At 52.0% G+C, this 71,603-nt stretch overlaps 1 protein-coding gene across 2 annotated transcripts; it reads left to right on the top strand.

Moving 5' to 3' along the window:
• The first annotated feature begins 33,667 nt into the window (after positions 1 to 33,667).
• On the top strand, positions 33,668 to 68,562 carry LOC140396829 (leucine zipper putative tumor suppressor 1-like). 2 transcript variants are annotated; one of them, XM_072485584.1, is made up of 4 exons: positions 33,668 to 33,911; positions 59,228 to 59,593; positions 62,049 to 62,837; positions 66,196 to 68,562. In XM_072485584.1, exons 2-4 carry the CDS (start codon positions 59,237 to 59,239, stop codon positions 66,886 to 66,888), a joined length of 1,839 nt encoding a protein of 612 aa, XP_072341685.1. In that variant the 5' UTR covers positions 33,668 to 33,911; positions 59,228 to 59,236; the 3' UTR covers positions 66,889 to 68,562. The 2 variants fall into 2 exon arrangements, with proteins under 2 accessions (XP_072341685.1, XP_072341684.1); XM_072485583.1 differs by having other exon boundaries at positions 59,228 to 59,701.
• The last annotated feature ends 3,041 nt before the right edge of the window (positions 68,563 to 71,603 follow it).

The following is a 71,603-nucleotide window of genomic DNA, read 5'->3' as shown; positions in this document are numbered from 1 at the left end:
CAGACGAGGTTTAAAGATTGGTTTTAAAGAAGCCCATTGGCTGGGCTTCGCTGAATGATTTTCTGTACATTGCACGTGTCCTCTCAGTCATCCTCCTCAAACAGGTCACTTTCCATTTCTTTATATTAACCTTCGCCTGCCAGCTCACATTGCACGGGCCTGTTAATCTAGCTCCTCCGAAAGACGTGTACTTACCTTGGGGTCAGGTCATTGAACAGCACCTTCCAAACCCACGGCCCCTGACACTGAGAAGGACAGGATGCATGGGGTGCAAGACCACCTGGAGGTTCCCCTCTGAGCCACCCACCCACCATCCCGACTTGGAAATACATCGGCCGTTCCTTCACTGTCTCTGGGTCAGAATTCTGGAACTCCCTCCCTAACAGCACAGTGGGTGTACCTACACCACAGGGACTGCGGTGGTTCAAGAAGGCGGCTCACCACCACTTTCCCAAGGGGCAGTTAGGGATGGGCAATAAGTGCTGGCCCAGCCCAGTGACACACACACCCTGTGAAAGATTACATTTTGAAAAATCTGCTCCCAGTCCCTCCTCCACCACCTTTGACAGGGGAACATTTCAACCTTCAGTCACTTTTTGAGTAACTCCCATCAGGTAAGTTGGACTCGAACCTTCCGCCTCTCAGTGTAAAAGTCGAGTCTGTGCACTCTCCTCACTGTTCAGGGTTTGACGTTGGTCCAGACAAGAGTAAGATCTGGGAAGAAAGAGACATTCATTCAGAGCACTGGTCTGGACATGGTGGGCTGCCCAACATGTGTGCCTCAGTACTCCAGCCACCATCAGTACAGACACAATGCTTCATGAAGATTTGTGTTTCTGAAACCCCCAAGTGCCTGGAACATCCCACCTCACATTAGCAAGGGTGCGTCTCTCCCCCCCTCCCCAGTAAGATCACCTCTCATTCTTCTAAACTTCAATGGATTCAGGCCCAGACGCCCCTCAGAATGGGAGAGCAGCCAATGCTCCTCTGGGACTGTGGCAATTTTTATTCAAAGCTCAGAAGGGAAAGAAAGTTGGAACGGGATTTGGAAACAGAAATGGGGGGAAAATAAGAGATGGAAACAGGTGAGGAAATGATTTTAAATCACGCAGCATGAAAAGCAACGGTCAAGAACAACCTTTATAATCAACGACAGTGAGCTCTTTCTATTTACAGGGTGAAGATTTTGCTTTGTTACTTGCTGCAGGGGCTGGGACAAACGCTGGTCACCTGGAGAGGTCACTGCATGTCCAACCTGGGTTCAGGTTGAATCGTCAATTTGCCACACTTTTCCCACAGGGAGCTGGGAAAATCCCACCACCACATTCCTCTGTCAGCACACAACCACTAAACAGTGTGGACAACAGGATTATTATTTACTCCGAGGCAGGTTGTACCCAGTGACCTGCACAGTTATCGATTAGTCAGGAGATTAACAACTCAAAACACTGGGAAGGCAATGTCTGCTGAGAGAGATCTCAATTCAGCTTTTTTCAGCAAGATGCAGCACAGGCAAGGTCTCACCACCAGAGGTCAGCCTAAGCCAGGCTTTCTGAACAAACTCAAAAGAAGGGTGAGTTGTGGGGATGAGAAATGCAGGTACAGCAAGCAATCAGGAAGGCAGCCGCTATGTCAGCCTTCGTTGCAAGGATTAGAGGGGCGAAAGGCTCCAATGGCACGGGGCTTCAGTGAAATCACACCGGGAATACCGTGCTCGGTTTCGGTCCCCTTTTCTCAGGAAGGATTACGCCTGCCCGAGTGGGGGGGGTGCACGAGATTGTTTCCCGGGGCAAGGGGGCTGGCTGGTCGCCCCGGCAATGAGAGGCCGAGTAAATGGTGTACATGTTCTCCGGAGTTGAGAAGAACGAGAGGCAACCTCATCAAAACACACAGGATCCTGTCGCGGCTAAACGCCTGGCTGGGGAATCTAGCACACGGGGAAGCAGAATCCCCCAGACCAAAAAGCTGTGGACGGTCACTCAGTAAAATGGTCAAGACGGTGATCGATAGATATTTGGGACATTCGGGGAATCGAGGTCTGGGGCGGGTGGCAGAATGTGAGTTGAACTGGATACATGGACAGGATGGGTATAGAGGGACATGGCACTCGGAAGTGCTGAGGGTTTTGGCCAAGAGTGGTATCATTTTTTTTTGAGAAAATATTTTATTGAAGCATTTGTAATTTTCACAATTTAACATATTGAAATTTCTAAAACCGTGTGGGTCGATGCGCAAAATACCCCCGAAAACAACAATAAACCACGTCCCCCACTTCTCCCGCCCTGTCCCCAATTACCCCGATACTAGATTCCCTGTCCTTATTTAACATTACCATGCCTCCAATTTTCCTCCCCCCCCCCCCCCGCCGCCGCCTTTTTCCCTTTCTCCCCTTACTGCTGACGTTCAGTTTTTGTTAAAGAGATCGATGAACGGCCGCCAACTCCGGGCGAATCCCTGTATTGATCCTCTCAGAGCGAACCTGATTTTCTCCAGACTGAGAAACCCGACCATATCGCTGACCCACACTCCTGATTTCGGGGGCTCTGAGTCTCTCCATCTCAGCAACATCCGTCTCCGTGCCACCAGGGAGGAGAAGGCCAGGTTCTGGACTCGGAGTTACCCTGCCTTCCAGGACTTCCGACATAACATCTGCAAATCCCTGCCAGAATTCCCTCAGTTTCGGACATGCCCAAAACATATGAACATGGTTGGCCAGGCTACCCCCACACCGCCCACATCTATCCTCCATCTCCTCGAAGAACCTACTCATCCGAGCTACCGTCATGTGGGCCCTGTAGACTACCTTGACCTGAATTAAGCTGAGTCTAGCACAGGACGAGGATGCATTTCCCCTTTTCAAGGCTTTTTCCCACAGTTCAGTTTCCAGCTCCCCTCCCAACTCCTCTTCCCACTTCCTCTTCACCTCTCTGATAGGGGCCCCTTCCCACTCTAACAATTCCCTGGAAATGTCTGAAACCTTCCCACCTCCAACCCCTGTTTTTGACAGCACTTTATCCTGTAGTCCCCTCAGGGGGAGGCGAGGAAACCTTGGGACCTGTCTCCGTACAAAGTCCCGCAGTTGAAGATACCGAAACCTGTTCCCACCCGGCAAATCAAACTCCTCCTGTAATGTCTCCAAGGTCAGAAAGCCCTCCTGGATGAATAGATCCCCAAACCTCTCAAACCCTGCCCGCTGCCATACCTTAAAGCCCCCATCCAGCCCCCCCCGGGACAAACCGGTGAATGTCACAGATCGGTGACCACACTGACGCCCCCTCCAGTCTCATATGCTGCCTCCATTGCCCCCACACCCTCAGGGCTGCCACCACCACAGGGCTTGTGGAGTACTGAGCCGGCGAGGACGGCTGGGGCGCCGTCAGTAAAGCCTCCAGACTCTACCTTTGCAGGATGCTGCCTCCATCCGCTCCCAGACCGACCCCTCCCCCACTCCCCACTTCCTGACCATCGATATGTTGGCAGCCCAGTAATAGTTAATAAAGCTCGGGACAGCCAATCCCCCTTCCCCGCGGGCCCGTTCCAGGAGTGTCCTCTTTACTCTCGGGGTTTTGCCCGTCCATATAAACCGCGATATCGCCACATTAATACTTCTGAAAAAAGCCTTTGGGACAAAAATTGGGAGACACTGAAAAAAGAAAAGCAGTCTCGGAAGGACCGTCATCTTCACCGTGTGAACCCTCCCCGCCAGCGTCAGTGGGAGCATGTCCCATCTACAAAAATCCCTTCTCATTTGATCCACTGCTTTGCCCAAATTTAACTTGTAAAGCTGCCCCCAATCCTTGGCCACTTGAATCCCCAGATACCTAAAACTTTTCCCAACTACTTTAAAAGGTAGTTCCTTCAGCCTCCTTTCCTGCCCCCGTGCCTGAATCACGAACATCTCGCTCTTTCCCATATTTAACTTATAGCCTGAGAATCGGCCAAATTCTCCTAATCCCTCCATGATTTTGGTCATCCCCCCACCGGGTCCGTGATATAAAGCAGCAAATTGTCCGCATAGAGAGAGACCCTGTGCTCCACTCCCTCTCTCACTATACCCCTTCAGGTATTCGCTGCTCTCAGGGCCATTGCCAAGGGTTCTATGACCATGGCAAACAGTAATGGGGAGAGGGGGCATCCCTGCCTTGTACCCCGACAAAGACTAAAGTATTCTGACCGAACTAGGTTAGTTCTTACATTTCCCATGGGGCCTGGTACAGTAGCCGGACCCACTCCACAAATCCCTGCCCAAACCCAAACCTGCCTAAATTATCCCATAGATACTTCCTCTCCACTCGGTCGAAAGCCTTCTCCGCATCCATGGCAACAACCACCTTTTACCCTCCTCAGCTGACCCTCTGCCTTACCTGTGGAAAGGAGCCCAAACTCCATTTGAAGTCTCTGACGCTCCTTCAGGAGCTCCTCATTTGGAGACTCCGAGTATCTCCTGAGCACCTGTAAGATTTCTCCTACCAATCTGTCCAGCTCCGACCGCTCGGTTTTATTCCTGTGGGCTCGAATCGAAATACATTCCCCTCTAATAACTGCTTTCAGTGCATCCCAGACCACCCCAGCTGCAGTCTCTCCCGCGTCATTGATCTTTATGTACCCCCGAATGCCCTCTCTCACTCGCTCACAGATATCCTCATCCGCTAACAGCCCTGTATCTAGTCTCCACTGTGGGCGCTGGGACATTCCCGTGTCTGCCCATAGGTCTATCCAGTGGGGTGCATGATCTGAGACCACAATTGCTGAGTACTCCGTGTCCTCAACCCCTGCTAGCAGTGTTTTATTTAGCACAAAGAAATCTATCCTGGAGTACGCCTTATGTGGAGTAGAATGAATATTCCCTGCTCCTTGGTGTCTCAAATCTCCACGGATCCACCCCTCCCATGGGCTCCTTGAAGCCCCGAAGTTCCTTTGCCATTGCTGGTATCTTCCCCGACCTAGCACTCGGCCGGTCCAGCCTCTGGTCCAGGACCGTATTAAAGTCACCCCCCCCCATGATCAGCCGGTGCGAGTCAAGGTCTGGGATCTTCCACAGCACCTTCCTGATAAACGCGACATCATCCCAGTTTGGGGCATATATATTCACCAGCACCACTGCCATTCCTTCCCGCTAACCATAATAAATCTGCCTCCCGGGTCTACCTCTATCCTCCCCACCTCGAATGTCAACCTTTTATTAATCAGGATAGCCACCCCCCTTGTTTTAAAGTCCAGTCCTGAGTGAAACACTTGCCCGACCCATCCCTTCTTTAATCTAATTTGGTCTCCCAGCTTCAAGTGTGTCTCCTGTACCATAGCCACGTCCGCTTTTAACTGTCTCAGGTGTGCGAACACACGAGCTCTCTTAACCGGCCCGTTCAGTCCACGAACATTCCATGTAACCAGTCTGGTCGGGGGGGGGGGGGGGGAGGGGGGGCTTTTGTCCCCCTCCCCTGTCGGTCAACCATGACCTTTCCTAGGCCAGCTCCTAGCCCGTGTCCCACACCTCGCTTGATCCGCCCCTCGGCAGCGACTGCCGTCTGATCTCCATCTCCAGTCTCCTAACTGTCCCTTACCCATCAGCAGTAGCCCCCCCCCCCCACTTCGTCTTTCCTCAGCTCTCCCCCCACTTTGCTCCTGTGAACCAGCTATCCAGCTCAAGGGTGGTATCATGACTGGTACAGGCTTGGAGGGCTGAAGGGCCTGTTCCTGTATTGCTCTTTGTGAGCCGTAAGTCTAATCCTGCTCCCATCTCTTAGGCTTCCAGGGAAAATGTCAAGTCACTAAATTCATGTGATTCTTGTCCATTGTCACAGTTAACTTTGGCATCTCCCCACTTTCAGGAATAACTGACAGTATTCAGGACAAATCATCAGGTGGAGGGGTAAAGGGGAAGAACTTGCCTTTCTGTAGCACCCTTACATCCTTGGGAACTGTTTGACAGCGCTGAAGAAATGCTCGCTGATGGCAGAGGTTATCACAGCAGCCCCAGGTCTTCCCTGTCCACTCGGACAGATTCACAGGTTTGTCACTTCCTTCCACAATACGGCACTTCCGACATTGCAGAATTCCTCAAAGTCGTGTCCAAACCTTCCGACAAGCTTTGAACACAGAAAAGTTCAGATTCAGTGTGAACAGTGAAACCCCAGGCAAACAGGAAGGAATGTGCAGTAACAGATGTCCAACGACCCAGAAGGAAATGCAAGGCCCTGGAGGGATCTGCCTGTAGACTGAACTCCAATTAACAACAGACCGGCCTGAAGCATTGTTAGTTTATTGTAGAGGTTATGTTCAGTGCCAAATGTGACCTGATTGCTTCAGACTTCACTGGCGACAAATAAGCATTAGGTGAAAAAATGAATTTGCCTTCTACAGGAGCGCCTGATGGGCAGAGTGTTAAGGGGAAGTGTCATCAAAAAGGACCATCAGCATGTTCTGTAACGATTTCTGCACATTTTTGAATAGCTGATAGGATAACATGACTAGGTTACACATTTGAAGACATATTCTTCAGAAACAAATGCAAAGCGACACTGACGAAACACTTATAATTCAAACTCTGGAACAAAACTTTCCCTTTTTACATTTAACGCAACTGGTTATACCGTACACTGTCCCTTAAGCAGACAGTCAATTCTCCCAGAAACCAAAAGTCCAAAGTGATTCTTAGCTCCAGAGGGCTTTCATTTCCTTCCTCAAGCTGGTAACTTTTAACCCCAGAACTGTCTTTCATAGTAAGAGTTTTCCTGGAGATGCACCTTCTCGCCCAATCTAGGCACATCTTCCAGCCTCATTTTAACGCTGCACAAATTTGGTCTTTTCAATCTGCGTGGGAGCTCCCACCCCCATTCCTGCATAACTATAAAGGTTTGCCTTCCCTATCTGTTTCCCTTCTCTCTGATACTTGCAGACTGCCTGTGTATGAACATTTTCAGGGCTGTTTTAGAAACCCTTGCCCTCTCAAAGTCCAACTCCATGGTAATATAAATGACATGGGCCCTGTCGCCAGCTAAAATGATTATTAGCTACCCTTGAACTGCACTTTATTCTATCTTGAAATCAAGTCGTGGGTTTAAAGTATAATATTCCCACCACCTGATATTCCCACCACCTCTTTGTGATTTGGAGACTAACAGTGCGTCCACTGTTAGCACAGATGCTTCTGCCACTTGCACCTTTTCCCAGTGAAACAACCCGGGCTTCCATTGAATCTTTCGCAACCTGCTAATTGTAAATCGCGAACAACCTTGTTCTATCCAAATTGAAATGCTTCTCACTGTGTCTCAGCCTTTAGCAACAACCTGCATTTACATAGAGCCTTGAACAGAATAAAGCTCAGAGTGCCTCACAGGAACACTGTGATAAAATTTGACGCAGCCACTTAAGCGGATGTCAGAGAAAAGTGACTGAAGGTTTGGCCAGAGAGACGGGTTTTAAGGATGGTCTTAATGGAGGTGAGCACGGTAGAGGTAATGGTTCAGTTTGATCTCCTCCGGGCCCAGTCGGGTTTCTGACTATTGCTCGACCATCAGGCACACAATCTTTCTGGCAAATAGTCACCTCAAATGGCCTGCAGCCTCCCTGACAGCACACCGATCATTACAGCACGTGTTTCAAGAGTTCTGCAGTGATTCATTTGTTGGGTGTCTTTTGATAAACTCAACATAGGGTCGGAGTCTTTTGCTCACTGTGCCAGCTTGTCGCAGAAACGAGAATGGCATCAAAGCTATCCTGCAAGGACCCGAGCTCTCTCGATCGTTGTTCACTGTGTATCGCACAACCTCACAAAGACCTGGATTTGAAAAACGCCTGGACTGCCTCCAAACAAAAATAAGGTACGGTGTTCTCACAGACAGCACGGTAACAGTGCAAAGCACAAAGACACAGTGGCTCCTCCAATCAAAACAAGAAAATGATTTGGGAACAGGGGACATCAAATGGAAGAGTGAATGAGAGTGGAAAAGAGCAACAGGATTTCATGCTGCAATCCTGTTATTATCCCACCAAGGGACACAGAAATATTAAATAGCTTGATGCACTGAAATCATCTCCTAAATATTCCCTCTTAAAATCCCGCAGCACCGTATATTCTGAGATCGACCTAAACTCAGTGTTTCAGTCTGTCAATATTTACCCACCTACTTTTTCAACGATCGATTAACAACCACGAATAAACCTTCACAAAGGAATGAGCCGAGTGCCAGACTAAGTCAGCAAGGTTATCTATCCTGCGCCAACTTGATTTCTTGCACATCCTGATCAGGCCTATTCACAGCCAACGCTCAGTCGCTGCCCTCTCTGAGCAGAGGAGGCATCGCAGAACTGGAGCATGTCACACTGTACACGAGAGGCCACCTGGCCCACCGGCTCCGTGCTGGCGTTTCTGATTCCCCCAACCACCCTGTCCTTCAATTCCTTCTCGTTCCAGCTCCCCCTTAAATACTCCACTGTTCACCTCAGCCATCGCTGTCAGTGAGTCCCACATTCCCACCACTCTCTGGGGAGAGAGGTTTCCCCTGAACTCCCCATTGGCTCAGAGTCTGTACCATTGCACACCGTGATCGTGATGTCGGCATGCAGTGTGCAGGAAGGAGGACTTCAGGATACAATTCCTGGGTTCCAACTTGACCTCTTGCCCCACATCTACCCGGCTCCTAGATGCAGCACAAGTGGACTGTGGCCATCGTGCTGTGTTTGCAAGCTTTATCTAACACTGAAGTGGGGGTGAACTCAGCGAGAGACAGGGAGAGTGCACAGAGCCATTTAAAGAAAACCTTCCGGAAGAGAGGTGGAGATTTTGGACTTGGCCACCACGTTGGAACCAGTGGCCATGCTGTCGGGAAGAATGGCTGTAAGTCTGACAGTGCAGCACACCTTCAGTGAAGTACTGGGAGTCTCACTTCAGATTGTGTGGAGGGGGACAAGAGCACAGATTGATGAGATCAGAATTCAAATCATCCAGTCTGTGATGAGAAGCAGAAAGAGCACGTGCCGCGAGATTTGTTGGGAAGTTTGGTTCTCTGTGTCCAGTGGGCTGTCGAGCTGGAATCCGATTACTTGGCTGTTCGAGTTTCAGACTGCTTTGTCTGCTGCTGTGTCACGTTTCCCCCTTTGACCATTCCTCCTGTGGCTTGTCCCTGGAGTTGATTGGGGGGGGGGGGGGTGTTAGTGTTCATTACATGGTCCTGTTCCACGCTCACACAACCAGTCCTCACCCTGGGCACCATGTGAACTACAATATAAGATGCACATTGTGGACAATAAGCTTCCCAAATCTCCTTGCCAGTTCTTCACTATTACAACATGACTAGTCCTATCCCTCTGCCTCAAGTGAATTACGACAACTGGCAGCAAGACACAGCCACCAGTATAATTCGAGTTTGCCATTAAGCAGTCGTATAAGGTGAGGTAATGATTGATATTAACAATTTACTTGTTGACAGAGAGATGACTATTGGGGTATTGTTTTGATTGCTGGAGATTCCCTGAAGAGTAGATCATTTATGAGGGACTATATTTACTCTCAGCTAAGCAGGTGATGGGACATCTTAATGGGATACAGATGATGTAATTAATGGAAGGAGCCAGGTCTGTGCGGGTTTTCAGTCTGTTATAAGATTTTAAGTTGAACAACAGTTTGCCATTGGATTGGAGTCTGAGAAGACAGAAGGATTTTCAGGTTGTTCCTGAAGATAGTCTCTCTCGCTCTCTCTCCAAAGGTCTGCGCAGATAAGCAAATAACCTATAACTTTATTTATAACTGGCATTTGAACTGTATTGGGTTTCTTCATTGGAGTTAATGGCAGGTACAGATAGTAAGTTTAAATTTTTATTTGTTTTTAAGAACTGTTTAACTGATAATTGCAAAGCTATTTCTTTGATGTTAGTGTGGTTAATTCTGTGTTTGAATTAAAGTTTGTTTTAACATAAAAGATTCCTATTGGCCAGTTTTCGTCACTCCTTCCCTCACAGTTTTACAAATTAAAAAATAGTTTGGAGTTCTCGCCTGGTATCCGAAACGTTGCGGTCAGGTCCGGTGAAACCGCCCGCCTGAGATCAGTGCCGGCTGGGAAAGTAACATCCAATCCAAATGGTTTGATACTTGGAGAGCAGGTGTGGGGAATGTGAGAGTTGCTATTCACATAGCTAAAGGAATATATTGAAATCGAACGGGAAAACCAGATGGAAATGAGGGCCGGGATTTCCTGCTGTGAGTCCGCCAGCACCACCACCACTGCTGCCAGTGAGAATGGAGAATTTGACACTGAACCAAAACTCCACTCAAAGCAGCGGGATTGGAGATTCCCAGTCACGGGCGAGGTGGGAGAATTCCGGACAAGGTGCACCAGAGACCCTGGGCAGAATTCTCTGTGTTGCTGGCAAGACTTGAATTGCTGGCGATTCGAGTTCCCATTGGGGGGCGCTATTCAGAGAGCGAGTCAGGGCATGCACTCTGCGGAGTCTGGGCAATGCCCGGCCCTGCTACCTGCTTCCCGAAGTAGGGAGTCAGAGGTGGACACATAGCTCCATGTCAGAGTGCCAGAGAGGGGCAGAGAACCAGGGGGGGGTTCCGAATTCTGCGGTGCAGGGTCCTCTGGTTGGGGTGAGCTCTGCTGATTCCCCTGCAGTGGGGCAGAGCTTCCAAAGAGTGTCAACACCTGACGGGCTCCTGATTCATCTTGGCTCTTGACGATACAGCTGGGACATGAGGGTGTCCAGAGGGGCGGCCTGGGTCAGTCCCAGGTGACCAGGGGTCTTCTAAACATTGACAGGACACAGGCAGCACTCGGCAGTGTGAGCAGCCTGGAAGTAGCACCAAAGGGCGGGCCGGCCGTTGTGGCTGGGGGCCTCCTTTCCTACGCGCCGACCCCGACGCAACATGGCGCAGGGCTAAAGGGGCCGGCGCGTAGGAAAGGAGGCCCCCAGCCACAAAGGCCGGCCCGCCGATCGGTGGGTCCCGATGGCGGGCCAGGCCGCATCGGGGCGGCGTGGCCCGTTAGCAGGGATTCTCCGGCCCGGTGCAGGGCTGGGAGAATCCCGCCCAAAGTGTCCAACCCGAAAATCACGTTTAAATGCATGCAAATGCCGTTTTCTGTACGCCCCTGCCGGAGTGGGGGGGGCAAACCTGGTTTCTCTGCCGGGCAGGGGCCGCACCATGCCGTCCAATCCGGCGGCTGCACCTCGATTTCTCTCGAACACCCGGTTCTCCGCCCAATCGAGATTCCGCGCCAGTCAGAGAGTCCAGCCTCACAGCTCTCACACTGACAAAAACACACAACTATCTTCCAGCACCAATTACCCTCACCCTCATGACACAGATTAGAGGCATCATACCCGCCAACATTTCCTTTCTCATCAGCAATAAGGGAAAAGTTTCAAATCCCTTCTGACAGGACGGTAGATTTGGAGAAAGTCTGAAATACTCTTTTCATCATCGGAGATTTCTCAGTGTTCCATTAATGCTGCCTAACTCTACGGCTCTCTCTCTGTGTCTCTCTCTCTCTGACTCGCTCTCTGGCTCTCTCTGTGTCTCTGTCTGGCTCTCTCCCGGTCTCTCTCTGGCTCTCTCTCTCTCTCTCTCTGTCTGTCTGTCTCTCTCGCTCTCTCTGGCTCTCTCTGTCTCTGTCTCTCTCTCTGTGTCTCTGTCTGGCTCTCTCCCGGTCTCTCTCTCTCTGTCTCTCTCTCCCTGTTTTGTCTCGCATTGGGAGGGACAGTGTCCAGTGAAAGGGTGGAGAATGTAACCTTTGTCATGATATTCAGATAAGCATCATGGTGCAAACACACATACACACTGATGGACAGATCAACAGACCAATCAATACACACACAACATCACAGCCAATCACAGGCAAGAGCATACACACTATAAAACGGGGAACACAACACTTCCCGCTCATTCCAGCAGGAGACAGCTCGGGGCACAGAGCTCACAGCAAGCCACTCAGACATACACCATGTGCTGAGTGCTTCTCCAAGATAGTGTTAGGGCTGGGTCCACAGGTTAGAGGGTAAAGAACAAACCACAGTAACCAGTTTACAGATGTTAATGTTGTTCGTAATAAAACTGAGTTGTACCTTCCGCAACCGTGTTGGTTCGTCTGTGTAGCAGAGCGCTGTTATAACCTGCCTACTTACCATTGGCTGGGGACTAATGACTATCCCACAATCCTGTGGGAGTATGAGCTTCCCCAATGAGGGGGGTGGAGAAACCACTAGTAAACTCCTAGTATAAATAAAGCTGGCCAGTTCAGGAACAAGCAGGAAGGAGTGTGCAGCAAGGGAAATTGCTGCTACTGTTATGTATATATGTTATACTAAATAAATGTTATTACTTTGTATCCTTAAAACTCGTGCTGGATTCTTCGTGGCCCTTACAAAACTGGTGACAAAGGTAAAAGTGAATAGCTGTCTACATTGCTGAAGCCACCTACCTGGATTTTTGTTGGATACAGGTTGGAAGTTGTTTTCTATTAAACCATGCCTCTGTACGGACGTTTGGATGTTTTTGATGCTGCGCTGGAAAGCTGGAACCAGTACGCACAACGGATGCGTTACTATTTCCGGGCAAACAATGTCACCGAAAACGAGCGCCAGGTGGTCATATTGCTCACCGCCTGCGGGCCGCATACGTTTGGGGTGATTAGGAGCCTTACGTACCCAGCTGCGCCGGACACCAAAACGTTTGATGAACTTGTGAATATAGTGGGGCAACATTTTAACCCAACCCCGTCCACGATAGTCCAGCGTTACCGGTTTAATACCGCTGAGAGGACCCCTGGAGAATCCCTTGCCGATTTTCTATCCAGGCTACGCAGGATTGCGGAGTACTGTGACTATGGTGAGACCTTGTCAGAAATGTTACACGACCGTTTGGTTTGCGGTATTAACAATGAAGCCACCCAGAGAAAGTTGTTAGCGGAGCCAACATTGACTTTTCAACAGGCCATTCAAATAGTCTTGTCCCGAGAGAGCGCAGAGCGAGGAGTACAGGAGCTACAGGGAATGAAAGTGCATGCCTTGGGGCGCAACCCCTTCCGTCCGAAAACGTCCCCCCGCACTCCTGCGGTACCTTGGGCGAGGCAACGTCCGGACCGACGCCAGTGGCCATCGGACATTCCTCCCCGAAGGGAGCCTTCTCCAGAGCCAATGGATGAGGAGCCATGTCCGTGTCAGACTTGTAGGCGCCGGCCCCGTCGCGGACGGCGGTCCTGGGGACGCCAGAGGCGCCATCGTTCCGACCGAAACTGGGACCAGCCCAGGGGCCGTAACTGGGACCAGCCCAGAGGCCGTATCTTCCATGTGGATGAACCTGCGGCGACCACTCCTGAGGACGTGGAGATGGAGGACGACTGCCTGCAGCTGCATTGTGTGGCAGCTCCCCGTGTGGCCCCCATTAAGGTGACAGTACGGGTCAATGGCCACCCGCTTGAGATGGAGTTGGATACTGGCGCAGCGGTCTCCGTGATCGCCCAGAGGACATTCGACCGCATCAAGCAGTGTATACAGACCCTTACATTAACCGACTCACAGGCCAGGTTGGCCACCTACACGGGGGAACCACTGGCCATTGCAGGAACTACAATGACCCCTGTTGTCTATGGACGCCAAGGGGGGCGTTTCCCACTTATCGTGGTGGGCGGCCATGGGCCCAGCCTGTTGGGTCGGGACTGGTTGCGCCATTTGCGGTTGCAATGGCAGCACATCCTCCAAACAGTTTCTGAAGGGTTGACTGAGGTGCTAGGACGACACCCAGATGTATTCCAGCCTGGTTTGGGGAAAATAAAAGGGGCCGTAGCCCGTATCCAAGTTGAACCAGGAGCCACGCCGCGCTATTTCCGGGCGCGCCCAGTGCCTTACGCCTTGCTCGAGAAGGTAGAAGGGGAGCTCACTCGTTTGGAGAGTTTGGGTATTATCAGGCCCGTCCGTTTTACTGACTGGGCAGCACCAATTGTTCCTGTAATGAAGCCAGATGCCACAGTTCGCTTGTGTGGCGACTATAAACTTACAGTGAATACAGTTTCCCGACTCGACCGATATCCAATGCCTCGCATAGAGGATCTCTACGCGAAGCTTGCAGGTGGACTCTCATTCACAAAATTAGATATGAGTCACGCCTACCTGCAGTTGGAGCTGGACCCTGCCTCCCGACCATATGTAACGATTAATACACACCGGGGCCTGTATGAATATACACGGTTGCCCTTTGGATTATCCTCTGCCTGCGCAATTTTTCTACGTGTTATGGAGGGCATTTTGAGAGGTTTACCACGTGTGGCTGTCTACCTAGATGATGTTTTGATTACAGGGATGTCGGAGCAGGAACATTTGGAAAATCTGGAGGCTGTCCTTAGACGCCTTTCGGAGGCTGGAGTCCGTTTACGTCGCACAAAGTGCGTATTTCAGGCAAAGGAAGTAGTCTACCTAGGTTATCGGGTGGACCACGAAGGTCTGCACCCCGTCGCAGAGAAGGTGCGTGCAATTCAACATGCCCCCGCCCCGACTGACACTTCGCATCTTCGTTCTTTTCCCGGTCTCGTAAACTATTCCGGGAAGTTCCTCCCCAATCTGGCAACTACGCTGGCCCCCTTACACCTGCTGCTAAAGAAAAATCACACCTGGGTTTGGGGTCAGCCGCAAGAAACCGCTTTCCGGCGGGTAAAGCAACAATTGTCATCGTCTGGGTTACTAACCCACTATGATCCTGGAAAGCCTTTGCTCGTCACATGTGATGCATCCCCGTATGGTATTGGGGCCGTCCTGTCCCACAAGATGGAGAACGGGGCCGAGCGACCGATAGCTTTCGCCTCCTGCACATTGACTGCAGCGGAGGAAAAGTACGCGCAGATCGAGAAGGAGGGCCTGGCAGTGGTTTTTGCGGTGAAACGCTTCCACCAGTACGTGTACGGCCGCCATTTCACTATCGTGACTGATCATAAGCCCCTGCTGGGACTTTTCAGAGAGGAAAAGCCAATACCTCCCATTGCTTCTGCACGGATCCAGCGCTGGGCTTTGTTGCTCGCTGCATACGAGTATTCTCTGGGGCACAAACCAGGTACGCAGATAGCAAATGCCGACGCACTGAGCCGATTGCCTTTATCGACCGGCCCCATGTCGACCCCCACGACCGGTGAGGTGGTTGCAACCCTAAATTTTATGGACACCTTGCCTGTCACGGCATCACAGATCCGTGAGTGGACCCAGACGGAGCCAGTCCTGTCAAAGGTTCGGCACATAGTCCTGTATGGTGGGCAGCATAGACAGCTCCCAGGCGAGATGCGGGCATTTTCCTCCAAGCTGTCAGAATTCAGCGTGGAAGACGGCATCCTCTTGTGGGGGACGCGTGTGATTGTCCCGGAAAAAGGCCAGGAGCTGATACTATCAGACTTGCACAATGGGCATCCAGGTGTGACCAAAATGAAAATGTTGGCCCGGAGTTATGTCTGGTGGCCAGGCCTCGACAACGACATTGAGAAGGTGGCCCAAAACTGCTCCATTTGCCAGGAGCATCAGAAGCTTCCGCCGGCCGCGCCCCTACATCACTGGCAATGGCCAGGGCGGCCTTGGGAACGCTTGCATGCAGATTTCGCAGGCCCTTTTCAAGGATCCATGTTCCTTCTACTAATTGACGCCCAGTCCAAATGGCTAGAGGTGCATAAGATGCAGGGGACAACGTCCTGCGCAACAATTGAAAAGATGCGTTTATCGTTTAGTACACATGGCCTCCCCGAGGTGCTGGTCATGGATAATGGCACTCCATTCACGAGTGAGGAGTTTGCTAGGTTCACAAAGATGAACGGCATCTGCCATATCCGCACTGCCCCTTACCACCCGGCTTCAAATGGGTTGGCAGAGCGCGCAGTGCAGACATTCAAAAGAGGCCTAAAGAAGCAGTCTTCCGGATCAATGGACACGAGACTGGCTCGCTTTTTGTTTACGTACAGGACCACCCCCCATGCAGTGACTGAGGTAGCTCCCGCAGAACTTCTAATGGGCCGGAGACTTCGCACCCGCCTTAGTATGGTTTTCCCGGACATTGGCGCAAAAGTACGCCGCACACAAGAACGGCAGGGACCAGGATTGTCTCAGCATCGTCCGATTCGGCAGTTTGCGCCCGGTGACCCAGTGTTCGTTCGGAATTTTGCTGGTGGTGCCCAATGGGTTCCTGGTGTAATCTTTCGCCAAACGGGCCCTATATCTTACCAAGTGCAAGCCCAGGGTCGTCTCCAGCGAAAACATGTAGACCACGTTCGGTCCAGAAGATCATCCCCTCAAAAGATTCCCCGCCCCCGGAGCTCATTTCAACAGCCGCAAAGACCAGAGACAAGGGAAGGTAGTCCTCAAAATCTTCCACTGGTGCCTCACTCGAAGCCTGCGCAGGTCGTTACAGAACCGAATGGAGATAGAGACGCTGACATGACGGAGGCAGCAGACTCTGACTCCGAGATGGAGACACAGGTTGCATCAGAGGGGGAATCCTCGGGTCCACGGGCCGTGGATGTACAACCGTTGCGCCGTTCATCACGGAAGCGCCGGTCTCCGTCTCGTTACACGCCGCCTGATCCAGCGCCGCGTGCAAATGGTGTCCGGCCTGCGGCCAAACGAGTCCGACCCCCTCCTTCGCCAGGGTCTTCGGTGGATTCCTTGGACTTTGGGGGTGAGGGATGTTATAACCTGCCTACTTACCATTGGCTGGGGACTAATGACTATCCCACAATAATCTGTGGGAGTATGAACTTCCCCAATGAGGGGGGCGGAGAAACCACTAGTAAACTCCTCGTATAAATAAAGCTGGCCAGTTCAGGAACCAGCAGGAAGCAGTACGTAGCAAGGTAAGTTACTGCTACTGTTATGTATGTATGTTATAGCAAATAAATGTTATTACTTTGTATCCTTAAAACTCGTGCTGGATTCTTCGTGGCCCTTACAAAAAGCGCCCAACACAACAACCTTGTTTAACCAGGATTTAAAAATCGCAGAGATTGTAAAAAGAAAAAACGGTCCCCTCGCTGCTCACTGTTTCCCCAAAGTCATCGGGTTCCCCACAGTGTTTAAAGCTGCTGTTCATCTCTTTCAGTCAGCTGAACCACAGCCATCCCCACCCCCGATACCCAAGGCAACTTGTTGAGAAATTTAGCTTAATTCCCTGGGATTGCGACAGTTAAAGAAGGAATAGGTTTCCCAAAGCTCAAAAGACAGCCCTGGAGTCTGCGGGAATTAATCTGAACATTGCAGCCAGGAAAACATGGGAGGCATGTGGTCTCCACCCCCCGCACCCCCCCCCCCCCCCCCCCCCCCCCCGACACACACTCTCTTTGAACACTTGTACTTTTTCAAAACTATTAGAAAGAAGGAAGAAGGATGGCTGTGCAGTTGGGGCTGTGATCGAACCTGCAGGTCTCTGGCCAGAGCTGCCAGTACTCAAGCTCTCAGTGTCCCTGCACAGAAACATGACTGCAGACCTTTCCTGGGCGGACATCTCTGGCGTGGGGAGAGAGAGTGTGAGGCGAGACGAATAGTTCACAGCACCAAGAGATCCAGCAGACGGCCGGCTGTACAGAACCTGGCATCGTGGAGGCCACGCAAGGAGACACAAACTCCCCGGGTGGTTAGCACTGCTGCCTTACGCCGCCGAGGACCCGGGTTCGATCCCGGCCCTGGGTCACTGTCTGTGTGGAGTTTGCACATAAGAACTCGGATCAGGAGTAGGCCATCTGGCCCCTCGAGCCTGCTCCATCATTCAATGAGATCATGGCTGATCTTTTGTGGACTCAGCTCCACTTTCCAGCCTGAACACCATAACCCTTAATCCCTTTATTCTTCAAAAACTATCTATCTTTATCATAAAAACATTTAATGAAGGAGCCTCAACTGCTTCACTGGGCAAGGAATTCCATCGATTCACAACCCTTTGGGTGAAGAAGTTCCTCCTAAACTCAGTCCTAAATCTACTTAGCTTCAAAATAAGGGGATTTCCCCTAGTTCTGCTTTCACCCGCCAGTGGAAACATTCTCCCCGTGTCTGCATGGGTCACAACACAAAGATATGCAGGCTAGGTGGATTGGCCACGCTAAATTGCCCCTTAATTGGGAAAAAAAAAGAATTGGGTACTCTAAACTTTTTTAAAAAGGTGACACAAATTCCCCCATTAATTGAGGAGGCTGCCCCGTTTTAAACTCTTGGTGCTTGACACTCTGCGGAGTGGGGCCAGCTATTGGGCTCCGGGGGTCACCGTGATAGTCCTGGGGGATCCTCTATTGGTCAATCAGGAGGTTAGAAGAGGAGGTTAATGGGTGACTTATAAGAGGTCATTAAAATTACGAAGGGGGTGTGTCAAGTTGACAGGGTGAATGTATTTCCACGTGGGACAAAATGAAAGTTCGGGGTCGAAGATGGTCTAATCGAGAATTCAGGAGAAGCTTTTCTACCCAGAGTGTGGTGAGAATGTGGAACTCGGCGGCGCGTGGCACAGTGGTTGTGGTGATGTGCATCAATGTAAATGGATGTAGGCTGGCTAGACACTAGAGGGAGCAGCAGAAACATCACACACACACACACTCAACCAATAGATCAGATATATAGGACGACCAATGGGCACTCACGATACACAGAGGTGACACCACCACAGGGGGGCATTACACCCACCCAGATGTAAAGGACACCACACACATGATCTGCCTCTTTCCAGTGGAGACAGTCAGTGAGGACAGACACAGGGTTGATTCAATATCACTCCCACCACGTGGATTGCAGCAACTGGTTAGTCAGTTTGGGTAGCTATAGTAGGATTAGCAGTAGTGTCAAACCAGAGTAATACAAGTGTAAATAGTTTAATAAACATGTTGAAGTTATCTCCACGTCTGAACCTTCCTTTGTCAAGTGCCCCACAAGGAAGCCGCTTATGTTACACCTACAGCATAACAAATCAGTGGTTAGCACTGGGACTGCGGCACTGAGGACCCGGGTTTGATCCCAGCTCTGGGTCACTGTCCGTGTGGAGTTTGCACATTCTCCCCGTGTCTGCGTGGGTTTCACCCCCACAACCCAAAGATGTGCAGGGTAGGTGGATTGGCCACGCTAAATCGCACCTGAGTTGGAAAAAATGAATTGAGTACTCTAAGTTTATTTTAAGAAAAGAGAATATGAAACTCGCCTGTTGCTAACTTTTGGTTGGTTCAATTGGCTCTGTTTTCTCACCTTTGCTCTCGAGTCGCCAGGTATCTTTATGATACCGCCACGAGGTTCAAGTGCAAGTAATGATCAATAACTCAATACACCGATTTGTAAGATTCAAATCAAACCACATTTATTATACACAGTAATCGCTACTCATGCATAAATTCTACTTCTAAGCTACTTCTACAACTAACAGGCCTATACTTAGCTTCGGACTGGCCCACCAGGTCAGGGGAACAAATGGCCTTTCGTTCGGGTTCTGAGTCTGCGGGATTCGAAGTTAGTAGGGATTGGTAGCGGGGAGCGCCTATCTCGTAGCGAGCGTTGACTTAAGACTTACTGGATCTCGGCGGCAGCTGCACCGGTCACTGTCAAGGGTTGGTTCGCGTTGCTGAGTGACCCGGTCAAGAAGGACGATTTGAACTTGGGGGCTTAACTTTATCATCCCCAGGGGCTTCCCGCCTTTCGGGGCGGACCCTGTACCTGGTTCCAAGTGATTGGACTTTGTTCAGGTGTCCGTTAACCTCTTTTGTGTTGGCTCCTGCTGGCGCCGGGGAGTCTGGCTTAGCTTTGTCCTAAATGTTGCGATTGTTCCCGGGGATTGTTTATTAGTATGTAGATGGCTGCTACATTATTATGCTGATGGTCGCTGGTATCGATGCTGTCTGGGCTTTTGCAGAGTTAAATACACAGCAAACCTGCACCTGCTAGTCTCTGCCTGTGTTGGCTGAATTTCCCTGCAGCCTTTGCTGTTCTCCATTTTAAATCGGGAGTTGGCCAACTTAGGTGGCTACACAGCCCCCACAGGGGGTGGTTCAGGTGAATAGTATCTGAGGAGAAGCTGGATAAATGCATGAGGGATAAAGGGATAGAAGGAGAGGGTGAGTGGGTGAGATCGAGTGTGAGGAGGAGCTGCTGGAGCTTTGAAACGAGCTGCAGCTTCTGTGTCACAACGTCCATTGCCGAAAATGTTGTCTTCGTGCAATAGTTGTTGAGCGAGTGAGATTCGGAGGGACGGATGGACAGACAGTACATCACTGTCGCTGGGTCAAAGTCCCTCCCTAACAGCATGGTGGGTGTACCTGCACCACGTGGACTGCAGCGACTCGAGGAGGCGGCACACCACCACCTTCTCAAGGGGCAATAAATGCTGGGCCACATCCCGTAAACAAGGTACTAAAGAAATCAGGTACAGGGAATTATCAGGAAGGTTACTGAGATGCTGACTGTCACAGCACAAAGACTGGAATAGAAGAGCGTAGAAGTCACGGTTCGGTTTCGCAACACCGTGGCTGGTGTCGCTGTGAGGAGTTCTGGGAAGCACACTCTGACGAGGATAGAAACACAGCACTGATTTACCAGAGTGAGACCTGGGCTCCCCAAGAGTTCAATTACCAGGAGGTGACCATGATACAATCCGGAATTCAGCACGTTCAGGAGTGATCTCAACAAAGTTTTCAGACTCGGAGGACGGCGAAACAGGTGAGGTAGGCGAAGGGAAACATTTTGCCAATGCAGGAGTCGAGGGCCAAGGGGCATTGGAGTAAAAACTAGAGACTAAAAACTAAATGAGGGGACGTTTCCACACAGAAAGCCAGGTCGGAGTTCTTCACAGAATCATAGAATTAGCTGTGCAGAAGGAGGCCATTCGGCCCATCAGGTCTACACCGACCCCTGGAAAGAGCACCCCGCTTAAGCCCACGCCTCCACCCTATCCCCGTAACCCAGTAACCCCACCTAACCTTTTCTTTTTGGACACTCAGGACAATTTATCATGGCCAATCCACCCAACCTGCACATCTTTGGACTGTGGGAGGAAACCCACGCACACATGGGGAGAACGTGCAGACTCCACACAGACAGTGACCCAAGCCGGGAATCGAACCTGGGACCCTGGAGCTGTGAAGCAACCGTGCTAACCCCTGTGCTACTGTGCTGCCCACAGACAACAACCGATATCAGGACAGCGCCTAATTTAGAAATTGAGATGGATGGATTTTTGTGATCTAAAAGTATTAAGAGATATGGGACAAAGGCGGGTCTATGAAATTAGGTCAGAGGGCGGTCTCAATGAATGAGGGGGGCAGCCTCGAGTTACTCACTAAACCAGCTCCGCTAGCCCTTTGATCCAACTGTGCAGCCTGCTAAACTATCCCAGAGGACAGTTCTTATTTTTATATTATCCTCACCCCTGCTTAACCCAGGTCTCAGTTCTACTTTGCCTCCATCCAAACTATCCCTCGTTTCCATTGAGCAGAATGCCCGGAAAAAAAAAAATCATTTTTCCAAAAGGAAAATCGATGAATGCGGTGCAAAGGCCGGAGATTGGAAATATCTGACTTGGCAGCTGTTTCTAGATGCTGACAGTTCATGCTGAACTGCCCATTTGTAACAGCGCTCCAATCACCCGCTCAGTCTCTCAGCCAAAGGTTTTACTCCAGGGAGTGGCAGCGAAGCAAAAGGTTCTCATTTGAGTTATTCATTGAGAAATATTGATCCTCTGCTGGGATCAGCTGTTGTATTTACTATTTGGATTGAAAAACAGCAGGGATTCAGGACGCTGTAATAACCTCGTGTCAACAAATAGCTTCCACGGGCGGGGATCAGGATTGCTGTAGGAATTGAAAAACTCAGCATGAAAGACAGAGGGAAATGATGTGGCCGGTATCTTACCCCAATTAACTGGACACTCCCAGCGGACAATGGATGATGTCCTGTCTTATCCCAACAGGGGTGTCCACACCGGGGAGGCTGTGGCAACCACTGTCTCAAGGGTTAAAACAAGGATTGAGGAGACCAGAGGGAAAGGAGACAGAGAAATATGAGCATTCTTCCTGCAGATTCCCTCAGAAATCCAAACTCTCACTATCGATCGCGACTATACTCAATCACTCTGCAATCAACTGGGCTCTGGGGTAGAGGTTTCCAATGATTCACAACCCTCTCGGTGAAGAAGCCCTCCCGACTCTCAGTCCTGAATGATTGATCCCCTATCCTGAGGTAATCACCCTAATCATGGGGAAGGCAGTGGTATTGTTACTGGACCAGTGATCCAGAGACCGAGGCAAATGCTCTGGGGGCCTGGGTTCAAATCCTGCCAGGGTGAAATTTAAATCAATAGCCAAAAAGTCTAGCGATGACCATGAAACCATTGTCGATTGTTGTAAAAACCCGTCTGTTTAACTAATGTCCTTGAGGGAAGGAAATCTGCCGTCCTTACCCTGTCTGGCCGACATGTGACTCCAGACCCACAGTAATATGGTATACTCATAACTGACCCTCTGAAATGGCCGAGCGAGATTCTCAGCTCAAGCGATACAGCCCATTAATATTTTTCAAATGTAGGATCATTATGGGCAGTACAGTGGTTAGCACTGTTGCTTCACAGCTCCAGGCTCCCGGGTTCCATTCCCGGCTTGTGTCACTGGCTGAGCGGAGTCTGCACGTTCTCCCCGTGTCTGCGTGGGTTACCTCCGGGTGCTCCGGTTTCCTCCCACAAGTCCCGAAAGACGTGCTGTTAGGTGAATTGGACATTCTGAATTCTCCCTCTGTGTACCCGAACAGGCGCCGGAGTGTGGCAACTAGGCGATTTTCATAGTAACTTCATTGCAGCGTTAATGTAAGGCTATTTGTGACAATAAAGATTATTATTGTATGATAATGCTTCAATAGATATGGGGGTGGGTGAGCTCAAGGAACTGGTGACCTGATTCACCAGGCAAGGAGGTGAGTGACCTGGGACCTGTACCCGAGGTCAGCTTCGTACAAGGTCGGAGTAAACCCCGTATAGCAGCACTTCACGTCGCTGGACACTGCTTCAGAACAGGAGGACCCGCAGAAAAATCTAACCGTTCTGAGAGGGGGCGGTGAAGCCCCCGCTCCCTCATTTACCCGCTGCCTGCAAATCTATCCTGCTCTGAATAGTAAACACGCACACGCACACACTGCAGCCCTTTAACAGCTACTGGTCCCCAAGGAGGCACGCACACATCCCTTGGCAGGCTTTCGTGGTGGTGATCCTACAGCAAATCCAGCCCTCAGCCACTTTACAACGATGGGACTGGGTCAGTCAGACACATGCAGTAAGCCTGGTGTTAGAGGTCTCCTCACGCGTTACCTCCACCCCCACTTCAACCTCAAACCCAATAGAAAACAACAATAAGTCTCTGAACAACATCGTGCGGAATAATAGGTCCCGAGAGAAGTGCAACTTAAAGTGGCCGGGGGTGTGAAGTCAGGAGAAATAAAGTGACGGTCGTCAATCTTACAGACGAATCGAACAGCAAAGTGTTCGGGATTGTGCTCCGAGTTCAGGGTTAATTAGAATCTGCCCCTTTGACCCATCCGAGAAACACTGCAATTGTTTGAGCCCAGCAACCAGAACACACACACCCAACACATTCCTCTTTGATGCCATCCGTCAGTGTTTCCCGGAACGCCGCTGTTTGCAGAGTGGGCCGAGTCTTGTGGCCTCAGCTTGGGCCAGTGCCTTTGAAGGACTCTCTGATGGACGGTGAAACCTGCAATTCAAACACCCGCCCGCCATGTGTTTGTGTGAACTCAGGGAAACCTGGGGCATACGTGGGTCAGAGCTCCCCTGACATTGTGGCCGTTTCCTGGACCCTAACCTTGGATCATCTTTAAAGGGCGAGTCATTGCCCCGGTGCCCGTGCAGCCACTCGCAAACAGGAGGAGGCCATTCAGCCCCTCGACTGTGTTTCGCCATTCCATCAGACCATGGCTGTTTCGTATTTGAACTCCGTTTACTCCATGTCCCTACATTACCCACATCTATCACCTCAGTATTGAAAGGTCTAACTCCCCCCCCCCCTTCCCCAGTACCAACAGCTTGACCCAAACCCCAATACTATGTTTAATTTGGTCAGACTGTGAGGAAAGGATACCGCGCTCCAGGAGTGATTTCACGGAGAAACAGGGATATGGGAAATTAAAACAAACTTTATTACTAACACAGTATTATAATACCTGTAACATCACACCAGAAAATAGCTTACAATTACCCTTAAACAATGCTAATCAACACAGTGAATACGATACCCTTAACTGCTATCTTTATTCTCACTGAAAGAACAAAATAACCCATCTCCGCTCTCAATCCAGCTTAAACACCAATGGCACAGAGCAATTCTTGCTTGATAGAGATATTCATTGAGAGAGATCTCTTGACACAGCTTTACAGAAAAGATCTAACACCTGTCAGAACCCTGGCTTTATGTCTTCAGAAGCTGGGTCTCAGCTTGTTTCAGTCCATCCCCCCTTGTCCTCAGACAAGTCTGCACTGCTTTAAAGACTGTTAATGTCTTTGTAACTGAACTGCAGAGAGCATAACCTGACTTGTGGTGCCAGCATCGTCCAGAACAGAACTGAACTGAAAATGCTTTTTCAAAAAGCCTGTTGCCTCAGCTCCACCCAGCAATGACATCATCTCACCAAGCTGAAAACTAATTAACTTCCCAGGGAATCCCCTTAATCAAAACAAAACTGCATTCGCCCAAACTTTTTACGAAGGCTAATTGCACCCCTGGATCCTAAAATATACTTGCCTTTCAAACGAGGATTTCTTTAAAAACATGACCACAGCACTCTAACCCAGCCTTTTAACCCTTACTTCGCCAAATACCTATCTTACAATACAGCTGAAATTCCTACATTCATTACACTCTGTCACTCCTTCCCTAACAGCACTGTGGGTGTACCTACACCACAAGGACTGCAGCAGTTCGAGGAGGAGGCTCACCCACCACCTTCTCAAGGGCAATTAGGGATGGGAAACAAACCAGCGAGAGCAAGGATCAGTAAGAAATCCACCTTGTGCTCCGATTGGAGATCGGCAAGGAGCAATCACAAAGAGCATCATCTCCGCTGTGTTGCCCCCCCCCCCCCCACACAGTCGAATAGCCCATCAACGCTCACCGTCATCAATCGAGGCCGGTTACTCTGGCCAGGCTGCTGATCTGGGGCGAAATTCTCCGGTATCGGCGAGATGTCCGCCGACTGGCGCCCAAAACGGCGCAACTTAGACGGGCTTCGCGCCGCCCCAAAGATGCGGAATGCTCCGCATCTTTGGGGGCCGAGCCCCAACCTTAAGGGGCTAGGTCGGCGCCAGACAAATTTCCGCCCCGCCAGCTGGTGGAAAAGGCCTTTGGTGCCCCACCAGCTGGCGCGGAAATGACATCTCCATACAGCGCATGCGCGGGAGCGTCAGCGGCCGCTGACAGCTTCCCACGCATGCGCAGTGGAGGGAGTCTCTTCTGCCTCCGCCATGGTGGAGACCGTGGTAGAGGCGGAAGGGAAAGAGTGCCCCCATGGCACAAGCCCGCCCACGGAACGGTGGGCCCCGATCGCGGGCCAGGCCACCGTGGGGGCACCCCCCGGGGCCAGATCGCCCCGCGCCCCCCCCCCCCCCCCAGGACCCCGGAGCCCGCCCGCGCCACCTTGTCCTGCCGGTAAGAGGGGTGGTTTAATCCACGCCGGCGGGACAGGCATTTTAGCGGCGGGACTTCGGCCCGTCCGGGCCGGAGAATCAAGCGGGGGGGGCCGCCAACCGGCGCGGCGCGATTCCCGCCCCCGCCGAATCTCCGGTGCCGGAGAATTCGGCAACCGGCGGGGGGTCGGAGAATCTCGCCCCAGATCTCCAAGGGCGGGGACCTAAAAAGGGACAAAAAGCAAATTACTGCGGCTGCTGGGATCTGAAAGAAAATGTTGGACAATCTCAGCATGTCTGACAGCGTCTGTGGAGAGAGAGAGAGAGAGAGAAGATAGCTAACATTCCCAGTCTGGGTGACTCTCTGTCAAGAAGGGTGCTGGGGGACAGAAGGAGGAAATTATTTCTATTTCTGAAAATCGGTTTTGTAAAATGTAATCGCAATTAACAGAAGATGGGACACAATCCTTCCGGCTAATATGTTGTTCTGGAGGGAATGGAGCATGGGTATTTTCCATCTCCCTGTGCTGATCCCAGTCTCCAGCGAAATTCCCTGTTTTTGGTGTTCTGTGCCGGTCTCTCTGAATGCTGATGCCTCTCAGGAGGGCATGTGGAGCTATGTGATTACAGGATTACTCTGATCGCTTTCGCTTGGGGATGGGGGATGGGCCAGAGTCTCAGTGCTGAGCGTTCCTCAACAATAGGGCAGGGCTGGAGAGGCAGTCGAGTGGAAATCAGTGAGCTGATTCCCAATGGCAGTGTGGAAATACTGCTCTCCGTGCTCACATTCCGGGCAAAGTGTGGAGCAGAGAAGCTCATCTCCAAACCCGGCCTCTTGTACACCTTGGTTTCCGACGCTCCACCATTCAGCCGCCTTGGGGTCCTAAACCCTGGAATTCCCTCAACTCAACCTCTTCCGCCTCTCCCTCTTTTCCATGAGGATGTTGCTCAAAACCTCCCTCTTCTGAAAACAAAAGACTTGCTTTGCACAACCTCCAGGTCCAAAGAGTTTCTCAGACAATTATCACAGAATCATAGAATTTACAGGGCAGAAGGAGGCCATTCGGCCCATCGAGTCTGCACCGGCCCTTGGAAAGAGCACCCTACCCAAGGTCAACACCTCCACCCTAACCCCATAACCCAGTAACCCCACCCAACACTAAGGGGCAATTTTTCATGTCCAATCCACCTAACCTGCACATGCTTGGACTGTGGGAGGAAACCGGAGCACCCGGAGGAAATCCACGCAGACACGGGGAGAACATGCAGACTCCGCACAGGCAGTGACCCAAACCGGGAATCGAACCCGGGACCCTGGCGCTGTGAAGCAATTGTGCTAACCACTATGCTACCGTGCTTAAGTCCTTTCGAACTGTTGCCATGTCTGCAGGAAGCAGATCCCACAAACAAGCATGCCGACACGCGATCAGATCTTCTGTCGGACTTGGGAGATTAACTTGGCGAGGGAACTCACCTTCCTCTTCCTCCAGGGGCACCAGCAGGAGTCTGTGCCATCCACCCGGGAGGGGAAATGGGGCCTTTCCCATCTGAAAGACAGCCTCCGCCAACAGTGCAACACTCCCGGTCTGTGTCAGGACTGAATGGAGTGTCAGCTTTGAACCTGGTACTGCAGTGGGGCTTGAACTGACCGAGCTGAGCCCGGGCAGGCAGTAATCTACCCCAGAAAGTAAGTCAGGAAAAAATCCTTCAAATGGCAGTGTCGCTGGAGTCATGTCATTTGGAGAGAGACCCTCCTCGCGAACAGCTCAGGGGCTCAATCTCACATCCTTTTCCTGACCCCACACAGCTGGTGTTTGAGGAGGAACAGGTTTCGCTCTGTGCTGGCTGGAAAAGCACAGGAAGTGGAAAAGCTGCCCAATCATAGATTCCAACAACACGGTGAATAATGTCCCTCACAGGAGCGGAATGAATCAAACTGCTGGGGCACGGGGAGATATCAGGACAGGTCATCAAAAATCTTGTCAAAGAGGTAGCTTTGAATGATCATCTAAAAACAGGAGAGAGGGGGGTGGAGAGAGGGTAAATAAAGAGATGGAGAGGTTGAGAGGATCAATAAAGAGATGGAGAGTTTGAGAGGATAAATAAAGAGGTGGAGAGGTTGAGTGGGTAAGTAAAGAGGTGGAGAGATTGAGAGGGTAAGTAAAGAGGTGGAGAGGTGGATATGGTAAATAAAGAGATGGAGAGGGTAAATAAAGAGGTGGAGAGGTTGAGTGGGTAAGTAAAGAGGTGGAGAGGGTGGAGAGGTTGAGTGGGTAAATAAAGAGGTGGAGAGGTTGAGAGTGTAAATAAAGAGGTGGAGAGGTTGAGTGGGTAAATAAAGAGGTGGAGAGGTTGAGAGTGTAAATAAAGAGGTGGAGAGGTTGAGTGGGTAAGTAAAGAGGTGGAGAGGTTGAGAGAGGGTAAATAAAGAGATGAAGAGGGTAAATAAAGAGGCGGAGAGATTGAGAGGGTAAGTAAAGAGGTGGAGCGGTGGATATGGTAAATAAAGAGGTGGCGAGGTTGAGAGAGGGTAAATAAAGGAACAGTGTGCAGGGATGGTGTGCAAGGGTGGAAATGGCACGAGGTGAATCGCTCATTGGGCAAGCTGGTGCAGCCACGATGGGCTGAATGGAGGCAGCTGCAGATACGGCCACCAACGGATTGGAGCAGAGCGATCTGGGAGGGCTGTGGGGCTGGAGGAGATGACACAGATAGTGAGGAGGGGAGACATGGGGGAAGGTTTGAAAAGAAAGGTCGCGGAGCATTCCCTTACACAATGAAGCAGTGAACTTAGAACTTCCAGCAGAGGCATTGATAACGGAATAGAGAGAGGCACCAGTGAAGATCCAATTTGGAAAGAACAGCAACAAACCCAGCCCTATCAATGCTGGGAAAATCTTCCTTACTAATACCTGGGAACTTGTGCCAAAATTGGGAGAGCTGTCTCACACACTTGTGAAGCAAGAGCCTGACACAGTCATACTCACAGAATCATACCTTACAGACAATGTCCCAGGTCGCTGGGTATGTCCTGTTCCGCTGTCAGGACAGACCCAGCAGAGGTGGCGGGTGGTACAGTCGTATGCAGTGGGGAGGGCATTGCACTTGGAGGCCTCAACATCGACTCTGGATGAGTGCAGCTCCAACAACACTCAAGAAGCTCAACACCATCCAGGACAAAGCAGCCCCGCTTGATTGCTCCCCTTCCACAAACATTCACTCCCTCCCCCACCGACGCACAGCGGCAGCGTGTGTCCCATCTACAAGATGCACTGCAGGAACTCACCAAGGCTCCTTAGACAGCACCTTCCAAACCCACGACCACTACCATCTAGAAGGACAAGAGCAGCAGATACCTGGGAACCCCACCACCTGGAGGTTCCCCTCCACGTCACCCACCCCCCTGACTGGGAAATATATCGGCCGTTCCTTCACTGTCGCTGGGGCAACATCCTGGAACTCCCTCCCTAACAGCACAGTGGGTGTACCTACAGCACAGGGACTGCAGCGGGATCAAGAAGGCAGCTCACCGCCACCTTCTCAAGGGGCAGTTAGGGATGGGCAATAAGTGCCAGCCCAGCCCAGCGACGCACACATCCTGTAAATTTTCTTTTAAAAAAAATATTTTTGTTCAAATTTTCTGCAGTTTAACATTTTTACAACAAGTAAACACAACTCCAACATTCCCGCTCACACCCCTTGATGGTAACCAGATTCCCAAAGTGCAAGATGAACAAACCCCATCTCTTGTGGAACCTTCACCTGCCTGTCACGGCACATTTCACCTTCTCCCAAAACGGGGGCTGGCATTCTCCGAAAATGGGGCTGTGTCCCCATGCCCGCCGGAAATGGGTGCCAATCACTCCAGACTTTTGAAAAAGTCCCAAGTGATTCACCGGCTTCAAGAGGGATAGCAAGGACCCGGCGTGCGCCGCGCAGCTCCTGCTGCCGATACGTATGTGTGCGCCGTCCGGCCGCGGGTCCGCGTATGTGTGCGCCGTCCGGCCGCGGGTCCGCGTATGTGTGCGCCATCTGTCCTCGTGTCTGCGTATGTGTGCACCGCCTGGCCACGGGTCTGCGTATCTGTGCGCGTCCAGCTGCGGGTCCGCGTATGTGTGCGCCGTCTGGCCGTGGGTCCGCGTATGTGTGCGCCGTCCGTCCTCGGGTCTGTGTATGTGTGCACCGTCTGGCCACGGGTCTGCGTATGTGTGCGCTGTCTGGCCACGAGTCTGCGTATGTGTGCACCGTCTGGCCGCGGGTCTGCGTATGTGTGCGCGTCCGGCTGTGGGTCCGCACATGCGCGCAGCGGCCATTTTCCCACCAGCCCCCGCGCAACATAGTGGAGCCACACAGTGGGACGGCGCGGAAGAAGATAGGCCCCCCCCCCGGATCGCAGGCCTGTCCGTCGTGGAGGCCCCCTCCCCGGAGTCTGAGCCCCCTGCCCCCCCCCCCACCAGGATGGCCAGCGCACCGCGAGTCCGAACTCCCGCCGGGTGAAACCATATGGGAACCACGGCAGCAGAACTCGGTTGGTCGGCCGCGGAGAATCGCCGTGGGGCCTCTTTGAAAGGCCCCCGATGGCGCCGCGTCGACCGCGTGCGACTGGAGCCGATTCTCTGGTCGCCGGAGAATAGCGTCCGGGCGTCGGAGCTGACCGCGGGTCTGAGGCCCCATTCTCCGACCCCGCGCTGAGCGCCATTTCACCGCAGAGGCTCGGCGAATCCCGGCTCGGATGTCCATTAGATCCCCCAGCCACACCGAGACACAGGGCGGAGAAGCTGGCCTCCACCCCAACAGGACCCGCCTGTCAGTGATCAGCGAGGCGAAGGCTCAAACATCGTCCCCCGCTCCCGACTGCAACCCCGGCAGGTCCGACACCCCGAATATGCCCCCACGGCACCAGGCTCCAATTCCACGTGTCGCACCTCAGACATGGTGATGAAAAACTCTGTTCAACTCGCAGGTCATAGAATCTCTACAGTGCAGAAGGAGGCCATTCGGCCCATCAAGTCTGCACCGACCCTCTGGAAAAAGCACCCTACCTTAGTCCAATCCTCCACCCTACCCCACAACCCCACCTCACCTTTTGGACACTGAGGGGCAATTTTGCCTTGGGCCTGGTCTGACCAGTTCACAGTGCTGAACACCTCGAACACGGACTGGGGACATTCACAGTGCCGTGTCACACATGGTGACACAGCACGCACCACCTGATCCAAATGTAGAGAAACCCATTTCATCCCAGATTCCTCACATGGGTGAAACGGTCCCAGGTGAGATTGGGATTGCCGTGACACAGACTCTGGGAGAGCGAGCATGTCCTGCAGCCCAGTCAAATGGGGATGTGTCCAGTGCAGAGGTTCACGCGCAGCCCGTGTATAACCACTATTCCAGACCCCACGGGCTTCCCTGTCCCAAATAATCACCTCGACAACAACTACCCGCATTTATAAAGCGCCCTCCATGTCGTTAAGGATCGACTGTTTAAAATATGGAGTCACCCCTTGAGGTCAGAGCTGACGAGGAATGTTTTCTCTCAGAGGGTGGAGGGTCTCGGGAACTCTCTTCCTCAGCGGAGCAGAGACTGTGAATATTGTTAAGTCTGAGCTGGAGAGATTCTTGATTCACAAGGGGGTGAAAGGTTAACAAGGGGGTGAAAGGTTATCTGGGGTCATTAGGAATGTGGGGTTAAACACAGGCTAGACATGATTGTATTGAATGGTGGGGCAGACTCGAGGGCATTCTGCTCCACATTTGTTTGTTTGTGTGCAAAGGTGCCTCATCGCAGCGTTATCAAACAACACACGTCACTGACCCAGTTAGGGGGCTATTCAGGCACCAGCAGAATGGACCCAGTGGTCTCTGATCGCTCTGTGTCACTCCATCGTTTAGACAGTGTCGCACAATCAATCACTCACGAGATGAGGTGAGGAGGAGTCGAACGATGGCTTTATTACCCAGACTTGTTCCCCAGCAGCACAGTTACAGAATGCGGCTGCTGGGAGAACCCGGGCTCTTATACTCCGCCTTACTGGGTGGAGCCAGTAGGCGGCTGATCCAATCGGGACCTGGCGTCTATCCACCAAGAGCCTCTCGGCATCACAGGGTACCGTAATACCCCTAATACATACCACCACAGACACGATGAAAGGCTTCATTATTCAGGCAAATTTAAATGGAGAGGGGACTGGGGGGAGGGGGCAGGAGAGAGAGAGAGGGAGGGGGAAGGGGTGTGAGAGGGAGAGAGAGGAGGGAGATAGAGGGGGAGAGAGAGAGAGAGTGAGGAAGTGAGAATGGGAAGAGTGGAATCGGAGACTGAAGGGGTGAGAGAGAGGGGAGAGGCAGGTGGGGACAGGGCGTTCGAGAGGGAGGAGAAGGGGAAAAGAGGGGGTAGAGAGCGGGTGGGGCTGAGAGGGTGGGGAGGAGAGGAAAGGAGGGGATAGAGGGAGTGGGAGAGAGAGAGGGGAGAGAGAGAGGGGAGAGAGAATGGGGAGAGTGAGGATGGGGAGGGAGGGGTATGGAGGAGAGGGTCGGGGTAGAGGGAGGGGGGAGGGGGACTGAGAGAGGAGGGGTGTTCGGAGAGGGAGGAGGGGTGATGAGGTAAGGAGAGTGAGGGAAGGGGGATGTACAATCAGTTGTCCAGGTCAGATTGGGAGTATCATGTGTGAAAAGTCTTTGTCATGTTAACCCTGGCTGCTGATGTATTTGTTCAGACTCAATTCCCAGGCCATGATGGGGTGAATGTCAGCACGATGATTTGTAAAGAATTTTAAAAAGCACAATGCAGGATTAGTGGCGCTGGTGTAATTGGGCATCTCGCTGTTTCATTATCTGAAGGCAGAGCAACGTAAAGTCAGCCAGGCGGACTCAGTGACACACTGGGTGTAAGGATATTCTTTGAGATGTTGTTGTGTGGCTCTCAGGGGGAGGCATTATTGAGTCAGGCCGTACAGCAGTGTGTGTGTGCTGTCACTATAGGTCCATCTGGATTGAGGTGGTATTGATAGAGTTTGCTGGTGATCAGGAGCTCTGTGGGTGAGGGCACACTGCAGTCGCAGGACATCTGTGTGGGCACTGCCAGTATCATTGACAGCCAGCACAACCCAGAGAAATGCCAAGGCTCATTTACCCTCGCTCCGATCAGGGGCATTTCCCCCCCCCCAACAACCCCACTCTGTGGTAAGCACTCCGAGTCAGAGATCCCTCTCCAGAGACACAGAATCTGCAAGGAGATAGAAAAGATCCCACTGCACTATGTTGAAGAAGAGGAGAATTATCCCCAGTGCCCTGGACAAATACTTAACCCTCGACCCACCTGAGGACAAATGACAGATGGTGGCACGGTGGTTAGCACTGTTGCTTCACCGCGCCAGAGACCAGGGTTCGATTCCCGGCTTGGGTCACTGTCTGTGCGGAGTCTGCACGTCCTCCCCGTGCCTGCGTGGGTTTCCTCCCACAAGTCCCGAAAGACGGGCTGTTAGGTGAATTGGACATTCTGAATTCTCCCTCTGTGTACCCGAACAGGCGCCGGAATGTGGCGACTAGGGGCTTTTCACAGTAACTTCATTGCAGTGTAATGAAAGCCTACTTGCGACAATAAAGATTATTATTATAAGTCCCGCACCATCCTGACTTGGAAATATATTGTCTGCTCCTTCACTGTCGCCGGGTCAAATCCTGGAACTCCCTAACAGCACTGTGGGTGTACCTACAGTTCAAGAAGGCAGCTCACCACCACCTTCTCAAGGGACAATTAGGGATGGGCAATAAATGCCGACCCAACCAGCATCCCGTGGGCAAATCAAAAAAATTGTATCACTCAACCTTGACCCACAACTATGGTCACCAAACATATCCTCAATCAGGAGTCTTTTGCCTTCAGAGTAATAGTAATCTCCTCGGTGAAGATGATGTGTGTGTGTGTTTTTTGGACAGGCTGAGCAGAGAAAGCCTGTGATCAGCGTGACATCCATTCACAGAGAGCTTGGGGGAGGCTGAACATGTAAATGAGAATATAGTTTGACAGCATCGCCTCTGTCACTCACTCAGTGTGTGTGTGTGCTAAAGGCTGATCTGTGTGTGTGCTTCCACAGGATACAGAGTGAACCACTCGGGGTGGTGGCAAAGCACAACTTCTGCTCGCCCCTGGCTGCCGCTTTTGTTTTGCAAAGCTCCAATGCAAGGAAGGGAGCGAGGTTCATTGCACTGTGCAGGCGGCACGCTGCCCTCCCTCAGACCGCCGGGCCAGTTCAACTGGAGCTGGTGAAACAGTCCTGGAGAATGGAGCAGCTGCAAAGGCAGGAAGAAGGTACGGCGCTTTAAGTTGTCACTCAGTCCCCGAGAAAATCGACCCAAAGACAATCTGCAAAAGTGTGCGGAGGAAACCAGGTCTTTAAATCAGAAAGGGGGAGGGGGGGGCAAGAATGAGAGGGGCAGGGCTTTTATTATTTTAATGTCAGGGTTTGGGAACAAAAGGTCTCGATTGGGGCTACTGTCACAGGGGTCCGGAGAGGATGTGTTCCTGGGGAGAAATACAGACTGTGAAATGTGCACCAGTGAGTTTGTCCCAAGGAATGGACAGAGGATGGGGCTGAAATTCAGACTGGTTTTGAATTCGTGCTGGGTGCAGAGGCAGTCACAGAACCCTGCATTACCCCACACATCCAGTCCATTCTCCACAGGGCTGGACACTCTCCTCAGCGTCTCTTTGTCTGGAGAGATGTTCTGAGGTTTGGGGGGGGGGGGGGGGGGCAGTGTCATTTGTCTTGGCTGATGTTGTGTGCACTCTCTCTCGATCCACCTCCCCTCACACCTTCCCTGCAAACCGCTCTGCATCTCCCTGCAGCAAATCCCAATGAAATGACGTTGCTTTAAAATTCGACACCAGAAGTTTTGCACCGATTCACCAATGTTGAGTGAGGTTGAACTGCTTGCTGGCGAGTCAGCCTTCCCAGATTCCGCCCGAGATTCCGGACTGGAAGTGTTGACTGGAAGGTGACAGAGGGACAGGGTTTCCTCCGGGTGCTCCGGTTTCCTCCCACAAGTCCCGAAAGACGCGCTTGTTAGGTGAACTGGACATTCTGAATTCTCCCTCTGTGACCCGAACAGGCGCCGGAATATGGCGACTAGGGGCTTTTCGCAGTAACTTCATTGCGGTGTTAATTGTAATCCTACTTGTGACACAAATAAAGATTATTGACTCTGCATCTGAACTCTCCCACCTCTGTGCCTTCCTTTCAAATCCTTTGCTGAACAAAATTCTTTATTGATCTCAATTTTTAATTGACCCCCCCCCCCCCTGAACAGTTTTTTGGGGTAAGGGGTGGGTGGGAATAGACTTCCAGGTCTCCACTGGTCTGTGAGGGTTTGCTATGGCCACCCTGGAATGGCTGGGCTCCGCTTTGTCCCATCCTTCGCAACAAAATGAGCTTCCCATTATCTTTCCCATATCAGAGAGGGGACCATTCAGCCCATCATCTTTGTGTCAGCCCTTTGAAGCTGCTGACTCGGTCCCAGATCGTGTCCCACACTCAAGGGAACGAATGCCGAGGCCTGTCCCAGTAAACCTGATGTGGAGGTGCCGGTGTTGGACTGGGGGGAGCACAGTAAGAAGTCTTACAACACCAGGTTAAAGTCCAACAGGTTTGTTTCGAATCACTAGCTTTCGGAGCGCTGCTCCTTCCTCAGGTGAATGAAGAGGTATGCTCCAGAAACATATATATTGAGAAATTAAAAGATGCCAGACAATGCTTGGAATGCGAGCATTAGCAGGTGATTAAATCTTTACAGATCCAGAGATGGGGTAACCCCAGGTTAAAGAGGTGTGAATTGTATCAAACCAGGACAGTTGGTAGGATTTCGCAGGCCAGATGGTGGGGGATGAATGTAATGCGACATGAATCCCAGGTCCCGGTTGAGGCCGTACTCATGTGTGCGGAACTTAGCTCTAAGTTTCTGCTGTAAGTTATTGCTTATTCTGCAATAAACCATAGTCACGGCTTCCTCCTGAGAGTGCATTTTGAGAGGGACATTCATCGCTCCCATTGAGACTTTATTCTGAGGGGAAGTTGTGACCTGTATTCAGGTATGTAAAGAGGAATACGGCGTTTGAATGGAAATATTAAACTTATTACTTGCATTACATTGATGTGATCCTGACCATTGACATCCTGCTCAAAACAATCTGAGCTCGGGGGCAGATTCATTTCAGGAGCCTCAGCAGGGGAAACACTCTCTAGACATCCCAGTGATTTTGTCTTCAATAAACTGATCCAAACCTCAGGAATACTCGCCAATGAACACTGACAGATAAAACACAGAGCAAATGTGCTCACCTTTAAGACAAAGCTTCATGTCAGCAGTATTATCTGAACTGGCTCAACCTTTGTAGGAGACAGAGAGAATCACAGCGCACATCTCCTCGCGGTTCACAATTTTATCATTTGCAAAATAAAAAAGCCACTGGGCAAATTAATGCTGGTTTTGTACGAGGCCAATTTTAACTTTGCCATTCAGGAAATCCGTTTGCTGTTAGAATATGTGCAGGTCCTAATTTAGCAGCGAAGTTAGCAGGTCAGTCAGGGACAAAGCTTCCCACTAATGCTGTTTTCCTCACCCCCACCTCTGTAATTAGCAAACAACAGCCCTGTCTGCTCTGCTGCCTCTCTCTCCCTCCCTCTCCACCCCCCTCGCTCACCACTGCCAGGTGAGCTGAGAGGCACTCGAAAGTAATTGCACTCAATTAGTCCACCTAAAAGGTAGCAGGCAACCCATTCACTTTACACAGCTGTGCAAGAGGAACAAGGCCACAGGCTGAGGCCATTCAGCCCCTTCAGCCTGTCCTGCTGTTCAGCAGAGGGCCAAGGCTGGTCGGTGATCCAACTTCGCCTGGCCATGTCGTCCAATCTACTCTTTAAAATTAACTATTGCCCTGACACCGAGAGGGGGGGGGGGGTAAGAGTTCCAAACTTCTCCCAGTGTGTGTGTGTGTGTGTGGAGAAATGTTTCCGAATTCCTCTCCGAAGGTCTCTGGCTCTAAGCTTTCAGACTTTGCTCATCGCACTCCCCCCCAACCAGTCTGACTAATTTCTTTCCACCAAATCATCCCTTAATCTATCTCCAGAATTCCCAGGAATACACCCAGAGTTTGTCAATCTCTCCTCATTAAACTCTCAGAGTGCATTTCGAAGAAGTGGCCGGCCACGCTTCCCTCTGCCGATCTTGGGCGCATGTGCGCACTCAATGACCACAACTATTTAGATTAACATGAATAAACAAGTAAACAAAATCAAGTGCACTGAGGGACAAATTAAAGGGGCAGTCCCTTAAAGGGAAACTCCATAAAACATGAAGCAAATCACAAATGAGAGTTAAAACATCAAACAAAATGTGATTAAAGGGGAGAATGTGGACCTCACTCTCACAGGGCCAGCACCCCCTGCATACCTCTGACAGTGGGCGGCACGGTAGCACAGTGGTTAGCACTGTTGCTTCACAGCTCCAGGGTCCCGGGTTCGATTCGCGGCTGGGTCACTGTCTGTGCGGAGTCTGCACGTTCTCCCCGTGTCTCCCCGGGTGTTTCCTCTGGGTGCTCCGGTTTCCTCCCACAAGTCCCGAAAGACGTGCTTGTTGGGTGGATTGGACATTCCGAATTCTCCCTCTGTGTACCCAAACAGGCGCCGGAATGTGGCGACTAGGGGATTTTCACAGTAACTTCATTGCGGTGTTAATGTAAGTCCACTTGTGACAATAAAGATTATTATTGTCAGGATGTGGTCGAGGTGAAGTCTGGGTGTATTTCAGGGGAATCTGGATACACATGAGGGAGAAAGGAATAGAGAGATGTTGTGATAAGGTGAGATGCAGCGAGAGAGCGAGGGGGCTTTGGTGGAGCTTTAACGCCAGCCCAGATGTGTCCTGTGTCTGTGCTGTAAGGTCAATGCCAGTCCTGTACTGGGTCACGACACACTGGCCGACTGTTCGTGGGCAAAGTTTCCAACACAAAACCTGGGCTCAAGTTGCCCATACCCCAGCTGTTACACCGTTGTGACATTGGAGAAGATCACGGGGAATCGCTGACCAATAGCACATATTCCCAGTTTAGAAACAGCTCGAGTCTCTGGAGTACGTCTGGTCAAGTGTTGTGCTGCATCTCCTCACAAGATTCTCAGTGAGCAGCAAGTGTGCTAAAATCCTCAGGAAAGGACTCCACCACACCCCAGGCATCAAACAACCTCTGGACATTCAATGCTCTTCCAACCTTCTGATGTGCCGTTTTCAAACTGTTACGGACCAGGGTTTAGAGAACCCCAAAGTGTAGCATGGAGGTCACCAGACCCACAACTTTTAATAGATTGTGGTACGGGGAGCACACGGCCCACTCTACAGGTGTGGGACAGCAGAAATGGAAAAGTATTTTTTAAAGCAAAACAATGTTTATTCTATGAACTCAAGTTAACCTTTTTAAAACATACAGTGAACTTAGCAACCATTAATTCAAATACAACCCCCAAAGAATACGACACTGAGTAATACAACACTAAGGGCAGCACGGTAGCATTGTGGAGAGCACAATTGCTTCACAGCTCCAGGGTCCCAGGTTCGATTCCGACCTCGGGTCACTGTCTGTGTGGAGTCTGCACGTTCTCCCCGTGTGTGCGTGGGTTTCCTCCGGGTGCTCCGGTTTCCTCCCACAGTCCAAAGATGTGCGGGTTAGATGAATTGGCCATGATGAATTGCCCTGAGTGTCCAAAGTTGCCCTTAGTGTTGGGTGGGGTTACTGGGTTATGGGGATAGGGTGGAGGAGTTGACCTTGGGTAGGGTGCTCTTTGCAAGAGCCGGTGCAGACTCGATGGGCCGAATGGCCTCCTTCTGCACTCCTTCTGTAAATTCTAAATTCTATGATAATCCTGAATAACTTCCCAAACAACATCCAGAAGACAGAAGAAACACCTTTTAACAGAAGCACATCAGGTTTACATTCCCTACTGAGAGCATTTATAATTCTGAATTCACCAAATGATCAAGAGTTAGTCTTTTGATGGCAGAGAGATCAACAGTACACCCGCTCTGTCTGGCTTCAGCTCCAACCCTGAAAACAAAACTAACACACACCCTGCAGCAAACAGCCTAAAACGAAAGTAAAAAGCTGACAGACAGCCCAGCTCCATCCACTCTCTGACATCACTGCAGTAGTAAACACCCATTTCTTAAAGGTACTCTCACATGACAAAACTTTACCACTGCATGTCCCTCACATCACTGTTGAATTTCTAGATGACCTTTCTAATAGAATCCCTAGAGTGCAGAAGGAGGCCATTCAGCCCATTGAGTCTGCATCGACACTCTGAAAGAGCACCCTGCCCAGGCCCATTCCCCCTCCTGACCCAAAACCCCACCTAACCTGCACATCTTTGGACGTTATGAGGCAATTTAGCATGGCCAATCCACCTAACCCGCATCACGTACAAAGTCCACGCAGACAGTGACCCAAGGCCGGAATTGAGCCCGGGTCTCTGGCGCTGTGAAGCAACAGTGCTAACCACTGTGCTACCGTGCCGCCCAATATACCTCACTATATCTCAGTGTGATGTGGAGATGCTGGCGTTGGACTGGGGTGAGCACAGTAAGAAGTCTTACAACACCAGGTTAAAGTCCAACAGGTTTGTTTTTCGAATCACTAGCTTTCGGAGCTCTGCTCCTTCCTTGGGTTCTCCGTCACCTGAGGAAGGAGCAGCGCTCCGAAAGCCAGTGATTCAAAACAAACCTGTTGGACTTTAACCTGGTGTTGTAAGACTTCTTACTATCTCAGTGTGAACCAGGCCTTCAGAGGGTCGTGGCTGATGGTCTACTTCAGACATTTGGGGGTAAGGTCCGGGCCGGCTACGTCAGGGCGGGGCTGAGGGAGTGCTGCCAGGTACTGTCTTTTGGGTCAGCTGATCAATAGAGGGCCTGTTTGTCGGTCACGAGTGCGCGGAGGGGATCCCGCAGCATCATTTCGGGTGAGTTATCTCCGGTGCCTTGGCCAACGGTTAACTCTCAATCAACAAAAAAAGAGCCCAGATTATCCAGTCGTTACCGCATTGCTGTTTGTGGGATCTTGCTGTGCTCAGTTTGACTCTTGTGTTTCCAACGTTGCGACAGTGACTAATAGTACTTCATTCAGTGGAAAAATTGTTTTGGGACAGCAGAAGGTTTTGAAAGGCAATCACAGCGATGTTTTAATGAGGCTGGATACCAGTGAGAGAGGAGAGGAGATTTGACCGAGTTGTTGAAAACCAGGAGGAGCTACAAGGGGCTGAATGGCCTCCTCATGTGCTGCAGCCATTCACTGATTCCACAATTGCGTTTATGTTGCGTCTTTAACAACTGGTGCTGCTGTTGTCCCACCATGCTTGACACCGGGTTCGCTGAGATGTTCGGGGGAAAGTGACTGGAAGATTGGCGAAAGGGAGAGGTTTGCGAAGGGTTAAGCTTCAGGAAACACGGCTGCCCATGTCGGAGCGATGGAGATGGAAACCCGCTGCAGGAAAGGCAAATGGAATCGCTCCCGCTGCTCAGTGAGCAGTAGGTACTCGGATCGCATACCCTTCCACTGAGTTTACACTCGTCCCGACGGAGAACTGAATGAAAAATCCCTCGTGTTGGTCACTTGCAACGATCTGTCTTTTGGCAGCTGGCACGAGCCCAGTAATGCTGAATGGAAATGAAGAATGTTACACTCCCCATGGCAACCCTGTAGTCAGTGCAGTGCCCCCCAGCGAGCGGGCAAGAATACCCCAGCCTGCCCCCTTCGATCGGGCAGGAATACCCCAGCCTGCCCCCTGCGATCGGGCAAGAATACCCCAGCCAGCCCCCTTCGATCGGGCAGGAATACCCCAGCCTGCCCCCTGCGATCGGGCAGGAATACCCCAGCCTGCCCCCTGCGATCGGGCAGGAATACCCCAGCCTGCCCCCAGCGATCGGGCAGGAATACCCCAGCCTGCCCCCAGCGATCGGGCAGGAATATCCCAGCCTGCCCTCTGCGATCGGGCAGGAATACCCCAGCCTGCCCCCTGCGATCGGGCAGGAATACCCCAGCCCCCTGCGATCGGGCAGGAATACCCCAGCCTGCCCCCAGCGATCGGGCAGGAAAAACCCAGCCTGCCCCCTGCGATCGGGCAGGAATACCCCAGCCTGCCCCCAGCGATCGGGCAGGAAAAACCCAGCCTGCCCCCAGCGATCGGGCAGGAATACCCCAGCCTGCCCCTTGCGATCGGGCAGGAAAAACCCAGCCTGCCCCCTGCGATCGGGCAGGAATACCCCAGCCTGCCCCCAGCGATCGGGCAGGAATATCCCAGCCAGCCCCCTGCGATCGGGCAGGAATACCCCAGCCTGCCCCCTGCGATCGGGCAGGAATACCCCAGCCTGCCCCCTGCGATCGGGCAGGAATACCCCAGCCTGCCCCCTGCGATCGGGCAGGAATACCCCAGCCTGCCCCCTGCGATCGGGCAGGAATACCCCAGCCTGCCCCCAGCGATCGGGCAGGAATATCCCAGCCTGCCCCCTGCGATCGGGCAGGAATACCCCAGCCTGCCCCCTGCGATCGGGCAGGAATACCCCAGCCTGCCCCCTGCGATCGGGCAGGAATACCCCAGCCTGCCCCCAGCGATCGGGCAGGAAAAACCCAGCCTGCCCCCAGCGATCGGGCAGGAATACCCCAGCCTGCCCCTTGCGATCGGGCAGGAATAACCCAGCCTGCCCCCTGCGATCGGGCAGGAATACCCCAGCCCCCTGCGATCGGGCAGGAATACCCCAGCCCCCTGCGATCGGGCAGGAAAAACCCAGCCTGCCCCCTGCGATCGGGCAGGAATACCCCAGCCCCCTGCGATTGGGCAGGAATACCCCAGCCCCCTGCGATCGGGCAGGAATACCCCAGCCCCCTGCGATCGGGCAGGAATACCCCAGCCAGCCCTCTGCGATCGGGCAGGAATACCCCAGCCAGCCCCCTGCGATCGGGCAGGAATACCCCAGCCCCCTGCGATCGGGCAGGAATACCCCAGCCCCCTGCGATCGGGCAGGAATACCCCAGCCAGCCCCCTGCGATCGGGCAGGAATACCCCAGCCCCCTGCGATCGGGCAGGAATACCCCAGCCTGCCCCCTGCGATCGGGCAGGAATACCCCAGCCAGCCCCCTGCGATCGGGCAGGGATACCCCAGCCTGCCCCCAGCGATCGGGCAGGAATATCCCAGCCTGCCCTCTGCGATCGGGCAGGAATACCCCAGCCAGCCCCCAGCGATCGGGCAGGAATATCCCAGCCTGCCCTCTGCGATCGGGCAGGAATACCCCAGCCAGCCCCCTGCGATCGGGCAGGAATACCCCAGCCAGCCCCCTGCGATCGGGCAGGAATACCCCAGCCAGCCCCCTGCGATCGGCAGGAATACCCCAGCCCCCTGCGATCGGGCAGGAATACCCCAGCCAGCCCCCTGCGATCGGGCAGGGATACCCCAGCCAGCCCCCTGCGATCGGGCAGGGATACCCCAGCCAGGGGCAAATGCCCACATTCTGTCGGGCAATGTCACGGCAACAAGAGGAAGGGGGACAGAGCCACCCAGCTCACATTCCCCATTCGCAGTCACCTCTAGAGCAGGAAGCTCCCTCTTCCCACCCTCACTCCCTGTTCATTAACCCTTCCAGCCCGAAGGACTGAACTTTGATCTTCTGGCTGGGTGGACTGTGAGGGCTGGCGGCCAGGCCTGTCCCGAATTTCCACATCGGAGTTCAGGATCCCATTGTCCAGAGAGACCTCTCTGACCGTGCCTGTGATCTGGGTGTGTTCCAGTCCATTCCAGGCGACCCAGAGAGAGGATTTGAACAGAGTGGGATTATCCAGCCCATCCATGCCGGAAAACACACCCTGGGGTGGTGGAGGGGAGCTGGGAAATCCGTCTCCAGCTTTCAGGGACTGGAGGGATTCCTTCGCACCCACCAGACTGCTCCACCACCCAATCCCACTGTGGCTGCTATTCAACCTGAACCCCCCCCTCTCAATAGTCTTCATTTTGCTGCTGGTTTCTGCTTTCCCAATCGGGATGGTCCTCGGAAAGTATCTTTCCAAATAGGGATTACAGTGGTCGGCACGGCTGCCTCACCGTGCCAGGGACCCGGGTTCGATTCCCGCCTCGGGTGACTGCCTGTGCGGAGTCTGCACGCCCTCCCCGTGTCTGCGCGGGTTTCCTCCGATACAAACTCCCCATTTGTGTCGGGATGTGCGGGTGAGGTGACGGGGTTTTGGGGATAGGGCTGGGTGGATGGGTGAGTGGATATGAGAGGGTCGGTACAGACTCGATGGGCTGAATGTCCTCTTTCTGCCCTGTAGGGATTCGATGATTGAAGGTCTGTCACCCGGTGGGGTTTCCTGCCCCAGGGGAAACCGTGTCCCTCCCGCCACCTCCCTTCACTGCCGTTTTCTTGGTGATACTCTGGGTGAACAGCACACAGAATCACTCACTCATCCTGCCTGTGCCCACTCTCTGAAAGAGACAACTACCAGCTCGTCCCACTGCCCTGTCCCTGCCCCTCAGATATTGAATTATTTCCCGCTTGAAGAATGTACCCAATCCCCTTTTGAGCGTCCCTATTGAATCTGCTTCCACCGCCCTTTCAGGCAGTGCCTTCCACATCACAACAGCTCGCCGTGTGAAATAAAAGACGTGCTGTTGGGTGAATTGGACATTCTGAATTTTCCCTCCGTGTACCCGAACAGGCGCCGGAATGTGGCGATGAGGGGCTTTTCACAGGAACCTCATTGCGGTGTTAATGTAAGCCTACTTGTGACACGAATAAAGATTATTATTAAATTAATCTCACCTTCACCGCTGTCTTTTTTGAGATGCGTTCCCCATCCACCCTCTCGTTGGAATATCTCAATTAAATCTCGCTTGAACCTTCCCTCATCCCCGATGAACAATCCCCGTTTCTCTCTCTGTTGTCGTTAGGTAACTGGTACAATCCATCTTGTCTGTCCCATCCCCCTTGCTGTGACACTGCATCGCTCACTCGCTAACCCGCTCACTGAGCAGACACGGCACGATTACCTCCCACAATAGCTCCGCATGAGTTTGAAAAGCAGCAGCAACATCTGATGGTGTGTCTAAATTGGCACGAGCTGCAGTTGAGATGTAACCTCGGGGCCAGGGGCGGAGGGCGACAAATGGTGAGCGTGTGCAATCAGCGAGTGACCAGCCAGGTGCGGTACATGTCCCCCTCCCCCTGGGGGAAATCTGCTCCAAGCGCACCGCAGGACAGGGCCAGGAAGGGGGGGTTACACTCCAATTAGAGCGGGGCGCTGGGGGAGAATCCTGACAGCTTCCTGCCAGGCAGGCTGCGGGCCACGGGCGTCCCTTCCTCACTGCACATTGAGCAGAAAGCAGCGGGATTGAAAATCCCTGCTCACTCCGCCCAGGAGCGAGTGTGCTGGGCTCGGTTGGACCTGGTGAGGTTTGACTCTCTGGGCTGGCCGGTCGGCCTGGAGGTGTGAGGGAGGCAGATCTCCCTGTATTCTCACTCCAGTGAGAATGGGGACATCAGTTGGTGTGGCACCGTGTTGGAGGGAGGCTCAAAAATTACTCACTCATCTGACAATTTTCTCTCACACACACAAAGTCAGGGAATATTCTCCAACCTGCCACTGACGTCTTTCATTCTCTCTCTCCCTATCTCCTTATTTATCTCTATTTGTTGTATCTTCCCATTTGTCTCCGCCCTGTTCTATCTGTGTGTCTCAATCTTAGATTTCAAGTGAACACTATCACAGAATCCCGAGTGCAGAAGGAGGCCCATCGAGCCCTCCAAAGGCCCTGTCCCCTGTAACCCCACCTAACCAGTTGGACACTAAGGGGCAATTGATCATGACCAATCCTCCCTAACCGGCACATCTTTGGGCTGTGGGAGGAAACCGGAGCACCCGGAGGAAACCCACGCACACACGGGAGGACGTGCAGACTCCACACAGGCAGTGACCCAAGCCGGAATCGAACCCGGGCTGTCAGGTTTCACAGTTGTACGAGAGTCTGAAGTGATGGGTCGAGAGGCAGTTCAATCCAATTTCACTTTTGTACCAGCCAGAATGGATAACTAATCGTCAAGAGTTTCCGACTGTGAAACGTGACTCCCCCGGAACACTGACACAAAACACACACAACTCCTCACTCAATAGTTCCTGGATGACAGATAAAACAATAGAAAGCATAGAGATCTACAGCACAGAAACAGATCTGTCCATATTCCACACAAGCCATCATCACCTACATCAATGAATCCTATCCAGATATAATTTGATGTATTTCTCCTTTGTATGTCTATCTAGCTCCTTCTTAAATCTATCCTGTTCACCTCGGCCACTCCCTGTGGGAGTGAGTTCCGCATTCTCACTGCTCTCTGGCTAATGAATTTTCTCCTGAATTCCCGATTGGATTTATTAGTGACTGCCGCACATTGATGGCCTCTAGTTTTGGACTCTCTCCGAAGTCTCTCGCAAACCTGATCAATGTCCTTCAGAAAGCCCTTGATCTGTTCACTGCCCTCAGCCTTCTCTGTTGCAGGGACAGAGAGCGAGTAAGGTACATACCACAGAAATGACCCAGACCGCACTGAAGACAAAGTTCACACAAAATACATTCCAGCCACTGGTGAAATTCCACTGCTTCTGTCAATCTCAGGGGGTTAGAACAAAGGACATTCCAGCACAGGAACAGGCCCTTCGGCCTCCCCAGCCTGCGCTCATCCAGATTCCTTATATAGACCTATTACTCATTGCCCAAACAATCTGTATCCCCCAATAAATAAAAGCAAATTACTGCGGAGGCTGGAATCTGATACGAAAGAGAAAATGCTGGAAAATCTCAGCAGATCTGGCAGCATCTGTCGGGAGAGAAAAGAGCTGACGTTTCGAGTCCGATGGCTCTTTGTCAAAGCTAACAGACCGAGAAAGTGGGAAATGTTTATACTGTGGAGTGAGATTGAAAGATGAATCACAGCCACAGAAACCCAGGGAAACCGGGTTTCCCTCCATTCCCCGCCTGTTCATTTGTCTACGAAGATACATCTTAAACATTGCCATCGTGCCCGCCTCCACCACCTCCACTGGCAACGCGTTCCAGGCACCCACCACCCTCTGCGTGAAAACCTTTCCCCGCACACCTCCCTTAAACTTTCCCCCTCTCATCTTGAACCTGTGCCCCCTTGTAATGGAGTCCTCCACCCTGGGAAAAAGCCTCTGACTATTCACCCTGTCTATACCTCTCGTAACTTTGTAGACAAGCTGAATGGAGAGGTATCAGCTCTTCCAGACAGCAGCTCCGATAGCGAGGCCTCACAAACTCTCAATCTGAACTTCTATCCACACAAGAAAGTTGGACTATTACTGCTCTTCGGGAAAGCAGAGTGTAATCACTGGGAGCTGGGAAAATGACAGGGACCACGACTTTAATGAGAGCTTTTCCGAATCTCACAGACTGCTTTCCAATTCCGTTTGAACGAGGGCCAACAATGTGAAAGGAGCGATGCTGAAGTCAATGTGAAACGCTGGCACTGGGGGGGGGGGGGGGCGGGGGGGAGTGCCCCGAGGGCCTGGGTTCAAACCCCACCACACAGACAGTCGCCCCAGGTTGGAATCCCGCTGTGAGGCAGCAGTGCCCACTGTGCTGCCTCCGCCATCCTGTCAGGCAGCGCCTTCCAGATCACAGCAACTCGCTGCGTTTAAAAAAAAAAAATTCCCCTCTTCTTCACATTCTTTTGTGCCAATTATCTTCAATTTGCGTCCTCTGCTTCCTGACCCGTCTCCGAGATTGTGGGCCTATTCAGCCGCAGACCACGCCTTCCGAGTTCTGAATTACCGACCAACCTCCTTCTTCAACTCGATAATAATGGTACTTGAGACATCAGCTGGAACACAAATGCTTCACATCCCACAGATGACACACCCTCGAGTGTTTAACAGCAGCACTGCACAGTCTCACGGGCGGTTAACTGTACACAAGTCAAGTTGGTCAAGTGCATTCTGCAGCTATTCCCTGTGAATTGTTGCAAAATCTTTATGGTAAATACAGAACCAAATTAGGATGATGGAGGTGGCCTGTCAGATTCCAGAACGCGGGTCGTCTCTGAAAAGATTCTCACGGGTTTGCTGACCACTGGCTAACCACTCGACTATACGGGCGTGGGCACGGTAGCGCAGTGGGTTAGCACTGCTGCCTCACGGCACCGAGGACCCGGGTTCGATCCCGGCTCTGGGTCACTGTCCGTGTGGAGTTTGCACATTCTCCCCGTGTTTGCGTGGGTTTTGTGGTGGTATGTATTAGGGGTAATACGGTACACCACGTGTCGACAGGCTATTGGTGGAGGGATGCCAGGTCCTGATAGGATCTGCCACCTACTGGACGCCACCCAGAAATGCCGGTATAAGAACCCAGTTTTTCCCTCCATTTTCCCTCAGCAGTTGCATTCTGTAACCACGCTGCTGGGGATCAAGTTCGGCTTAATAAAGCCTTCAATTGACATTACCTCAACCTGCCTCACGTCATATTGACGGTGCTACAGGTTTCACCCCCACAACCCAAAGATGTGCAGGGTAGGTGGATTGGCCACGCTAAAATTGCCCCTTAATTGGGAAAGCAATAATTGGGTACTCTAAATTTTAAAAAACAACACTTGACTGTAACAAGGCCCAAAGAGCTCCCGTGTGAGGCTATCGGACAGCAGATTACATCATGCAAATGTGCACTGCCCAACCAACCGGAGTCAGTTGTCAGAATATGACTTCCCACGGTCTGTTATCGCTCCGCCCTGCTTGTCCTGCCTTCCACGAAATTCAGGAACTTGTGCGCGGACAGTGCACCTGACAGTCAAAACCGTCTGAAGGTATTTTTGCAGCAAGGAAGAGGGGGCCTTCGGAGAGACTCCAAGTTTGGTCTGAGGGACCCTCAGGATCTTTTACAAAGGTTGGCCGAGGGGACGAGCTGGGGGCCCCGAGGGCTCTCCAGCAACAGCCCAGCGGAGAGGATTCAGAACCAGGTAGCGACATGCAACCCGGGTAGAGAATGGTCCATTTCCTGGGGTAGGAGGAGGCTGCGAGAGTGTCGGGCCCACCACGGTGAGGACAGCGGGCAAGTTGCAGTTGGAAATTCGGGAGCGCTGATGGCACTGTGATGTCACTGAGCGGGTCATCGGGGGGGGGCGGGATTTCACCACAGAGCTGGTGCAATTTAAATTAAATCAAGAACAAAATCTGGAATTGAAAGCTAGTCTCAGTGACGATGACCATAAACCTCTCATCGGTTATTGTAAAACCTCATCTGGTTCCCTGATGCACCTTTAGGGAATTAAATCTGCCGTCCTTACCCGGTCTGGCCTACACGTGACTCCAGACCCACAGCAACGTGGTTGACTCTTCACTGCCCCCTCTCTGAAATGGCCGAGCGAGACACTCAGTTCAAGGGCAATTAGGGATGGGCAACAGTTGCTGACCACATCCCATGACAGTCCAAAGATGTGCAGGTTCGGTTCAGGAGATAGGGAAGGGTGGACTGGGTCGTGGACCTGGGGAGGGTGCTCTTTAAGAGGGTCGGCGCAGACTCAATGGGCCGAATGGGACTTTGTGCCTTGACTGGACAGGGGTGGATAGAAGAAAGAAACAGATCAAACAATGAAAGCGGCAGGAATGCTCCAAACGGAGATGGTGATCCACTGCGGAAGCCATCACAAGTACTGCAGACAGTAATTGTTTTTCAATAAACTTGGAGTACCCAATTCATTATTTCCAATTAAGGGGCAATTTCGCGTGACCAATCCACCTACCCTGCACATCTTTGGGTTGTGGGGGCGAAACCCACGCAGACACAGGGAGAATGTGCAAACTCCACACGGACAGTGACCCGGGGCCGGGAGCGAACCCGGGACCTCGGCGCCGTGAGGCAGCAGTGCTAACCACTGCGCCACCCTGCTGCCCGAGCTTGCAAACCTTCTGATCTTTTTACCAAACTGGCAGATTGAGGTGCCTGTCTTTTGAAGACAGCACAGCAGACCAGGGTCACCTAGCTCCGGCAGTGAGTGATCACCCCAGAGGGCGGAGTCCCCTCCCGGGCAGAATACATCTAGCAGCCATGTAGTGAGCACGCCAGGACTTTGAGCTGTGCTGCACGGCTACTGAGGGCTGCAAACCTCCTGTGCCAAGTTACTCTTTAGCAATAAATACCTTTCTTGTTCCTAACGAAGCCTCGAGTCTCTTGACAACTCCAGAGGGGCCACACTACATAACGCAAACATTCCCTGTAAATCATTCTCTGGAAATTCACCAACGTAGTGTCGAGGATATGTATATTTCTCAATGTGTAGTTTAATCAGACAATGCCCTGGGTGTCTGCACCCAATTCCTTTCCGCGCTCGACCGACAGGCAACGATACTCAGAGGTTCCAAAGTAAGATTTTGTCCTCTCCTCCCATTGCTGCCTGCTTGCGATTCACTCCCAGTCAGGCAGACCAAGGGACTGTGGTCCTTTTAATGATCATCCCCCAGAGCCCAGTGAGGCCCGTGATGGACTGCTCCAATTACCGGCCCAAAGCATCCTTTTGTGCAGGAGGAGGAGTGTGGAGTGCAGCTCGCTCTCATTTGCATGGCAATGACATTATTGTGGCAGGACGCATCGCTGATCCAACACGGTGTGCATTTGCAATGAAGCTGATTGAACATTTAATTTAAGTGTTCCTGGTATTCACCGAGTGGCACATGGGCTGAATTAAACAGTGGTGCTTATTCAGAGGCCCTGCTTAAACTCTCCACCATGAAGCAGCCACTGATACTTTGCATTTTAGCTGCAAATTAACTTAGGAGCCACTTGAATTGTTTTAATTTAATTATTGTATTTTAACGTCAGTAAGGAGATGCTGTTTTCACATTTCAGCCTCTTGCTCAGCCCAGCACCAGGTCAAATCTTCAGCGGACGTCTGTTTGACTTTGCTTCTTGATGTTGGCAAGGTGCACCTCATTTAAAAGCTCTTCAAGAGTTATATCTAGGGGAAAGGCAATTATGATGCAATGAGGCAAGACTTAGGATGCATCGGATGGAGAGGAAAACTGCAGGGGATGGGCACAATGGAAATGTGGAGCTTGTTTAAGGAACAGCTACTGCGTGTCCTTGATAAGTATGTACCAGTCAGGCAGGGAGGAAGTGGTCGAGCAAGGGAACTGTGGTTTACTAAGGCAGTCGAAACACTTGTCAAGAGGAAGAAGGAGGCTTATTAAAGATGAGACATGAAGGTTCAGTTAGGGCGCTCGAGAGTTACAAGTTAGCTAGGAAGGACCTAAAGAGAGAGCGAAGAAGAGCCCGGAGGGGACATGAGAAGTCTTTGGCAGGTAGGATCAAGGATAACCCTAAAGCTTTCTATAGATATGTCAGGAATAAAAGAATGACTAGGGTAAGAGTAGGGCCAGTCAAGGACAGTAGTGGGAAGTTGTGCTTAGAGTCTGAGGAGATAGGAGAGGTGCTAAATGAATATTTTTCATCAGTATTCACACAGGAAAAAGACAATGTTGTCGAGGAGAATACTGAGATTCAGGCTACTAGACTAGAAGGGCTTGAGGTTCATAAGGAGGAGGTGTTAACAATTCTGGAAAGTGTGAAAATACATAAGTCCCCTGGGCCGGATGGGATTTATCCTAGGATTCTCTGGGAAGCTAGGGAGGAGATTGCTGAGCCTTTGGCTTTGATCTTTAAGTCATCTTTGTCAACAGGAATAGTGCCAGAAGACTGGATGATAGCAAATGTTGTCCCCTTGTTCAAGAAGGGGAGTAGAGACAACCCCGGTAATATAGACCAGTGAGCCTTACTTCTGTTGTGGGCAAAATCTTGGAAAGGTTTATAAGAGATAGGGTGTATAATCATCCGGAAAGGAATAATTTGATTAGACATAGTCAACACGGTTTCGTGAAGGGTAGGTCGTGCCTCACAAACCTTATTGAGTTCTTTGAGAAGGTGACCAAACAGGTGGACGAGGGTAAAGCAGTTGATGTGGTGTATATGGATTTCAGTAAAGCATTTGATAAGGTTCCCCACGGTAGGCTACTGCAGAAAATACGGAAGCATGGGATTCAGGGCGATTTAGCAGTTTGGATCAGAAATTGGCTAGTTGGAAGAAGACAAAGGGTGGGTGGTTGATGGGAAGTGTTCAGACTGGAGTCCAGTTACTAGTGGTGTACCACAAGGATCTGTTTTGGGGCCACTGCTGTTTGTCATTTTTATAAATGACCTGGAGGAGGGCGTAGAAGGATGTGTGAGTAAATTTGCAGATGACATTAAAGTCGGTGGAGTTGTGGACAGTGCGGAAGGATTTTACAAGTTACAGAGGGACATAGATAAGCTGCAGCGCTGGGCTGAGAGGTGGCAAATGGAGTTTAATGCAGAAAAGTGTGAGGTGATTCATTTTGGAAGGAATAACAGGAAGACAGAGTACTGGGCTAATGGTAAGATTCTTGGCAGTGTGGATGAGCAGAGAGATCTCGGTGTCCATGTACATAGATCCCTGAAAGTTGCCACTCAGGTTGCGAGAGCTGTTAAGAAGGCGTACGGTGTGTTAGCTTTTATTGGTAGAGGGACTGAGTTTCGGAGCCATGAGGTCATGTTGCAGCTGTACAAAACTCTGGTGTGGCCGCATTTGGAGTATTGCGTGCAATTCTGGTCGCCGCATTGTAGGAAGGATGTGGAAGCATTGGAAAGGGTGCAGAGGAGATTTACCAGAATGTTGCCTGGTATAGAGGAAGATCTTATGAGGAAAGGCTGAGGGACCTGAGGCTGTTTTCGTTAGAGAGAAGAAGGTTAAGAGGTGACTTAATTGAGGCATACAAGATGATCAGAGGATTGGATAGAGTGGACAGTGAGAGCCTTTTTCCTCGGATGGTGAAGTCTAGCACGAGGGGACATAGCTTTAAATTGAGGGGAGATAGATATAAGACAGATGTCAGAGGTAGGTTCTTGACCAGAGAGTAGTAAGGGTGTGGAATGCCCTGCCTGCAACAGTACTGGATTCGCCAACACTAAGGATATTCAAATGGTCATTGGAGAGACATGTGGACGATAGTAGATGGGCTTCAGAGTGGTTTCACAGGTCAGCGCGACATCGAGGGCCGAAGGGCCTGTACTGCGCTGTTATGTTCTATGTTCTAAATCGCGTTGGGCTGCGTACACGGTGTGATTTCATCGAATGACACAGCGGCCGGGGGGGGGGGGGGGGAACAGGCCCGGAGCTTTGCTGACTGACCAATATCATCTCACAGCCCTCGCCCAACCCCATCACCCCTCAATACATTTCCTTCTGAGGATTCCGCTCCCACAGGGAGGTGAACTGTACAGATGTCTGGGACTGAGAGTTGGATAAGTTCATGGTGGAGTGAGGAATGAAGAGTATATTGATGGAGTGAGGAACTGAAGAGGAGATTGATGGGGTGAGGAGTGAAGAGTATATTGATGGGGTGAGGGGTGAAGAGTATATTGATGGGGTGAGTGAAGAGTATATTGAGGGGTGAAGAGTATATTGATGGGGTGAGTGAAGAGTATATTGATGGGGTGAGGAGTGAAGAGTATATTGATGGGGTGAGGGGTGAAGAGTATATTGATGGGGTGAGGGGTGAAGAGTATATTGATGGGGTGAGGAGTGAAGAGTATATTGATGGGGTGAGGAGTGAAGAGTATATTGATGGGGTGAGGGGTGAAGAGTATATTGATGGGGTGAGGAGTGAAGAGTATATTGATGGGGTGAGGAGTGAAGAGTATATTGATGGGGTGAGGGGTGAAGAGTATATTGATGGGGTGAGGAGTGAAGAGTATATTGATGGGGTGAGGAGTGAAGAGTATATTGATGGGGTGAGGGGTGAAGAGTATATTGAGGGGTGAGGGGTGAAGAGTATATTGATGGGGTGAGGGGTGAAGAGCATATTGAAGGGGTGAGGGGTGAAGAGTATATTGATGGGGTGAGTGAAGAGTATATTGAGGGGTGAAGAGTATATTGAGGGGTGAGGGGTGAAGAGTATATTGATGGGGTGAGGGGTGAAGAGCATATTGAAGGGGTGAGGGGTGAAGAGTATATTGATGGGGTGAGTGAAGAGTATATTGAGGGGTGAAGAGTATATTGATGGGGTGAGGGGTGAAGAGTATATTGATGGGGTGAGGAGTGAAGAGTATATTGATGGGGTGAGGGGTGAAGAGTGTATTGATGGGGTGAGGGGTGAAGAGTATATTGATGGGGTGAGGGGTGAAGGGTATATTGATGGGGTGAGGGGTGAAGAGTATATTGATGGGGTGAGGGGTGAAGAGTGTATTGATGGGGTGAGGGGTGAAGAGTATATTGATGGGGTGAGGGGTGAAGAGTATATTGATGGGGTGAGGAGTGAAGAGAATATTGATGGGGTGAGGGGTGAAGAGTATATTGATGGGGTGAGGGGTGAAGAGTATATTGATGGGGTGAGTGAAGAGTATATTGAGGGGTGAGGGGTGAAGAGTATATTGATGGGGTGAGGGGTGAAGAGCATATTGAAGGGGTGAGGGGTGAAGAGTATATTGATGGGGTGAGTGAAGAGTATATTGAGGGGTGAAGAGTATATTGATGGGGTGAGGGGTGAAGAGTATATTGATGGGGTGAGGAGTGAAGAGTATATTGATGGGGTGAGGGGTGAAGAGTATATTGATGGGGTGAGGAGTGAAGAGTATATTGATGGGGTGAGGGGTGAAGAGTATATTGATGGGGTGAGGGGTGAAGAGTATATTGATGGGGTGAGGAGTGAAGAGTATATTGATGGGGTGAGGGGTGAAGAGTATATTGATGGGGTGAGGAGTGAAGAGTATATTGATGGGGTGAGGGGTGAAGAGTATATTGATGGGGTGAGGAGTGAAGAGTATATTGATGGGGTGAGGAGTGAAGAGTATATTGATGGGGTGAGTGAAGAGTACATTGATGGGGTGAGGGGTGAAGAGTATATTGATGGGGTGAGGAGTGAAGAGTATATTGGTGGGGTGAGGGGTGAAGAGTATATTGATGGGGTGAGGAGTGAAGAGTATATTGATGGGGTGAGGAGTGAAGAGTATATTGATGGGGTGAGGAGTGAAGAGTATATTGATGGGGTGAGGGGTGAAGAGTATATTGATGGGGTGAGTGAAGAGTACATTGATGGGGTGAGGGGTGAAGAGTATATTGATGGGGTGAGGGGTGAAGAGTATATTGATGGGGTGAGGAGTGAAGAGTATATTGATGGGGTGAGGAGTGAAGAGTATATTGATGGGGTGAGGAGTGAAGAGTATATTGATGGGGTGAGGGGTGAAGAGTATATTGATGGGGTGAGTGAAGAGTATATTGATGGGGTGAGGGGTGAAGAGTATATTGATGGGGTGAGTGAAGTGGTTAGCACCGCTGCTTCACAGCGCCAGGGACCCGGGTTCAATTCCGACCTTGGGTCACAGTCTGAGCGGAGTCTGCACGTTCTCCCCGTGTGTGCGTGGGTTTCCTCCGGGTGCTCCGGTTTCCTCCCACAGCCCAATGATGTGCAGGTTAGGTGGATCGGCCGTGATAAATTGTCCCTTAAGTGTCCAGAAAAGGTTGGGTTGAGTTACCGGGATAGGGTGGGTGATCGTTCGGAGGGTCGGTGCAGACACACTGGGCCGAACGGGATTCTTTGGTCTATGATGTGTTTGGAATGGTGAATGAAGCCGAGGTGGGGGTCAGCGTTATTCCTGGGCAAAATAAAACTAGTCCTCATCATTCTTCCTCCACCACCTACTTTCCATTTGAAATGGAACACAGACTCCAGCCACCCCACCCTCACCCTCTCATCACCTCGTCCGCAACCCTCCCTGCCCCCAAACAGCTGGCAGTTTTAAAGCAGACCAAGGCAGGCCAGCAGCACGGTTCAATTCCCGTACCAGCCTCCCCGAACAGGCGCCGGAATGTGGCGACCAGGGGCTTTTCACAGTCACTTCATTTGAAGCCTACTTGTGACAATAAGCGATTTCCATTTTTCATTTCATTTTTCACTGTCACAGATGCTGTCTTGAAATGAGATCAAACCGTTAAACAGAGGTCCACTTTGTATTTAAAAGATCCCAGGATAGGGCAGCACAAGTGGTTAGCACTGTGGCTTCACAGCTCCAGGGACCCAGGTTCGATTCCCGGCTTGGGTCACTGTCTGTGCGGAGTCTGCACGTTCTCCCCGTGTCTGCGTGGGTTTCCTCCGGGTGCTCCGGTTTCCTCCCACAGTCCAAAGATGTGCAGGTTCGGTGGATTGACCATGATAAACTGCCCTTAATGACCAAAAAGTTAAGGAGGGGTTATTGGGTTACGGGGATAGGGCGGAAGTGAGGGCTTAAGTGGGTCGGTGCAGACTCGATGGACTGAATGGCCTCCTTCCGCACTGTATGTTCTGTGTTGTATGTTTGGAAAGCAAGAGGCGAAAGCCAGCTGAGTGGGGGGGTGGGTGTGGGGGGTGGGGGGGAGAGAGTGAGAGAGGGGGGGGGGGGTGGATACAGGGACAATCTTCGACGCACTTTCCTCCTCTGCTGGTGAATGGACGGGCTCTGACAGGATTGTTCAGTCCTCTCTCTCAGAGGTTTGACAGAGACAACATTTCACGCCCAGGTTGTACATTCCAGAATCTACCCTCCTCCCTGACCTGTGGGAGTGTGTTTTCCTTCAACGAGACGATTCACGTTAAAGAAAATGTCCCTCAGTTTGAAGTAAATATCTTTCTTCGCTGTGGTCTGTCAGAGCAGTTCCCCGGAGAGGCAGGCTGCTGGGTGAGCTGCTGTTAACTCTTCAGGAACAGGAAACCCAAGTATCCTCTACCTGCCAATTCTCCGCCCTCCCACTGGAGCGGCACCATGTCTGTGCCCAGGACACCGCCTGACCATCTGGCGGAGATCACAGTGTGTCCCAGATGAATCACAGAGTGATAGAACATAGAGACAGGCCATTCAGTCCATTGTGAAAGTGTTATCCTATTCACTCTGAAATGCTTGCTCTTTCCCCAACACCCTGTAATATATCCAATTCCTGATTGAAAACTATCACTGAATCCTCTTCCATCACAGCCCATTCCACCACAGAACATCTGTGTGAGAAAGAAATGTTCATTGTCCTCCAGTTTGACTTTGTATTGTGTATCAGGGCCCTTCCAGTTGATTCTCTTCGTCCCTACTCCTTTTATTTTGTCTTTATCCTTTTTGGTCCGTAGATTGTCAATGGAGACGCGCCTTTAAGTGACAGAAGTCTCCTGTTCCTGCCCCTGACATTTGGTGAGGGCGGCGAGGTGAGCAAAAAAAACAATTCCCACCTAACCCCGATCCCTGCGGATGGAAGATGCAAATCTGGCTCCCGGGACACAACCTGCTCCATTTAATCCAGGATTACACAGAGGGACAAAGAAAACATCCGTCCAAGAAATGGCGTCTGTCTGAGCACGACTTAATTCCGAACATAACGGGCAACATTTCACTGGATTGGCTAGATTCATAGAATCCCCGCAGTGCAGGAGGAGGCAGATCAGCCAATCGAGTCTGCACCCACCCTGTGAAAGAGACCCCCACCAGGCCCACTCCCCCACACTCAAGTGACAGCATGGATTATGTGCCTGTGGCGGGAGTTGAACCCACAAAGTCCAAAGATGTGCAGGCTAGGCGGGGTAAACGGGATAGGGCAGGGGAGTGGGCCTGGGTGGAGAGCTCTTTCAGAGGGTGGGTACAGACTCAATGGGCCGAATGGCCCCCTTCTGCGGTGCTCGAATGGGTCCTATGAAAGAGCACTGCTACCTTCTAAATCAAGGCTCATAATAGTTGTGACATTGGCGTACGATTCCTAAACCTGCAGCAGACAGTGTTTCCGCAAATCAATCACAAAACCCCTTCACCAGCTGGCTGGAGGAAGTGCCCATGGGAAGAACTGATGGCAGGGGGGCGGTTCGAAACACCAGGACAGGGTAATGAATCCTCCGGGAACGTGTCCCGCTAGAGCTGCCGACTCGCACTAACCCAGCTCAAACGCACCCCTCGCACAAGGTCTCCGATTTCAATTCTTCCCTGGTCCTGTGAGACACACCCAGTACCAGCTCCGGCCACACTCTCCGCTCCCAACGGTCTGCTCTGTGGCAACACGTTCAAGCAGGTGATTCAAATCCCCAATCCTGCAGCCTCGGCTGGGAAATGGGAAATGGGCTGGTGACACAAGCAGCCCGTTACACGTTAATCACACGATTCCAGAGTGGTTTTTGGTGAAAGGAAGCAGCGACAGGCGGTGAAGGAGAGGGAATATAAGCTCAGAGACAACCCGTGCTGACGGAGCTTCCAGAGACAGGGGAGAACAGACAATCACAATTCCACCTCTGCCAGATTACTTACAAACACCGCACTCTAATTTGGTCGATTAATTAGTCATATCAACGAGGCAATCAGAGTGAGGGTGAGTGAGGAATCTGGTCCCCTGACAGGTGAAGGATTTTTAATAAAAATCATTCGCATCAAGGCGACTCTCAACTAACAGCAGTTGGATGTTTTGAGTTTTCAGGAAGCCAGTTAACCTCTGGAGGCCTCATTACAGTGTCTGCAGTTCAAACCTCTGCACTTTGTAATCTCGGAGAAAGCCTTTGGACATGCCTGCCTCCCCACACACCCTCATTCTTCAGTAAACATTTCTGGTGTCTGCCCCCCCCCTCCAGCTCTCTCAGTTATCATCAGACCTGAACTGCTCTCTGTGCAGACTTCCTGAACATCACAGCATTTTCAAATCTTATTGCAGTCAGGGTTAAAACCAAGATGCCCCAGAATGAGATTGTTTATTCCTGGGCTTTGAAGGAGCTTGACGGATCGGATCCAAATTACAAACCCAAATCACAAAAGTGGTCCATCAGAAAGTTTTTTTAAAAAATTCCAATTAAGGGGCAATTTAGCGTGGCCAATCCACCCACCCGGCACATCTTTGGGCTGTGGGGGTGAGACCCACGCAGACACGGGGAGAATGTGCGAACTCCACACGGACAGTGACCCGGGGCCGGGATCGAACCCGGGTCCTCGGTGCCGTGAGTGCCTATCAGACAGCACGTTCAACATCACACAATAGGTCGTGACTTTTATTTGGGCCAGTTGACTGGCCTCTGATCGCCCTGCCCACGTGAACATCCCTCCTGCTCACCCCTCTCCAACCCCGGCCAGGATTTTGAACGCCTCCATCTCCCCTCAGCTGCTCTTCAGGAGGAGACTTTGTTCAGCTTCACCATTGCATTGAATTTGCATTCAGAAGGAGGCCATTCGGCCCATTCGAGTATGCACCGGCCCTTGGAAAGAGAACCCACCCTACCCAAGCCCACACACCTCCACCCTATCCCTGCAACCCCACCTAACCTTTTTGGACACTAAGGGGCAATTTAGCATGGGGAATCCACCTAACCTGTACATCTTTGGACTTTGGGAGGAAACCGGAGCACCCGGAGGAAACCCACGTACACACGGGGAGAAGGTGCAGACTCCGCACAGAACAGTTGCTCAAAGCCGGAATTGAACCCCGGTCCCTGGCGCTGTGAGGCAGCAGTGCTAACCACTGCTCCACCCATGCTGTTTAAAATTAATACTTGTGAGAACTGCAGGTGGGTAAGCAGTATGGGTGTAAGAAGTTCAACCAGGGGTGGATCAGTGTGGTGTCAGGAATGGCCAGATTGGTGACACTCTCAACCTCTGAGTCAGTGGGTTATGGGATGGAGCCCTACCCCTGAACTGGAGTGGAAGCCCCCAGGCTGACACTGCCAATGCAGTGCCGAGGGAGTGCTGCACTGTCGGATGTGCCGCCTCTCTCTGGGATGTTGAACCGGGTCCCTGTTTCCCTCCCAGATGGACGTGAAAAGATCCGACAATGGTTATTTCCTGATGTGGAGACACCGGCGTTGGACTGGGGTGGGCACAGGAAGAAGTCTTACAACACCAGGTTAAAGTCCAACAGGTTTGTTTCGATGTCACTAGCTTTCGGAGCGCTGCTCCTTCCTCAGGTGAATGAAGAGGTGAGTTCCAGAAACATATATACAGACAAAGTCAATGATGCAAGACGATACTTTGAATGTGAGCATTTACAGGTAATTAAGCCTTTACAGGTCTTTATCCCTCTCTCCAGTTGCTCCATTTGGACCTGTAAAGACTTAATTACCTGCAAATGCTCGCATTCAAAGTATCGTCTTGCATCATTGACTTTGTCTATATATATGTTTCTGGAACCCACCTCTTCATTCACCTGAGGAAGGAGCAGCGCTCCGAAAGCTAGTGATTCGAAACAAACCTGTTGGACTTTAACCTGGTGTTGTCAGACTTCTTCCTCTTTCCCGAAGAGTAGGGGCGTTCTCCCTGGTGCCCTGGCCGGGAATTGTCCCTCACTCAACGTTGACTAAGACTGGTCATTGTAACATTGTTGTTTGTGAGGCCTTGCTGTGCGCAAATTGGTTGTCCAATTTGGAATGTTTCCAAAGAGCTGCATTGACTGTGATGGGGCTATTTGTGATGGTGGGAGATACCATCCACCCATTCATTACTGATTCATTCATTTTGGTTCTCATTTCTTTCCCCCCACCCCAACAGAGCCACAAGATGGAATCAACTTGTCGAACGGGACTTGCCGTGGCAACTGCAGATGCCTCCCACGTGCAATTCAGGCTTCCCCGTCTAGTGAATAACCCTCCGCCTGCCTCACTCACTCTGCCGACACTCTGTCCTGCCGGGGGGAGCATGGGGAGTGTCAGTAGCCTCATTACGAGCCAGAACCTGCACGATAAGCAGAGCAAAGCCTTGGATCACAGGAACAGAATGACTTCCCAACTTCACAAGCTCATCAGGCAACAGGATGGCCTGCTCAAGCTCGACAAGGGCCCCAAAACAAACGGCAAGTGCGACAGGACGGAGGACTTCCTCTACATCAGCATCAGCCAAACCGCAGGACGGGGAAAGGTGAGGAACGCCGCCTCTGAGCTGGAGGCTCCGAGGGGTGGGCCCGACGTCAGGGATAGTCAGCAACCCCCCGCCACACCGGCCCTGGTCCCTGGACAGCTGGAAAAGGTGAGTGTCCTGTCTCACCGGTCAGCCTCCATCACCCCAAGTGACCGCTTCCAAAGTACATCATTGTCTGTATAGTGTGCCCCTCCATTTCAACTTCCTCAAGGTGAAGAGAATCAGGCAACTGACAATGGCAGACACTCAAATCTTCCTGCATGGTCTTTGACTGAATGGTTACTCATAAAAAGGCCATTCAGCCCATCTCAATTCATGTAGCCAGAACAGGTCTGTACTTCCCCCATCACCGAGCCTCGTTACGTTGTAATTAGAACACATCGTTCAGACCAACAACACGATTTCCCAGTGTTCATGCTCCACATCAACCCTCCTGCCACCTCTCTCCTTCAATACATCTCCTCACTTCAACCACTTCCTGGGCCCCGAGGGTCCACATTCTCACAATTCTCTGCACACAGGCATTTTGGATTTTGTGTCACTTTCCCCTGGGTTTAGATCACGGAGTCATAGATTCCCTGCAGAGCAGAAGGAGGCCATTCAGCCCATCGAGTCTGCACCAGCACCCCTCTTAGGCCCATGCCTCCAACCTAACCCCATAACCCAGTCACCCCACCCAACCTTTTGGACATTCAGAGGCAATTTATCATGGCCAATCCACCCAACCTGCACATCTCTGGACTGTGGGAGGAAACCGGAGCACCCGGAGGAAACCCACGCACACACGGGGAGAACGTGCAGACTCCACACAGACAGTGACCCAGCTGGGAATCAAACCTGGGACCCTGGAGCTGTTAGGCAGCAGTGCTAACCTCTGTGCTACTGGGCCACCATTTTATTTCAAACTATTAATCAATGGATGTGCTTGTGGATCACCCCAGGCATTGTTCGTGCTGCTTGTGATCCTGACACTTTGTCAGTCACCTCATGGTTATTGTGACTCGAAAGTCCAATTCACGGATTACTCACTCTCTGCACCAGGACTCTTGTTAAAGCAGGAGCGAGTCTTGGAATTTTGCTGTGAGTAAATCCCACCCTGACCCCCCAAAGCCTGTCCACCATCTACAAGGCACAAGTCAGGGGTGTGATGGAATACTCTCCACTTGCCTGGATGAGCGCAGCTCCAACAACACTCAAGAAGCTCGACACCATCCAGGACAAAGCAGCCCCGCTTGATTGCTCCCCTTCCACAAACATTCACTCCCTCCACCACCGATGCACAGCGGCAGCCGTGTGTACCATCTACAAGATGCACTGCAGTAACTCACCAAGGTTCCTAGACAGCACCTTCCAAACCCACGACCACTACCGTCTAGAAGGACAAGAGCAGCAGATACCTGGGAACCCCACCACCTGGAGGTTCCCCTCCGAGTCACTCACCACCCCCCGACTTGGAAATATATCGGCCGTTCCTTCACTGTCGCTGGGGCAACATCCTGGAACTCCCTCCCTAACAGCACAGTGGGTGTACCTACACCGCAGGGACTGCAGCGGCTCAAGAAGGCAGCTCGCCACCACCTTCTCAAGGGGGAACTAGGGATGGGCCATAAATGCTGGCCCACATCCCTCCAAAGAGAACAGCATATCAAAAATGAACTTTGACCTCTTTGTATCTCTATCCCCTTGTCCGATTGCAAGCGACGACACTGTCAGAGCAATCCGCCAGTGTTCGACACACTGGCTTTTTCCTGGGAAAAGTGAAACTTGGGAAAACAGATGCCTGTTGCTCCTGCCTGGCTGCCTGAAGGACAGGGTTTGGTTGGATGGGAGACAAGCTCTGTTATTAACAGCTGGACTTTTGTTGGTCTCCAATAACCAGATTTATTGAAACCACTTTCACAAGTTGGGGTACGAGCTGACGAGGCTCGCTTGTCAACAGCACAGTCACAAAGCTGTCACGCTGACGGAGTTCACTCTGAAGCGCACCGAGTTCTGTCGGAGCCAAATAGACTTGTCAGTTTTCACCGAGTAACACGTCACACGCATGCACACACCTCTAAAAGGAATTAGCCAGTGGTGTACCTGAAGGAAGAGAGGGTTAATCAGCTACTCCAGATATTCTTGGAGTATTGGTGTAGGATCATGAACATCCAGCTCTCGGTCAGATTTCACACCATATCCACTGAACTGGAGCTAGGAACCTTCTGGAGTTTGCCAATCTACATCAGGAACCGGCAGCGGGTGGGGAGAAAGGGGCTGGAGTTCCTGCTGGGGGTGTGGTATGGGAGGAACAGCAGGGATCTCTAACAGTGCCGCATTCCCTCTCTCTGTCTGTGCACCATACTGATGTGTCAGACTAGAATACACACTGATGGTGAAGGACAAAGATTGATGATGATGGGATGGAGGAGAGATATGATCAGTGAGATTAACGCTGTCTTCTCTCTTTCTGCAGCGGAGTCAGAAAAGCACCGCCCGGCTGACAGCGTTCAAGGTGGTGCCATCCAGGATTGGCGCCGCCAATCTCAATCGTCCCTCGGAAAGGCAGGCAAGCGGGAAGCTGCCATCTCAGGACGATGTGCGTCCAGGGAAACACACCGAGGGAGAACAGAAGGTCCCGAGCCATTCAGAAACCTTGTCCGACTCCGGTCAGAATTCCAGGCCGAGTCTGCCCACTCGCAGTCCGGGTTGCAGTCACGGGACTGAGAAGCTTGCTGCTGCGAACCTTCTCAACAGGCTTGGGGGTTCAGCCCGGGATATCGGCCGGGCCTCCTGCTCCCTCGACAGTGTCCTGAGGAATGTAGCCAGCAGAATATCCACCTCTGATAATGGGCACTGCCCGACCAGCACAAGCACCAATGTCAGCCAGGGCCAACTCCTGTCGCAATGTCCTTCTTGTACCAGTACTGACAGGTGCGTTATTCAGGGGCATGAGGAGAGGAATGAAGCAGACTTGGGGGGGATCCTGGCGGTGAAAGGGACGGTCTCCCTCAGCAGGTACGCGGACAAGCAGGAGGAGGAGCGGGAGCTGGACAGCGCGGCACAGACGGGTGGCCAGAAGGTCCAGAGGAACCACTGCCAGCTTCTGCAGCTCCAGCTCGTCCAACTGCAGCAAGACAAGACAAAGCTTCAGGATGACTTCACCCAGCTTTCACAGGAGCGGCACAAACTCAGGGCCAAATGGGAATCTTACCAAAGGCAACAAGCTGCTGTGGCCCCCAAACTGGAGGAGGCAGAATGGGAGGTAGGTCAGAGAAACTCCAGATCAGAAGAACGTTGAGCAGGATTGGGCATTCTCCCGTCAAGCCTACTCCATCACTATTTCAGATGATGTGACTGTGTCTCTACTCCACCTTCCTGTCTGCTTGCCACCCCCCATCCCAGCCAACCCCAACCCTGGAATCGCTTGCCAATCGAGCTCAGCCTTGAAGAGGCAGCGCGCACTGCTCCCTGCAGAGAATTCCAACGGCTGGCCACCCTTTGATTTGGGAAATTCTATCTCACCTTTGTCTTAAATTGAAACCGTGCCCCCTCTCGTTCTCGATTCCCCCGTCAGCCTGGACCCTGTCAAATCGCTTCACAATCCGATATGCCTCACCTCTCATTCTTGGAAACTCCAGGGCAGGCCCAACCCACTCTATCCTGCCCCACGTCATCCCAGCGATCAGCTGTGCCAATCCTCCACTCCCAATACAAGAATATTCCTCCTTAAATAGGAGACCCAAACTCACGCAATACTCCGTGGCCCTCAACAGTGGTTGACTTTTAGACTCCATGCTCCTTTCAACAGAGGCATAAGACGGTTCCAGCAGTCAGTCAGTCAGAGAGAGAGAGAGAGAGGGAGGGAGAGCTGGGGAAAAGTATTAGCCACATCTGAGTGTCGAGCTGTGGAGGTAAAGCTACAACCTCCTGCCCTCCGGATGGTGAGGGCATTTGTCTATCGTTCCCCATCGTGTCACCTTCTGAATTCAGTACATTGCAAACTGAAAACATTTGATTGGAAACTTTCAAAAGAATTGATGGAAACGTCAAGGAGAACATAGAAGATAGAAAATACAGCACAGAACAGGCCCTTCGGCCCACGATGTTGTGCCGAACCTTTGTCCTAGATTAATCATAGATTATCATTGAATTTACAGTGCAGAAGGAGGCCATTCGGCCCCCTGAGTCTGCACCGGCTCTTGGAAAGAGCACCCTACCCAAACTCAACACCTCCACCCACCACCAAGGGCAATTTGGACATTAAGGGCAATTTATCATTGGCCAATTCACCTAACCCGCACATCTTTGGACTGTGGGAGGAAACCGGAGCACCCGGAGGAAACCCGCGCACACACGGGGAGGGTGTGCAGACTCCGCACAGACAATGACCCAAGCCGGAATCGAACCTGGGACCATGGAGCTGTGAAGCAATTGTGCTATCCACAATGCTACCGTGCTGCCCTTAAGAACAAATAAATCTACACTATATCATTTTACCGTAATCCATGCAGCTATCCAATAGCTGCTTGAAGGTCCCTAATGTTTCCGACTCAACGAGAGATTGATGCCAAGCTCCCTGCCCCGTCACAGATCGGCGCTGCACGAGGCTGCTTTGTGAATGCATGCCCTGGATATTCTCTCACAGTCCAAACATCATTTGCAGCAGCCAAGACTGTTTCCTGCTAGTGTTAAAATTGGGCCTAATTAGGACAGTTGAAACTCATCCAATTCAGTTTTACTCCTTATGAACAAGGCAGCGACATCGGAACATATCTCCCTTTTGCAGCTTGCCAGAGGGGAGAATTGGGACAACTGTCCTTCCCGACTCCTTCACCATTTCCTCCACACAAACCTAAAGGCCCCTCCCTCCTGATTGCAGCTTGAACATAATGGTGATTGGTTTTAAATTTACTCCTCCATGTGGTGTGGACGGCGCTGGTGTCATGTTCTGTAGACTGGGCGATGTGATGAACAACACAACATCCAGTTTAAATCATTTATGATGAAACAACTGCGTGATGGGTTTTTACAACAATCGATGATCGCTTCACAGTATCCATTACTTGTTCGATGATAAAGACACACTTTGAAACACTTTGAGCTGCAGTTTCTCCATCATTGAAACATTGGGGACAATGCCACAGCCATGAGTGTGTTATTTCCATAAGACCATGAGACATAGGAGCAGAATTAGGCCACTTGGCCCATCGAGTCTGCTCCACCATTCAATCATGGCTGATATTTTCTCATCGCCATAACCCCTGACCCCCTTATTAATCAAGAACCTATCTATCTCAGTCTTAAAGACCCTCAGTGATTTGGCCTCCACAGCCTTCTGCGCAAAGAGTTCCACAGATTCACCACCCTCAGGCTGAAGAAATTCCTTCCCATCTCTGTTTTAAAGGATCGTCCCTTTAGTCTGAGATGGTGTCCTCTGCTTCTAGTTTTTCCTACAAGTGGAAACATCCTCTCCACGTCCACTCTATCCAGGCCTCGCAGTATCCTGTAAGTTTCAATAAGATCCCCCCTCATCCTTCTAAACTCCAACGAGTACAGACCCAGAGTCCTCAACCGTTCCTCATACGACAAGTTCTTCATTCCAGGGATCATTCTTGTGAACCTGCTCTGGACCCTTTCCAAGGCCAGCACATCCTTCCTTTGATACGGGGCCCAAAACTGCTCATAATACTCCAAATGGGGTCTGACCAGAGCCTGATACAGCCTCAGAAGTACATCCCTGGTCTTGTATTCTAGCCCTCTCGACATGAATGCTAACATTGCATTTGCCTTCTTAACTGCACATTAACCTTAAGAGAATCATGAACAAGGACTCCCAAGTCCCTTTGTGCTTCTGCTTTCCGAAGCATTTCCCCATTTAGAAAATAGTCTATGCCTAAATTCCTCCTTCCAAAGTGCATAACCTCACACTTTTCCACATTGTATTCCATTTGCCACTTCATTGCCCACTCTCCTAGCTTGTCCAAGTCCTTCTGCAGCCCCCTTGCTTCCTCAATACTACCTGTCCCTCTGCAGATCTTTGTATCATCTGCAAACCGAGCAACAGGGCCTTCAGTTCCTTCTTCCAGATCATTAATGTATTTTGGGAAAAGTTGTGGACCCAGCACTGACCCCTGAGGCACACCACTAGTCACCAGCTGCCATCCTGAAAACGACCCCTTAATCCCCACTCTCTGCCTTCTGCCAGTCAGCCAATCCTCTATCCGTGCCAGGATCTTAACCTCAACACCATGGGCTCTTAACTTATTTAACAGTCTCCTATGCGGCACCTTGTCAAAGGCCTTCTGGAAATTAAATAAATCACGTCCACTGGCTCTCCTTTGTCCAACTTCCTTGTTACCTCCTCAAAGAATCCTAACAGATTTGTCAGACAAATTCTTTCTGCCTGTCCTCTCCTTTAAGACAAGGTTTAAAATCTACCCCGTGACCTTTGGTCAGGCCCCCTGCGATCTCCGTCAAATCTGTTTTGATGGCAGTGCTGCCAAGTGCCTGGGATATTATTCTCTGTGAGCGATACGACGGAAATTCAGGCAGTTACTGGTTGCTCTTTGCAGACACCGTGCACGCAACTGACATGAGGATTTTCCAACATTGTTTTTCAGATTTGCCAGAAGTCGGGTGAGATCTCACTGCTGAAGCAACAACTCAGAGACTCACAGGCCGAGCTGACGCAGAAGGTCAGTGAGGTCCTGTCCTTGAAGTCCCAGCTGAGGGAGGCGAAAGGGAAGCTGTCTGCCCGAGAGGCGATGGTCGACGAGTTGCGGGATTCAGTGAGGGCCAAGGAGAGAGAGCTCGGCGTGTGCGAGAACGAGCAGCAGCGGGTGAGGAACACAGCCGAGGTATTGCGAGGGAAGGTGAGCCAGCTCGAGCGCCAGATCGAGGATCTGAAACCGGGGCTGGCCAGCAGCAGAGAGGCGGGCAGCACTGTGCCAGCTGCTGGCTCTGCCCCCCACCCGGACAGGGACCTGCCCCGGCAACAGGGCGAGTCCCGCTCCGCGCCGCGGCGGGGAGAACTGGCAGGCTTACAAGCCGAACTGGAGCAGGAGAAGCTGAGGAGCCGAGCGCTCTCCATCGACTTCCATCAGGAACGTCTCCTGTGGCGGGCGGAGCAGCAGAGAGTGATGGAGTATCAGAAAAAGCTCCAGCAGACTTACAGTGACGTCCTCCACCATAACCACAGCCTGGAGAGAGCCATGCAGCAGCTGGCCACTGAGCTGAAGGCCAGGGAGCCGCTCGATGGTCACCTACACGGTACACACATTCATTACGAAGAGATTGTTGCCACTGCAATATAGCAAGAAGCTGAGAGCGATGCTGATAACCGTATGGGTGTCTAATTCAGTGCGTGGTGTGTGAATGTCAGAATGCCAAGCCACAAGACCTTCTGTCACCTGGACTGGATTTTACAATGACTGCACATGTTACCCCCCCACCTTCTCAATATGTTAATGTACACACGTGTGCTGCCATGAGGGTGAGCGGTCCTCTTTGATCGGGCACTGCTGTGTCACACGGCATGTTCACCTGTCCGAGGCCCTGATTCCGGGCCTGAGCAGGGGCCTGTCCACCGTTCGTTCTCCCCACGCTACTCACCCCGTGCTGGAAGGAACCTTCGCAATGTTGGGTCCGACAGTCACTGGCCTATCGCTGGAAGCTGTCCGCCTCACATTCAGCTGAGATGGTCTGACGATGGTGTGATTTGAAAGGAACAAAACACGTCCGGGAGGGAAGGGTGACAGTAAAAGAACACACGGCCTTTGGTCACAACACAATCCCATTTGAACTGGCCCGCCGTGCAGCCAGGAAAGGGATTGTTGGTGCTGGGGGAGGGGAGGTAGATGCGGACGAGGAATACTATTCCCATTTACAGAACGTATCTGGCATCAGCTCTCCTCGCCCACCATCAGAGTCCCCGCTTTCAGACGTACAATAAATATCTCCCTCACTGACAGCGGGAAGCCCTGCCAAGCACCATCCTGGGGGGGGGGGGGGGGGGGCGGGACCCCAGTGAAAGATTACGGTCTTTGTCGTCCATCCACAATTTTCAATCCAATGACGCCTGGGTTTCCCAAACCGTGGGTCGCTCGCAGCCCCTGGTGGGGTTGCGGGAGGAGCAATCAGAGTCATGGACCCGGGGCAGCAATGGCGGCTGCGAGGGGTGGAGGGGACCGAGATATGACAGGCAGCACGGTAGCACCGTGGTTAGCACTGTTGCTTCACAGCTCCAGGGTCCCGGGTTCGATTCCGGCTTGGGTGACTGTCTGTGCGGAGTCTGCACGTTCTCCCCGTGTGTGCGTGGGTTTCCTCCGGGTGCTCCGGTTTCCTCCCACAGTCCACAGACGTGCAGGTTAGGTGGATTGGCCGTGAACAATTGCCCTTAAGGGTCCAAAAAACATTAGGTGCGGCCATGGGGATAGGGTGGAGGTGTGGGCTTAGGTAGGATACTCTTTCCAAGGGCCGGTACAGACTGGATGGGCCGAAGGGGCCTAAACATTCTATGATGGCGCTGTGGGTAGTTGAGAGTGTGGTTTGGAGTTTTCCTGGTGACGGATGTGGTCCAATATTATCGAGCTCAGTCTGGGAAACCCGGAGTGAGAACCCTGGGCGCAATTCTCCCATCGGGAGACTAAGTGCCGACGGCGGAGTGAAAACCGGAGGCCGTTCCCAGCCCCCTATTCTCCCGCCCCCGGGGGGCTAGGAGCGGCGCCGCGTCATTTACGCACGCCGGGCTTTGGCGCCGTGTAAATGACGTCACCCGCACATGCCGGTTCCCGTCCTCCCCACAGGCCGCCCCCCCCCCCCCCCAGCGTTCCCGCGCTGTTCCCGCCGGCAGCGACCAGGTGTGGACGGCGCCGGTGGGAACCCTCGTGTTGGGCAGGCCGCTCGGCCCATCCGGGCCGGAGAATCGCCACTCGCCCGTTACAAACAGCGAGCGGCGATTCTCCCAGCGGCCAGCCGTGATTCTCGCCGCGCCGGTTTTGGGGGGGGGGGGGGGGAGTAGAATCACGTGCGGGTCTCGGGGCGGCGTGGTGGGACTCGCGCGGCGCCCCGGCGATTCTCCCACGTGGGGGGGGCGGAGAATTCCGCCCCCTGAGACTCGGGGCGGGATTTATCCCCATCCAGCGGGGTTTCCTGTTGACAGCACCCCTCATACCCAGAACACCGTGCGCCAGCGTGGGAATGGAATTCCCCGCTGGCGTGGGAACGGAATTCCCCGCTGCCGTGGGAACGGAATTCCCCGCTGGCCTGGGAACGGAATTCCCCGCTGGCGTGGGAACGGAATTCCCCGCTGGCGTGGGAACGGACTTCTCCGCTGGCGTGGGAACGGAATTCCCCGCTGGCGTGGGAACGGAATTCCCCGCTGCCATGGGAACGGACTTCCCCGCTGGCCTGGGAACGGAATTCCCCGCTGGCGTGGGAACGGAATTCCCCGCTGGCCTGGGAACGGAATTCCCCGCTGGCCTGGGAACGGAATTCCCCGCTGGCCTGGGAACGGAATTCCCCGCTGGCCTGGGAACGGAATTCCCCGCTGCCGTGGGAACGGAATTCCCCGCTGGCCTGGGAACGGAATTCCCCGCTGGCGTGGGAACGGAATTCCCCACTGGTGTGGGAACGGAATTCCCCGCTGGCCTGGGAACGGACTTCCCCGCTGGCCTGGGAACGGAATTCCCCGCTGGTGTGGGAACGGAATTCCCCGCTGGCCTGGGAACGGACTTCCCCGCTGGCCTGGGAACGGAATTCCCCGCTGGTGTGGGAACGGAATTCCCCGCTGGCCTGGGAACGGAATTCCCCGCTGGCGTGGGAACGGAATTCCCCACTGGTGTGGGAACGGAATTCCCCGCTGGCCTGGGAATGGAATTCCCCGCTGGCGTGGGAACGGACTTCCCCGCTGGCCTGGGAACGGAATTCCCCGCTGGTGTGGGAACGGAATTCCCCGCTGGCCTGGGAACGGAATTCCCCGCTGGCGTGGGAACGGAATTCCCCGCTGGCGTGGGAACGGAATTCCCCGCTGGCGTGGGAACGGAATTCCCCGCTGGTGTGGGAACGGAATTCCCCGCTGGCGTGAACAGCTGATAATTCGCGCCCTGGGTGTGAGCAACGCCCCCTCCCACAGACACACACACCCACCCAACAACAATGGCACCCCTCACCCTGGGCCCAGCAGCCCCCCTCCCCCTCGCTTTACCCTTCCTCCGGCACAACCTCGCTCCCCAAACTCACCATGGCTGCTCCTCGCTGTCACTCCACTCAGAGACTGCTCTCCTCCCACTTTTGCCCCTGATTGGCTCACGAGGGGGAGGGGGGTGGCCTGCGATCGGAGGAGCAGTTCCTTCCAGAACCTTACCCTCCACGTAGCCCCCCTGCCCGGCATTTTGAACAGTCTTTGTGGGCCAGGAGACAGCCGCAGATTGAATTGGAGAGGCAGGACCGACAGGATGGAGGTAGACCAGTTAAGAGATATTTCTTCACACAGAGAGTGATGGACCTGTGGACTGGAAGCAGTTGAGGCCAAAACATTGTCTGTTGGGGCAGCACGGTAGCATTGTGGATAGCACAATTGCTTCACAGCTCCAGGGTCCCAGGTTCGATTCCAACTTGGGTCACTGTCTGTGCGGAGTCTGTACATCCTCCCCGTGTGTGCGTAGGTTTCTTCCGGGTGCTCCGGTTTCCTCCCACAGTCCAAAGATGTGCAGGTTAGGTGGATTGGCCATGATAAAAATTGCCCTTAGTGTTGGGTGGGGTTACTGGGTTATGGGGATAGGGTGGAGGTGTTGACCTTGGGTAGGGTGCTCTTTCCAAGAGCCGGTGCAGACTCGATGGGCCGAATGGCCTCCTTCAGCACTGTAAATTCTATGAAGAAGGAATTCAGTGTAGCTTTAGGGGCTCAAAGGATATTGGGAGGGGGGGTCGATCAGGCAATAGAGCTGGATGACCAGCCAGGATCACACTGAATGTCGAAGCAGGCTGCAATGGCCTCCTCCTGCTCCTATTCTCTATGTTTCTCTGAATCCCAGAAACCAGGGAAAGATCACAGGAACAGGAGGAGGCCATTCTGCCCATCAAGCCTGTTCCATCATTCGTGGAGATCGAACTGAACTCCCTGTACCCACCTTGATTTCAGTGAGCACTCCCGCGATTGGCCCAGGACTGATGTGCTGTCACTGCCGCCCTAACCCAGATAAATCAGTGCTGGGAATGAACCACGATAGCCGTGCCAGAGAGGGAGTGGAGTCGGACACTGACCTGAAATGTTGGCCACGAGGAGTGGGGTTAGGGAGACAAGGGGAGGGGGGGGGAAGAAAGCAGATCTTTCCCGCACTGATTTCACTGAAGGTAGGACTGGGCCCTCTTACCGGGGTTACCATGGAGGAGTCTCAAAACTTTCTCCTTGCTTCAATCCAGGCTCTCGGAGTATTCCTGCGAGCACCAGCCTGCTAACCCACGTCACTGAACTGACTGGGCGACACGTCTCCAGTCAGCCTGAGACCTGGAGGAAGGACCCCGGCCCACCTCACCTCCCCCAAGCACCGAAACGTGATGAAATGCCCCAGGCCAGCTCTCACTGTCCACCCTATCCAATCCTCTGATCATCTTGTATGCCTCAATTAAGTCACCTCTTAACCTTCTTCTCTCTAACGAAAACAGCCTCAAGTCCCTCAGCCTTCCCTCATAAAATCTTCCCTCCATACCAGGCAACATTCTGGTAAATCTCCTCTGCACCCTTTCCAATGCTTCCACATCCTTCCTATAATGCGGCGACCAGAATTGCACGCAATACTCCAAATGCGGCCGCACCAGAGTTTTGTACAGCTGCAACATGACCTCATGGCTCCGAAACTCAATCCCTCTACCAATAAAAGCTAACACACCGTACACCTTCTTAACAACCCTCTCAACCTGGGTGGCAACTTTCAGGGATCTGTGTACATGGACACCGAGATCTCTCTGCTCATCCACACTGCCAAGAATCTTACCATTAGCCCAGTACTCTGTCTTCCTGTTATTCCAT

The sequence above is a fragment of the Scyliorhinus torazame genome, chromosome 20 (assembly GCF_047496885.1).
Source record: "Scyliorhinus torazame isolate Kashiwa2021f chromosome 20, sScyTor2.1, whole genome shotgun sequence".
NCBI lineage: Eukaryota > Metazoa > Chordata > Chondrichthyes > Carcharhiniformes > Scyliorhinidae > Scyliorhinus > Scyliorhinus torazame.
Note: the sequence above shows the minus strand (reverse complement) of the source record. Positions and strands in the feature narration are given on the sequence as shown.

What these genes read in the sequence shown, in the direction of transcription:
- LOC140396829 (XM_072485583.1), top strand. Translation starts at nt 59,237, where the DNA reads ATGGAATCAACTTGTCGAACGGGACTTGCCGTGGCAACTGCAGATGCC. An exon ending in TCCCTGGACAGCTGGAAAAG is followed by an intron (nt 59,702 to 62,048) that starts GTGAGTGTCCTG and finishes CTCTTTCTGCAG; the next exon opens with CGGAGTCAGAAAAGCACCGC. An exon ending in TGGAGGAGGCAGAATGGGAG is followed by an intron (nt 62,838 to 66,195) that starts GTAGGTCAGAGA and finishes ATTGTTTTTCAG; the next exon opens with ATTTGCCAGAAGTCGGGTGA.